Source organism: Saimiri boliviensis, chromosome 13 (genome assembly GCF_048565385.1).
Source record: "Saimiri boliviensis isolate mSaiBol1 chromosome 13, mSaiBol1.pri, whole genome shotgun sequence".
NCBI lineage: Eukaryota > Metazoa > Chordata > Mammalia > Primates > Cebidae > Saimiri > Saimiri boliviensis.
This window is the reverse complement of record NC_133461.1, coordinates 24,340,136-24,399,050: the sequence shown is the minus strand read 5'-3', so window position 1 is coordinate 24,399,050 and position 58,915 is coordinate 24,340,136. Positions and strand designations below refer to the sequence as shown.

Genomic DNA, 58,915 nt, shown 5'->3' with positions numbered 1-58,915 from the left:
AGTTATGAGTCAGTTATGGTTCCCCCTTACAAGAAATGTACAGACAACATACAGAGGTGTTTGGAGGAGCAAAGCTATGAGGAAAGAAAAAAAGTTGGGAAATCCTCATTACATAGCTGGGTGAAAATTAATGGGAAAACTAATGGAATAAAAATTCTTGAAAAGCAATCGCATATGAGAAACATATTATATACCACGTTGGATAAAAGTAAGACTAGGAAATGATATAAACATGATGGTTAGATTGCGGTAAAAACAAAGTTTGTGCCTACAGAATTACAGCTAAAAAGAAGTGATAAGACACAGAAGCACATACTAAAATACTAAAGGATAAAGGACATGACGTGCAAAATGTATTCTGAAATAGGAAAAAATAAATGTGTTTGTGTGTGTGTGTGTGTTTATGTGTGTGTATCAAAATATTAAAGAATGATAAATCTGGGTAAAAGATATATGATAGGTCTTTCCATTATTCTTAAAATGATTCTGTAGGTATGAATCATTTCATAATCAAATGTAAAAGAAAAAAAGCAGTGATAGCACAGTCATTAAGCCACTCAGCAATGTCACAAGACTTTTAATAGAGCTGAGAAGAACTTCATGTAATATTTCATACACAGATCAGTGGACTTGAATTCTGGTTCACATTTATCCTCTAAGTAGCTATGCAGTCTTGGACTATTCTTGGAAAAATTGGTTTTGGACTAGATCAGTGATTTAAAAACTACTGTGGATTCTGGAAAAGTATTTTGGGCCCAAAACAGCAAAGCAGGAAGTATGTCAGGCATGCCTTCTATCCCTGTCCCTGTTTAACCAGAAAAGCTTTTAAAAACAAACAAACAAACAAACAAAAAAAACTTACTTTTTTTTTTAAGTTCTCATTGTTTCAAAAATTTTTTTTCTCCCAAAGCCACTGAACTAGAGGACCTTTAAAGCTGATTTCAAGCATGAATTCATAGGCTTCAGTCGTTTGGGGGTTAACTGTGTTATATCAGACCCAAGGGCCAAATGTCCCAGCCACTGGCTCTTGTAGAACCTCTGAGCTAAGAGTGGTTTTTAAATTTTTTAAATGGTTAGAAAAAAAGAGTACCTTTTGATTTGTGAAAATTCTATGAAATTCAAATTTTAGTGTCTATAATGTTTGATTAAAACACCCATTTGTTTATGTTTTGTCTGTATGGCTGCTTTAACTTGCAACAGCGGAGTAGAACAGTTGTGATAAACATCAGAGACCTCATGCCCAGAAGGCCTAGATATTTATTATCTGACCCTTTTAAAAAATGGTTGTCAATCTCTATGGTAGAAGTAATAGCCATTAAAACCGATAACCATTATAAATTATCAATTTTAGGGCACTCTGTGATTTCTGTGCAGATATTCAGACCAAAAAGAAAACGGTCTTTTCTTTTTGAGACACTGTCTCACTCTGTCTCCCAAGCTGGCGTGCAGTGGCATGTTAATGGCTCTCTGCAGCCTTGACCTCTAGGCTCAAGTGATCCTCCCACCTCAGCCTCCCCAGTAGCGGAGACCACTTGAGTGTGCCATCACACTCAGCTCATTTTTGTATTTTTTGTAGAGACAGATTTTTCCCATGTTGCCCAGGCTGGTCTTGAACTCCTGGGCTTAAGGGATCCTCCTGCCTCAGCCTCCCAAAGTGCTGGAATTACAGGCATGAGCCATTACACCTGGCCATAATAATCCATTGATTTTAGTGAAATAAACTTCTACTTTCTTTATTTCCTCAATTTCAAGGCAGGTCTCATTAATCCTGCTGAATCTATCTTATCGAAACAGAGGAGTGGGTAAGCTTACCCTTCATAGTATTGCAAATGGTGGACAGTGGATTCAAAGACCTGTCATGTGGAATTCTAGCATACCCAGCTTGCTATGTCAGTCATTCAATATACAGATCTTTCTCCAAGAACTTAGGAAAAATAAGCGAAAACACACCTTCCCACTTTCTGTAAGACCTGTGGAAAATGGGAGAGGTGTGTTATGGTTGAAGTCAAGCTGCAGCCTTAGGTACAAACTATAGTGTAACCAGAAGCCTTTGAGGATGGCTGTTCACTGGTGTTAAAGGAAAACTAAAAAAGAATATTCTCATGAGAAATATTGGGGTGATAGAACACTTACAAATCTCAATAAATTCTGTTGAAGAACAAACTCTTTAAGAAATACAAGGGCTGGGCATAGTGGCTCACGCCTGTAATCCCAACACTTTGGGAGGCTGAAACGGTCAGATCACTGAGGCCAGGGGTCAAAGACCAGCCTGGCTAATACAGCGAAACTCCCATCTCTACTAAAAATACAAAAATTAGCCAGGCTTGGTGGCACACACCTGTAATTCCAGCTGCTCAGGAGGCTGAGGCAGGAGAATCGCTTGAGTCCGAGAGGCAGAAGTTGCAGTGAGCCAAGATGATACCACTGCACTCCAGTCTGTGCAACAGAGCAAGGCCCTGTCATAAAGAAAGAAAGAAGAAAGGGAGAAAGAAAGAAGAAAGAAAGAAAGAGAAAAGAAACGAAACCTCAAGGCATTGAAGAAGGCTTTCTCTGGCTAAAACATTTATAAAGCTGAGAGTGACTCTATTTATTTTAAAAGCCATATAAATTCATGTGCCGTTTTCATAAAATTATTCCAGCAAAAACATTGATTGCAACAGCAAGCCTTTCCCATTTTTCCCTCAGTGAAGAACCCCCAAAATTCAAAATACAATCTTCATTTTCATTTGTCATGCACCAACATGTGGCACACATCTTACAGGCAATTACCGAAAATGTCTTTAATGCAGTAAGACAGGTTCTACCTAATTCTCTGACTGCACAGGATTCAATGATAAACTCTGGAAATTAAAAAAAAACCTCAAAACCTTTTCATGAAGCCTTTCCCCAATTTTTATTCAAGCAGTAACAGGTTTAGTTATTAGCTGTAGGTCTCCCCTGCTCACAATTCCTATGGTAGTAAAAGCTGTGTAGGAAACTATGAGTGAAGCACACGTAAGAAGCTGTGAAACCAGGCTTAGAAAAGACTGAAAAATGAGTCTTGTCAGCCTCACGCCTGCAGCAGCATGTGAGGGCAAAGGTCTGAGAGAGAAGTCCTCAGTTACCTTTTGCAGCAACCTGATTTCCAGCCCATGCATTTGTTTATTTATGAATGCCTTTCCCTCATGCAAGAGCTCAAAGTGTACCCGATGGACTTAAATCAACAGTAAGAAGTGGCGATGACAGACACTGAGCCCCAGCTGAATTGAATTATTGGTACAAGAAACATAATGAGAAGGAAAGAATCTAGCATTTTCTGAACACTCAGTGACTAGGTCAGTGCCTCTTTCTGACTTTGATGTGCAGGTGAATCATACAGGTATTGTTTTAACAAGCATATTCTGATCCAGCAGGTCTGGGAAAAGACCTGAGATTCTGCTTTTTTTTTTTTTTTTTTAAGGTTTTAATGACTGCTACCTGCTGGTTCCCAGACCACACTTTATCGCAAATCCAGATCCTTCGTATTTAATGCTTACAGTAAATTTGAGAGATAGATATTATTATCATCTTTCAAAACAGACATTGAAAGAGAGATTAAATCATTCATAAATGGGGAACCATGAGGCTTATCGAATAGCAAAGTTCATCTCTTTCCAGTACCCTAATAACACCACACAGGAGTAACCGATGCTATATTCTATGTTACTGTTTTGAAATTTGAGACCAGTGCCTCTAAAATGCCTGATCACTAGTGACATTTGTCTAAAATTCAGATCCTCAAGCCTCTGCACAATCTATTTCATTAGAATTTCTAGATGAGGTTCCTAAGAGAAGGTACTTTTAACGAATGAGTAATTGGTGATTCTTATGATCCGGAATGTTTGGGAAACCGATCATTTAGGACACTCTGTAGTTTTGAAAACTCAAGTAGGGAACGTTGGTATTCTGTGCTTGTTAGAGAGCTTTGAGGGCACATTGTCTACTCAGGTAAAGAGGATATCAGAACCACTTTAATGCATATCAGCTCCACTGAGAAGGACTGCTGGGTTACATGGAGTGAAACTTGTTGGTTTCATGATGTAAGGGATAGGTTTAAACCTGTATCTTATAACAGGGTGCTAAAGTATAGGATCTAATTATATCACCTTTAATTGTAAGGTGAAAGGAACAACAGCCACAAAGTTTTCTTGCCCTCTTTATCAGGAAAATGGTCTTTGTCGCTTAGTCTAATTATAGAGCATACGTATTGCAGAATGAAAGATCAACTAGAAAATATTTCCCATATCCAAAGTCCATAATTAAATATTTTATTAGAAATTCTCATTGAGATCAGAGTAAGGGTAATTATTTATTTCTGTTTTGAAAGAGTACCTTTCAGCCAAGGAGATTATCCATAAATTTTTCACTACAGTTCTGAACGGTAAATATAGGGGCAAGGAAGTTGCCTTTTTTTTTTTTTTCTCTGAAGCAGAGTCTTGATCTGTCACCCAGGCTGGAATGCAGTGGCACGATCTCGGCTCACTGTAAACTCTGCCTCAGCCTCCAGAGTAGCTGGGATTACAGGCAAGCACCACCACGCCCAACTAATTTTTATATTTTTAGTAGAGCCGGTGTTTCATCATGTTTCTCAGGCTGGTCTCGAACTCCTGACCTCTTGATCTGCCCACCTTGGCCTCCCAAAGTGCTGGGATTACAGGCGTGAGCCACAGCGCTTGGCCAAAGTAGACTTTAAGAGTTACTTCTTTCAAATTATTGATTTTTTTCTGTCTTAAGCAAAATACATTTACAGTACTACAGTTACACATTTTTCAAAGACATTCTAGGATCTTGATATGATTAACTCAATGTACTTCTAAAATATATCATTTTTAGCTTAATATATTCTGTTGTTAACAGAACCTAATAACTCAGTTAATTACTAGAAGACCTTGAATTTCCTTATCTGTCTGCATTTTGAAGAGAATATGATTATCTATGACTATGTTCAAATGAAATATCATATTTTTTCTTAAAATTAACAAGATATTTTAAGTAAGTCAGAAGACTTCTACATTGAAATCTCACTATGCCACAATTCAGCAAGAGTAGAATTTGTTGCAGGGTAGGCCAACCAGTAAACAGACATTTAGAGAGACAGCCCAATCTGAGTTTGAAGCCTAGATCAGGCCAGTTACCTAACTTCTCTGAGACTCGATTTCCTCATCTCTAAGGAAATGGGATATTTCATTGCTGGATTCTGTATTAGATTAGAGACAGTTTAATGAGCAAGCATGTGGTAGATGATTAATGAATGGTCATTATTATAAAGTAGTGTATAATTGCTGAGCTGCCAAAAAGGGCCTCCTTTTAATGATTGTAATTTACTGGATAATCTCAAAGAATGAATCTCCCATAACCAGTTTAGCAAAATTCCTAAATATTTACTTCCCCCATTGGCTCACAGCAAAGTCACATGATAACTACATTTAACATACTGAAATGCAACTATATGCATTTGATAAGAAAAAAATAGAAAGAAAATATCCCTCAATTTTAATTTATCTGGGAAAATCAGCCCAATATTCCTCTCGATGAGCAAATACTCTGGCATAAATATGAGAAATGTGAACCTTTTTTTCAACGGCCTCTCAAAGTATCAACATCTCAGTGTACAGAGCACAGTTCTAGTATTTAAAAATATATACTTTTGTGCAAAAACACTACTAAAGCACAAACCAAATGCACTTTATCTGCTGCTCAAGTGAAGAAACAACATTCTGCCTCAAAGTTGGAAGAAAAACTCAATTAGAACATTGGGAAATACTCTGCCTCTCTCTGAAGTAACAACTTCCTGAGGAATTTTCCAATGTAATTAGAAAAATATTTTTATTTTGAAATAATTTTAGAGTTACAGAAGTTGCAAAATCCTTGCCCAAATAGTTCAGTAAGTTATCTACTCTCTACCCAGTTTCCCCTAAGGCTAACAACTTATATAACCATAGCATAATTATCAAAACCGGGAGAAAAACTATTAAAAACTATTAACTAAACAACAGTCCTTATTCACGTTTCACCAGTTTTTCCCTTAATGTCCTTTTTCTGTCCTGGGATCTGATCCAGGATCTCACCTGTGACTTATTTATTATATTTACTTACTCTCCTCAAAACTGTGACAATTTCTCACTCTTTCTTTGTCTTTCATAACTTTGATCTGTGATTCCATGAAGGTAAAGAAATGTAAATCAAGTCAATAGTTTTTTCTTTAGTGTCTTAAGTGTCAATTTTTCAGAGAATTCTTTATAAATCCAAAACCAGGATATTTTCTATGGTGGATTATTTATTAATTTGTCATTATACAAGTGAATGTAGCAGACGGCGTTACTCAATTGAATTTAACTGCCCAAGTGACCAAAAAGAACAAGCTCCTCTTATTCTTGAATAGTTGCTACCTTATGATAGGAACCATTTCAGACACTGACAGAAGAATCTATTGCTAACATTCCATTTATCTTATCCTCAGATGGATACGAGATTCAGCAATTCTGACGTCAAGTACTCATTACCATTTCTTTCTTTCTTTTTTTGAGACAGAGTCTCATTCTGTCACCCAGGCTGGAATGCAGTGGTGCAATTTTTGACTCACTGCAACTCCATCTCCTGGGTTCAAGTGATTCTCATGCTTCAGCCTCCTGAGTAGCTGGGATTATAGGCATTAGCCACAACGCCAGCTAATTTTTGTATTTTTAGTAGAGATGGGGTTTCACCATGTTGGTCAAGCTAGTCTCGAACTCCTGGTCTCAAGTGATCTGCCCATCTTGGTGTCTCACAGTGCTAGGATTACAGGTGTGAGCCACCATGCCTGGCCTACCATTAATTTCTTAATAGTCTTTCTGGCATTTATTCAAAAGAAAAATAAACCAAAGCTTATAGACAAGTAAGAAAGTTTTTACATAGAAAGTTTTTAAAGAAGTGATTATTTCTTTAGAAACTGTTTGTTACCAATATGTTAAAAAACATTCTTCAACTATGAACATTACATAGGCTTTAACTTTAATGATAGCATATTTTAAAGATTTTAAAGCATGGTGACAAAAATGAAAAAGAATAACTGGGACCTAAGAGGTTTAACAAAGTTTTAAACAGAATTCAAAGGATAGAAGTTATCAAATATGTGTATGTTAGTAACATTTAAAGGCAGGGTTTATATTGCACTTTTGAATACCAGGAGCAACATATGAGTATTTTTCTAAATAACTTTTTTTTTTTTAATAGGATCTCACTCTGTTGCCCAGGCTGGAGTGTTTGGAGCAACCTTGGCTCACTGCAGCCAAGGGGAGGTTGATCCCCTAGCTCAGCTGATCCTCCCATCAGGACACCACTGCCTCCACTGCCCACCCCCCCATCCCACCTGCCCACCCCAAAAGTATTGAGAATAGAAGCATGAGCCAGAGCCATGGCACCTGGCCTCTAGAGAACTTTTCTATGTTCATTTTTTCTTCTCTTATTTGTGAAGACTTGAAAAAACTATTGTGGTTTATTTAGATTCTGGTTTTTGATTTTTTTTTAAATAAACATTTTATTTTGGAATAAATTTCTGTTTAGATAATAGTTGCAAATATAATAAAGTGAGTTTTCATAAACCAGCTTCCCCTGCTGTTAACACTTTATATCACCATGCTGTGGCCTTGGTCAAAACTAAGAAACTAACATTGCTGGATGCAGTGGTTCATGCCTGTAATTCCAGGACTTTAAGAGGCTGAGGTAGGAGGCTCACTGAGGTCAGGAGTTTGAGATCAGCCTAGACAACAAACAAGGCCACATTTCTACAAAAATTATTTTAAAAAGTAAAATTTAATAGAAACCAAAATTGATGTATTTCTATAAACATGATATTATTTTATTTGTATTTCATCATTTTTTTCCATTAATATTGTCTTTTTGTTCCGGAATTTAATCCAGGATGTCACATTGCTTTTAGTTGTCATGTCTCCCGAGTGTCTTTTACTATGTGACAGTTCCACGGCCTCATCTTTTCTTTCATGGCCTTGACACTTTTGATGAATATTGGTTAATTATTGGTTTTGTAGAATGCCTCTCAATTTGGGTGTTTTTTTGGGCAAGAATTCCACAGAAGCAATGCTGTGCCCTTCTGATCACCTCTTATATGGAGTACATCCATGTGGTTATTTGGTTAAGTTAGGTTAAGTTAGTGACTGCAGATTTCTCCACTATAAATTTACTATTCCTCTCCTTTTTTTTTTTTTTTTTTTTTTTTTTGAGACAAAGTCTTGCTCTGTCCCTCAGGCTGGAGTGCAGTGGCGCAATCTCTGCTACTTGCAACCTCCACCTCCCAGGTTCAAGCAATTCTCCTCCCTCAGCCTCCCAAGCAGTTGGGACTACCGCCACCCAAGCAGCTGCACACCACCACTCCTGGCTGAGTTATTGTGTTTTTAGTAGAGGCGGGATTTCACCATGTTGGCCAGATTGATCTCGAATTCCTGGCCTCAAGTGATCTACCTACCTTGGCCTCCCGAAGTGCTGGGATCACAGGTGTGAGCCACTGTGCCTGGCCCTATTCCTCTCCTTCTACACTCTCTTCTTCAACAGCCAGTCACTATATCTAGCCCATCAGCAAAAAGGGGAAGATTAAGTTCCATTTCCTACAGAAGGGCTTATCTACATACAATGTTTGGATTTTTTGGTAATGAAATTTTGTTTATAACAGACTTTTAAGTCTGACATCATCTAGGTATTCAACTTTTCCACTGATACTGAAATAATATTTGTTTATTGCAAACATATTTTTGGTAGATTCTAATAAAGTACAAGGCATACAAGTTTTCCACCCTAATACAATTCATGCTGTAATAGAAGAGAGAGACACTAGAAACAAGTAAGCTGTAAATAAACAAGATAATTACATATTGGGATAAGTGTTATAAATGAAACTCAGTAAGACATGAGAGAATGTGGTAACTCCGGGGGAGGCCTTCTGAGTCAGTGCAGTTTGGAAAGGTCAGTCTGAGGTGTTGACATTTGAACAGAGAACTCAAAAAAGAGAACAAACCAGTTCTGTGAAAAACGTTCCAAACTTCAGAATGATTTGGAGGCAGGAAATTGTCCTGTGATGGTTAATTCATGTGTCAACTTGACTGGTCATGGGGGACCCAGATATCTGGTGAACTATTATTCTTGGAGTGTGTTTGAGGCGTTTGTGGATGAGATTAATATTTGAATCAGCAGACTGAGTAAAACAGTTTACCCTCCCCATTGTGGATAGGCATTGTCCAATCCATTGAAAACCTGAATAGAACTAGAAGGTTGAGTAAGGGAGAATTTGTACTCTGTCTGACTGTCTTTGATCTGTAACATCAGTCTTCATCTGACGTTTTAGGCTTGGGTTGGGCTGGAACTTACATCATCAGCTTTCCTGGTTCTTAGGCCTTCTGGTTCAGACTCCAACTATACCACTGGCTCTCCTGGGTCTCTGGCTAACCAACCCATAACTAATATGTGTCTGCAGAATAGGAAAGAGGCTACGGTAGCACAAGTGTGGGGAAAGCTGGGCAATTGGTATGAGAAGTAGAGAAGAGATGGAGCCTGCTCCAGCAGGGCCTTGAGGACCATGGCAAGCAGAGGGTTTGATTTTTACTCTAGGTATTGTAGAAAGCCTTTGAAGGATTCTTTGGCAGGAAAAGGAAATTAGGTATTACATTATTAAAAGATTCTTCTAGCTGCTCTAAGGCCACAGATTGTAAGAAGTAGATATTAGGAGCCCAGTGCAGTAGGCTAAACCAGAGGTAACTGTATGTATGCGGGCTGGTGGCAGAAAGTGTCAGTGCAGACACAGAGAAGTAGAGGGATTTGAGAGAACATTTGGAGTTAGACCCAACAGGCCTCATGTGTTATAGTGTGCTTATAAATAAAGTCTGCAGGGTTCAGTCATTGAGAGAAAGGGAACTACTTGATGTCACATAGAAAGTGCAAGCAGATTAACATAGATCAGCCATCTAACTTCAATGTAATGTATAGACATCTAACTTTAATGTAATTTTTTAAGTACCCCATTTTTTGTTTGCTTTTGAAAGACAGAATCTCCCTCTGTTGCCCGGTTTGGAGTGCAGTGGCATGTTCATAGCTCACTGCAGTCTGGACCTCCTGGCTCAAGCAATCTTCCCATCTCAGACTCCTGAGGAGCTGGGACTACAGGCACACACCATCATGCTTGGCTAATTTTTAAATTTTGGTAGAGATGGGATCTTGCTACATTGCCCAGGCTGGCCTTGAACTCCTGCGCTCAAGCAATCCTCCTTTCTTGGCCTCCCAAAGTACTAGGATTACAGGAGTGAGACACTGCACCCAGTGAGTGCCTCATTTTTTAGTTGAGAAAGTAATCTATGATTATGTTGGAGAATTTTGAAAACATAATACTTATATTTACAGGACTTTTTCTTACTATTGCTTCAAAGACTTCATTTGAAGGACTTATTAATCCTAAAATTACCGCTTGTGTGTCTGCTTAAGTTTTTTAAAGAAATTATTATAGAATAATAATTTTATAATAATATATTAATAATATAATAATTTATTATTATAGAATTATATTATATAAATAATATAATAATAATAATTCATTATTATAGAATTCTATTATATAAATAATATAATAATAATAATTCATTATTATAGAATTCTGGGAGATTTGATTTGTCTTAGGGAAGGGTGGGATCAAACTCCTGAAGAAGGGCACAAAGATACATGAACAAGAATGTTCACTGCAGCATTACTGGTAACAGCAAGAAATTAGAAATAAGTGTCCATGATTATGGAATTGATAAAACAATGTGGCCATTAAAAAGAATGCAGTAAATTTTTGTGCACTGAAAAAAATGATGTTCAAGGCATACTAAGTGAATAAGCCTAATGCAAATAATATACAGTGTGATCCCACTCATGTGAATTAGAATATTTTTCATTGTGTCTTCCCTATATTAAGTATATTATAAATAAAAATCTGAAATATATCGAATTTTGTTAGCAATGGTCACCTCAAGATGGAGTGGGGATTAGGAAGGATTTTAACTTTCTGCCTTTTACCTTTTGTTTTAGTAGGATACGTTAAACAATGGATAAGAAGAAAAAAAAATTTAAGCAGACACACAAGCAGTAATTTTAGGATTAATAAATCCTTCAAATGAAGTCTTTGAAGCAACGGTAAGAAAAAGTCCTGTAAATATAAATATTATTTTCTTTGTAGAGAGTTTATATTAATCTCAAACCAGACAAATGGAGATTATTAAGTTGAATTTATTATCATTTCCAAGATGAGGTTGAGACTGTCTTTCTTCATGTTCTTTAAATTAACATTAAAAACAAGTAAGTGGATAGAAGGTTTTTTGTGTCATTTATTTAGGCAATGCATGTCTCAGTGGTTTTTGTGCTTTGGTAAATAAATACACACATTTATTTGTGAAAAATACAAAAAATTAGCGGGGCGTGGTGGTGCATGCCTGTAATCCCAGCTACCTGGGAGGCTGAGGCAGGAGAATCGCTTGAATCTGGGAGGTGGATATTTCAGTGAGCTGAGATCACACCACTGCACTCCAGGCTGGGTGACAGAGTGAGACTGTCTAAAAAAAATAAAAATAAAAAAATAAAAAATTCTGCAAGTTTCTTTTTGTCATGCTTTGTGAAAAACTGATTAAAGTATGGTTCTCTGAGCATCAAGATTTTGGATTATTACGGATTATTTCCATCGTTTTCTCATGTCCTATGTTTTGCCAACTCTGTAATAATGAATTTTGTAATCAGAAAAAGAGGTACTTTAGAAAATATTTCATTAAAATTAAACGTCTATACATTTAAAACAGTATACCTGATGTATACTGATCTACTTACACTTTCTACATGACACCACATAGTTTCTTTCTTTCGATGGCTGCACCTTGCAGACTTTATTTACAAACTAAGACCAAATGACTTGTATTGTGATCACACTGGTCTGCACCTCTCTCCATCCAAAATGACGAGGCTCGGTCCATTGAGCACACCCTGCCAAACAACATTTAAAATATAATTACTGAAATGACTGTGTAGGCTTTTCATCAGACTTCTACAGCACCACAAAGAAAAGTCAGAGCAAGAAGCTGACTGTTAGAAAAACTCCAGCCTCTTACACCTTTTAACCCCAATCACATGGTGTGCAGCAGATACTTTTAGGTTACACAGAGTAAACCTGAAACTGCAAACTGCAGCTATGGTGTGCAATGTGATAACGGACAAAAAAAAAAAAAAAGATTTCTTTGTGACAATTGAAATGTTTATGCAAAAGGTTTGAGACCTTTGGATGAAAGTTAAGTAAATACCGCAGGACATGTACATTGTACTAGAGCCAGCATAGCATAATTACAGTTTGCTTTCAACCTTTTGAAGCCTGTGTTTTCTGGTTTTAGTCTCTTTGCCTTTCAAATTATTTCTGACTCATTAGCCTTTCACCCTAGGGACAATTCTTGAGCTCCATAAAATTGTGGATATTTTTTCTTTTTCTTTGTTTTTGAGATAGAGTCTCTGTCGCTCAGGCTGAAGTATGGTAGCAGGATCTCTGTTCACTGCAACTTCCGCCAGGCGATTATTCTGCCTCAGCCCCCTGAGTTGCTAGGATTACAGGTGTACACCACCATGCCCAGTTAATTTTTGGATTTGTAGTAGAGACAGGTTTTCACCATATTAGCCAGGCTGGTCTTGAACTCCTGACCTCAAGTGATCAGCCTGCTGTGGCCTCCTAAAGTGCTGGAATTACAGGTGTGAGCCACCACGCCCAGCTGTGGATATTTTCCTTAAATTTCTTTTCCAGCAAAAGCATTCCATTTCTTTTTTAGTATAAGAAAGTAAATTCCCACAGTGAAAAGCAACTAAAACTTATTTTCTTCTTTTATACTCTTTCCTTTTTTTTTTTTTTTTTCCTTTTTGAGATGGAGTCTCACTCTGTTGCTTAGGCTGGAGTGCAGTAGTACAATCACAGCTCACTGTAGCCTCAAATTCCCAGACTCAAGCATTCCTCCCACCTCAGCCTCCCTAGTAGCTGGGGTTACAGCACGTCCCCCCCAGGCCTGGTTGATTTTTTTATTACTTTTTCTTAGAGATGAAGTCTCACTATGTTGCCTAGGCTGGTCTCAAACTCCTGGGCTCAAGCCATCCTCCTGCCTTGGCTTCCCAAAGTGTTGGCATTACAGGCATAAGCCATCACACCTGGTCCTATTTATAATTAATACAAACATATAACAAGACCAATGCTTCACTACAACTGGAGACCCTAATCTGAAGAAGCTAGTTGGGAGCAAGACAGTGTAGACACTACTGGAGTCCCACCTGTGGCCCTGCTGACACTTTCGGCTGGATAATTCTTTGTTGTAAGGGGTTGTCTTTGCACTGGAGGCTGTTCAGCAATATCCATGACCCCTACCCATTAGATGCCAGTAGCACAGAACTCCAACACCAGAGATATGACCACCAAAAAATGTCTCCAGACACTGCCAAACAGCCGCTAGGGAACAAAATCATCTTGCCTGAGAACTACTGCATTAGGTCAAAGGCCTCACAAAATCAAGCTCTTTGTGCCTTTGCCAATTCAAATTGCTCCTTTGACTCCATGGTCAACCTCTACTCACTTAGCCACCCACCAACATAAAATAGACACTCACACACGCCCTCACATTCTTCATATGAAAGACCTTGATCATTGTCTCGAGTTCTTCCTCTGAGCCATATGTGGCCAATTTGGCTGAGAGGAGAGAAGCAATCACTGATGCCTATTTCTTACCCTCCACTGACATGGGAGTTCATGCTTATCCTTTCAAATGTACTTAATCCATAATGTGCTGACTTTCTTTGTTTCTTTTTTTTGGAGACGGAGTCTTACTCTGTTGCCCAGGCTGGAGTGTAGTGGCATGATCATAGATGACTGGAGCCCTCCAACTCCTGGCTTCAAACATCCTCCTGCCTCAGCCTCCTGAGTAGCTGGGATTACAGATGTGATCCACTGTGTTGGCACGTCTTGACTTCTGAAGCACCAGAACACCTCCAGCTTCTTTGTCCATTAGCCACGCTCTGCAAACCCATGCTCCTCCATTAATTTTGTTTGACCATAACATTATTTCATTAACTATATCTATTCTGCCTTGCAATTGTTTTCCTCATTTGGCACTTAAATATACAATTATGATCCAAGCTCAAGAGAGCTATTTCCTGAAGTTATTCTAGATTAGATCCTATTAATTAAAACTGAGAGTAGGGATTTGTAGAATTAAACCCCAAAATCCTTTTTTCCTAAAACATTCTGCAACAAAGAGACACACGTTAGCTTATATAAATTTTATTGTTATGCCTTTTAATACATTTGAGGGCTGTTTATTCTCCCCACTGCAAGTCATCTGGTGTTTGAAGCACCGAGGAGAATGGTGAGAGCGAATTGATTTCCTCTACGGAGGAAACATTATTAATGAATTCTTCGCAGTGGAAAATTCTGAAAAGTGGATCCATCATTGCTAGATTCATAGCCTTGAGCAAGCGTATTAATCTCTCCTAGGTTGTTTCATCTTCGGTAAAATGAGGATCCTGACACCTACCCTCTAGGGCTGTTATATTGAATGAAATGACCTGTTTCAAGCTTTTAGCCCTGTGCTTCACATACAGGTGTTTTATGAGTGTCCTTTTCAATGCTGCTTCTCTTCCTTGTTTCCAGCACTGGCTAAATAATTTCTGAGGTCCAGGGCAAAATGAAAATGTGGGGCTTCCTTGTTCAAAAATTAAGAATTTCAAGACAACAGCAGAATGTGAAATCACGGTGGAGCCCTGTGTGACTGCCTATGTTACACACTCATAAGGCCAGCCCTGATTGCTCCCTAGGGTTTCCAAGGGTCTACTTTTCTATCTTTCCACTAAATTAAAAGCCACTCTTCAAATTAAACAACTGTCAGAGAAATAAATGCAGCTAACTAAAGAGGGCTTGATTATGTGCATTGTTTTTCAACACTGTCTCACTTAAGCAACATGTTGAATATTAGTGAGCCTAGGGCTCTTCTAGAGAGACCCTTTTCATCTGACATAGTATTTTAATGTTTACATCATTTTCTTTCTTTCTTTCTTTTTTTTTTTTTTTTTTTGTTTTTGAGACAGACTCTTGTTCTGTTGCACAGGCTGGAGGGCAGTTGCGTGATCTCAGCTCACTGCAACCTCCACCTCCTGCATTCAAGTGATTCTCCTGCCTCAGCTTCCTGAATAGCTGGGATTACAGGTGCCCATGACCATGCCTGGCTAATTTTTTGTATTTTTAGTAGAGATGAGATTTTACTGTGTTAGCCAGGATGGTTGAGACCTCCTGACCTTGTGATCCGGCCGTGTCAGCCTCTCAAAGTGCTGGGATTACAGGTGTGAGCCACTGTGCCCAGCCTTTATATCACTTTCTATCTGGAAGAATGAAAAGAAAAACAAACTTTGGTTGTCTATTAGTAATCAGACCCTTGAATATCATCCAAGAAGCACTTATTGGACAAAGAGACACTCAGTTCAAAAGCTCTCTATTTATGCTGGGCTACGGTGGCTCAGGCCTGTAGTCCTAACACTTTTGGGGAACGAAGTGGGTAGATCACTTGAGGTCAGAAGTTCGAGACCAGCCTGGCTAACATAGTGAAACCCTGTCTCTACTAAAAATACAAAAATTAGCCAGGTGTGGTGGCACACACCTGTAGTCTCAGCTACATGGGTGACTGAGGCCGGAGAATTGCTTGAACCCAGGAGGCAGAGGTTGCACTGAGCCAAGATTATAGCACTACATTCCAGCCTGGGAGACTCTTCTCAAAAAAACAAGTAAACAGACAACAAAAAAACCCCACCAAACAACTATCTAGACTTATCAAACAGCATTCACAAAGCCAGCAGCATAGCTCTCTGAACAGGTAATTTATAACCTAGAGAGGAGACTTTGAAAGAACTGATCCAGATGTTTAAGAATTAAATATACAAAGAGGAAGATTCTGTCTCCAAACCACTGAGATCCAGCTCTGCTTGCTGTTCCTTTTTCTTTGTGGATGCATCAACATATCCTTTAAAGGAGGGGTCCCCAATACCCAGGCCATGGGCCAGAACCAGTCTGTGGCCTGTTAGGAACCAGGCTGCACAGCAGGAGGTGAGTAGCAGGCCAGGGAATGAAGCTTCATCTGTATTTACAGCCACTCTCCATTGCTGGCATGACTGCCTGAGCGCCGCTTCTTGTCAGATCAGCATCGGCATTAGATTCTCACAGGAGCACAAACACTATTTTGAACTCGCATGCAAGGGATCTAGGTTGCATGCTTCTTACGGGAATCTAATGCCTGATGATCTATCATTGTCTCCCATCACCCCAGATGGGACAGTCTAGTTGCAGGAAAGTACGCTCAGAGCTCCCACCGATTCTACTTGATTATCTATTAAAATGTAATAATAATAGAAATGAAGTGTACAATAAATGTGATGCACTTGAATCATCCCAACCTCCCTCCCTTCCGTTTAAGGAAAAATGGTCTTCCATGAAACCAGTCCCCAGTGCCAGAAAGGTTGGGAACAGCTGCTTTCAAGGGTTTCTCAAAGTTCTAATATCCTATTTGATAAGAGGTAGAATCACATATTTGTGAATATGGGTATTTATACAGAAGCAGTTTATATACATTTATACAGGCAGGGAGGAATTTCCAAATTTCCTCTATTGGAAAACACATACACATATACACACCAACACACTCATACACACATGGTATCCTAATAGAAGGCAAGGAGAATTAACATTTACTGAGCACTTCCTAAGTGCCCCATGTTTTATAGACAGAATATTACAGTATATGGTAGCTTTAATCCATTCTTTCATTTAATCTCAATACACTTTTTTTTTTTTTTTTTTAACAGTAGAGACACTGAGGCTCACATCAGTTATGTAAACCTGCCCAAAGTCACTCAGCATAATGGAGGGTCTAGATGGGAGATTTTATCTGACTCCAACACTTATGTATCAAAATCCTATTCAGTTTTCATGTTAAAAAATTCTGTGGTTGAATTCGTTACAGTGTCTTTAAAGAAAACAACAACAAACAGAACACGGCAAACCTTAACATAGTTGCTAATCACGAGTTTACAAGGCCACCTTTCTCCATCATTTCCCACCCCATCACATTAATCACTCAGGTCTAGGGAGTTGCAATTTTGCCAACAGCCGGACAGAGCAAAGATAAAAAGTTAAAATTTCTGAGGTGGGCCCCACTCCAAAGCCTTCACGAGAAAAAAACAGCAACAAAAAAAACCACATTAGGCCCAGTGCGGTGGCTCACGCCTGTAATCCCAGCACTTTGGGAGGCCGAGATGGATGGATCACCTGAGGTCAGGAGTTCGAGACGAGCCTGACCAACATAGCGAAACCACCTCTACTAAATACAGAAAGTACCCGGCTTGATGGTATATGCCTGTAATACCAGCTACTTGGGAGGCGGAGACAGGAGAATCGCTTGAACTCGGGAGGCGGAGGTTGCAGTCGGCCGCGATTGCGCCACTGCACTCCAGCCTGGGCAACAAGAGCGAGACTGTTTTCTTTGTTTTTTGTTTTTCTTAAAAAAAGAAGCCACTTGTGCTTTCAATCTCTCCTCGCTTCCGGCCTCGACCGGGTGGGAAAAAACTCCAGCACGTGGGCGTCCACGATTCCCCGGCAAGCACGTCACTCCGGGAAACAAGCTGGTCGGCCACGACTGCGCCGGCGCGAGGGACCCAGCGGCCGGAGACGGTCGCCCCGCGGTTTCCCTGGAGACCAGGCGGAAGCCGGAAGTAGCGCTGCGGTTCACAGCGGCGGGATGGAGAAGCTGGGGGTGGAGCTGGAGGAGGAAGGCTGCGGCAACGAGGAAGACGACGAGGCCTGGGCCATGGCACTGGCGGACGTAGGGGCGGCTGGCAGCTTGCAGGGTGCGCCGGGGCCTGAGGAGCCCAGCGGCCTCCTGGGCTGTAAATGAGAAGGGCGGGGTAGGCGGACGCCCGGGATGGCGGCCTGGTCCTCGCCCCGCTCGGCTCCTGTAAGAGAGGGCTGCCTCCCTCTGCCTCGTGTTACGCGGCGGGTACCTCCAGAGGAATGGCTTCACTCAGTAGGAGTAGGGTGGGGCGCGTCCACACTGCAAATGCGTGTCGAGGGTGCATCTACACCTTCCTCTCCTCCTCTGTGAGGGGCCAAGTGGGGCAGGAATCCCCAAGCCAGCCCGACGAAAACTGCAGAAGCTCCCGGGGCCGTTTAAGGTTGGAGAGGTTAAGGACCTTGCCGCTCTCTTGGCAGAGGGTGGGACCCGGTCTCAGCCCTGGCAGGAAGGGATGACTCGGAACCTAGGCGGAGTCACGTCCGCTGTGGTCTTATCTCCGGTGACCCACTTCCAGTGTCTGGTTTTTACCTTGTACCGCCCACCTCAGGGCCTGGATGCCAAGGCACCGGTTCTCACCTCCTGCTGGTTTTTTTCATTCATACATTTAGAGACAGGGTCTCCCTTGCAGCCTTGAACTCCTAGGCTCAAGTGATCCTCCGCCTCCCGAGTAGCTGGGACATCAGGCACGTGCTACCACACCTGGCTAATTTTCAGATTTTTTTAGATCAGGTGTAGCTGTGTTGTCCAGGCTGGTATCAGACTGTAGCCTGAAGCCATCCTTCCATCTTAGCCTCCGAAAGTGTTGGGATTATAGGAGTTAGCCATCGTGCCTGGCTTTTTAAATTTTGGAACAACTTTAGGTTTACTGAAAGTTGCAGAGATAGATCCCCCTAGTGTTAACATAAACTCAGTACATATGGCAAAACTAGGAAATTACTATTAGTATAATACTGTTAACGGAACTACACGCTTTATTCAGATTTTACCAGTTTTTCTGCTAACATTTTCTGTTCTAGGATCCCAGCCAGAATATCACATTGTATTTTGCTTCTGTTTTAACCCAGTGTAGAGAGGGGTCGGCGCTCATTCCCTTCCCCTGCATGTGATCTAAGCAACTTTTTTAAAACTAATAGCTATTCAGTCTTTCAATTTAGTGAATATTTATTGGTGGTCTTTTATGTCCTAGACACTGTTTTAGGCACTGGTGATTTAGCATTAAACCAGATAATCTTGCTGTCATGGGAGGTAAAAATTGCCCACACTGGTACCCACTGGTTGTCTTTTGTCATTTTGTATTTCAGATATATATATATACATATAATTGTATATATATTATAAATGATATATATAATTGTGTATATATTATAAATGATATACTACATATCATATATAAATATATTAAAATGTATATATATATTAATGTAAAAGGATGCTGCTTAGAATAATTTTCAAGTTTTGTGAAAATCAACGTGGTTTCAACTTTTCTGCTCCTTCTGGTTTATGCTGAAAGCTACCATAAACTTCCAAGTGATAGTATTATCTTTTGCATCATCCTTTACTGAACAGATTTTTTTTTCTCCTCAAATTTATTGCTATCCTGAAAAAAATGCAGTACACAAAGAAACGCTAATTAAGAGGACTGAAGACCCTACTCTAGGTGGAGTTTCATGTCTTTGTAATTTTTCGATGCCTTCACATATAATCCAGGAAAAAGCTAACATCACTTTGCATTCTTCCTTCATAGGTACCGTGTTTTAAGGAACTGTCAGTTGCTCGGAGATGACAGCAACCTGATTTTTTAAAAATTTCTTTGTATATTGTGCAGGAGTTCATGATCAAGTGTTGCCCACACAAAATTCTTCATCCAGAGTCATAGTACATGTGGATCTGGATTGCTTTTATGCACAAGTAGAAATGATCTCAAATCCAGAGCTAAAAGACAAACCTTTAGGTAACTGAACAGTTATAATATTTTTATTGCATAATGATTAGATTAGCAACTCATCATGCACATTATATACGGATTTATTAACCTTATTAAGAAAGATCTTGGAAGCAGTTCTTAACAGTGCTTTGTAGCTGGTCATTTTTGCTTCACTACCAACTGTAAATTTTACAAGCCTCATTTAGTAAGTGGTGAATCTGAGAATAGTATAGTTGACAATAAATGAAGAGAAAGAAAACATTTTACTTTTCTGTGCTGGTTAGTAGCTTAGTTTGCTTGGCAGATTTCTTTTTCTCACTATTTGAAATTTTACAAGCTTTGTTCTCAAAAACAACCTCTTATTACATTTTAGTGTAAGTGTTCATCTGTCCTCCTCTTTCTAAAATTAACTCTTAAATTGTATAACATCTAACAACTAGTTGGATTTTGAACATAAACCTAAGTATTATTAAGACAGCAAACTTTCCGTAAAAACAAAAGCATCATTTTAAATAAAAGCCAAACCAACTTTATATTGGATATTTACTTGATATGCTGGCTTGTTTTATCATTTTTATTCGTATTTTAAATTGAGAAAGAGATTTTCATGCATTCAGGAAAGATTAAACATAAAGAACAATTTTGGTTCACTTGCTGCTACCCTCTTGTGCCCAGTTTGGCTTAATAAATCCCAAGCTAGCCTAGCTGATTCACTGAAGAACAAAGGGATGATTAGCTTTTGCTATGCCAAGGTGAGTCTAGGATCTTCAGACTTTCCTAAGAGTGCCAAGAAGTTAGAATTAAGGGACCTAAATTTTTTCTCCTCAAAGCATTTCTAAGTAGTAGCACCGTAATATAAGATGTTCTATAGATAATACTTAATTAAAAAAAAAGAGTAATTAAGTACGAATGAATGATTATTGTGAAATGAGGGATATGAATGCTCCACTTTTTGGGAGGAAAACAAGTATTTCATTTATACTCAACAAATATATGATGAACTCAGGCTGGTGACATACAGTGGTGAAGCCATATAATGTAATGCTCCATTAAAAGACTCCTTTTTTAATTAAGAAGTCTACCAATCTGATTTTTTGTGTGGCTCACTGAGGAATCTCAAATTACTGCCTTTGGTTCCATGATTATATATTTGGGCATTACCTGATATGTGAAAAAACTTTATGTAAAAGTAATGTTTCTTGCCTTGTTTATGATACCAAATTTTAGAAACAATGTCTAATAGTAGAGAAGTGGACATAACCTTTTTTTTTCTTCTACATGTTTGCATTTTACATGTTTTAGGTGAACATTACTCTTACAGTGGTAAGCAAGTAGTTAACTTGTATAAAAAGAGCAGAGCAAATAATTTTGAGCCATCTTAAGTCACCAATAAACTAGAACTTTTTATGCAGTCTGTAAATAAATGATCATATTTAATTGTTTTTGATAGAAAAGTTCAATAAGTAGTACATAACTGTTAGATCCCCAAAAATTGCTGTAGCCTGGCCCGTGTTGTATATGTTATATTTTATATTGCTTTGTATTAGCAAGTTACTTGGAAGAGAAGTTGAGTTTTTCTAGCAGCAACCAGTATTTAATTGTACTCGATTATTTTCATCTCTTTTTTTTTTTTTTTTGGTAAAACCTGCCTTATTATATGGCAGTGTAAATTAATCTGCTTTTATATTGTCTGGGAAAAAATCCTAGAGAGATTTGATTTGTATCTTATTACTGAAGATTCCATAGAATGGTGATTTATGTTCATTTTTATTAAATTTGAGAAATGTAATATACAGATTGCCTTTTGTATGTGAATAACTCATCTATTGTCTAACTTGTAATTTTGTGTTATTCAGTGTTTTGTTATTTTGTTATTAATAACTTACCTTCTTCAAGGAGACAAAACCAGAGATTAAAAGTGGATATGGAAAAATACCATATTGGTATATTATAATTCATAATTAGGAGGCAGCTTGAAAACCTAATGTTTCTGTATTATAGAAATTTGATTTATGGAAGCTGTTTTTTTTTTTTTTTAATTGAGACAGGGCTTTTGATTCTTATCAAAACTGATTGCCTTACAATTTAGACAAATGTAATGTGGAATTAATAAATATTATCTTTAAATGTTTCTTTAACTGTGCTTGGTTTTCTCATAAAATATTTTTTATAGGGGTTCAACAGAAATATTTGGTGGTTACCTGCAACTATGAAGCTAGGAAACTTGGAGTTAAGAAATTAATGAATGTCAGAGCTGCAAAAGAAAAGTGTCCACAGCTGGTATTAGTTAATGGAGAAGACCTGACTCGATACAGAGAAATGTCTTACAAGGTTACAGGTACAAATTAATAGGCAATATACTTTTAATATTAATTTTTATGTAGGATGCGTGTTATGTGAATTTTTAAATAAATGTGAAATAAGATGCTTTTTCCTAATAACTTCTTATTTTGGGTCTCATCCACTTTAAAAATTATATAAAAGGATAACTATATTCTACAAATAATATTTTTAAGATGTATAGTTAGAAGTAATTTTAACTCTGTTATGATTGATGTTTATAACAGGGAAAATTGGAAAACAAAGTTTAAAAGTGAGAAAATGGGAAACTGTACTGTAAAAGATGCCAGGTATTTAAAATTTTAAGTTTAAATGAATTATGAAGAAATATGTTGTTTTCTGATGCACTAATGATAGTTGCAAAAGGTTTCTGTAACGTTTGATCAGCATAATTAAAAACTGATTTCTTATGAACTAATAAAAATAATGGATTTATTAATATTTTCTTAGATTTTATTTGTATAATTAATATCACAGTGTAGCTAAACTCTCTCATGCTAGGTTTGGGTTTAAATCTTAGTGTTATAGTAAATTAGAGGAAAAATGAAAATGAGTGCACTGGCACATTGCAAATAAAGTAGGTTGGTGCAAAAGTAATTGCAGCTTTCATAGTTTTAATGGCAAAAACTGCAATTACTTAATATGTAGTGTAAAAATCTATAATGATCAGCTTTGCAATTATTTGTCTTCATTTTTACTTTGTTTTTATTTTATTGTAGCAATTTTCAGATGATTGGATTAATGTCTATAATATACAAAGAGTTCTTAGAAATTAACAGGAAAAAGAAACCTAATTAAAAAGGACAAAGAATATGAACATGTAGTTGACAAGAAGAGCCTAACTCAGTGTCTAACAATTATAGGGAAAAAATGCTCCAATTTATTAGTGGCCAAGGAAATTTGAATTACTAAGATATTTTATATCCATCATACTTGCTAAAATTTAAAAGGAATGTGAGAAAAGGCATCAAGAACACTTACTGAGGTTAAATATGCATGTCCTTCAATGCAGTGATGTCATTCCTGGGAGTTTATCAAATAGAAATAAAATCGTAAGACTGGGCATTGTGGCTCATACCTGTAATCTCAGCACTTTTGGAGGCTGAGGTAGGAGGATTGCTTGAGCAGGAACTTGAGGCTGCAGTGAGCCATGATCATGTCGCTGCATTCCAGCCTGCGTGCATGTAACAGAGTGAGACTGTCTCTAAAAATAGAAAGAAAGCTACAAGAACATACAGACATATGTATAACAATGTTTATCATAGCATGGTTTATGATTGTTAAAAGTATGGAAGGAAAAATACCCATCAAGAGAAGTAGCCAAATAAACTAAGACATCTGTATGATGCATATTATATAGCCATGAAAAAGAATGCATTGGTGCAATACTATTTGACTGATGGAGATAGGCCTTGCTGAGTGAATAAAAGGCAAGATACAAAATCACGTATCATGTTTTTCCAAATGTGTAAAATGATGGCCTAAACACCTCCTCTCATATATAGGTGTATGTCTATATAGGAACAAGAAGAGAAACATGAGAGAGTATATTATAGGTTTTTAACATCAATTAACTTGTGTCAGGAAAGGCATAGTGCTGAAATGGGAGGAATGAAGGGATAGCAGAACAGAAAAGACAAGATTATACTCCCAGATATCACTTATTTTGTTATACAAAATTGTGTATGCGTAACTATTAAAACTTTAGAACTTTCTCTGTGGAGAAAAAATAAAAACTTAAGTTTTAGTGTACACAGAAGTGGTTATATAATACATAGACTTCTGTATCTTGCCTTTGAGCTTATTGATCTTTCATATCATTCACAGAGATTTTCCTCACTCTTTTTAATGCCTGCACAGTATTTCACTGTATTTATTTGTTTATTGAACCAATTCTTCAGTGATATGAAGACAGTATGTATGTCCAACTTTATGCCTGTTGTTGCTACGTAATTAATAATTGCACTTCCTTTCACTCGAAAAATGTCTTGTTTTGGATGTTAAGTTATATGGTTTCCCTGCATAGTGATGGATTATTAGGCTGTTACCAGATTTTTGCTCTTAGACATTTTCTTGTAGAAATGTTGGCATATTTTTAAAGGGCTTTCCATAAGGTAACTTCCTAGAGGTGAATTGTTGGATCAAACATGATTTGCATTTAAATGTTTGGGTACTGTTATATGGTACACCTGAGGTTGCCCCAACATATTGCTGGTATATATGAGAGTGTTAGTTAAAAAGTGTTTGCGTGATAGAAGAGGATTGTTTTAATTTGCAGTTTTTCACGAGTAAGGTTGAGTATTTTTTCATATATTTTTGGTTATTTATGTATTTTTTTCTGTTAACCTATTCACTTGCACCTGTTTTTTATTTGAGTTCTTCATCTTTTTCTAAGTATTAAGTAATTAGTACTTTTTTGTGTCACTTTTTTTGTGAAAAAAGTTTTATTTTTTAAGTTATTTTATCAGTTTTTCCTTGCAGTATTTTTCTGAGTTGAAGTGGGAACCTAGCCAATTAGTCCTTTACTGTATTTATTTCTGACCTGTTTATGATATATAACCTTATTATTTATTTCACATATTTATTCTACTGCGTGTATACCTTTCTTCAAGGTAGGTTTTTTTTCCCTCTAATTACAAACTCCTCTTTTGAGCCTTGTGTAATTACGTGTTTGATAATGCATCTTGCTTCTGAAGTTGATACCAAGAAAGGTTAACTTCAGGGATGGAGGCTGGGCATGGTGGCTGATGCCTGTAATCCCAACACTTTGGGAGGCTCTGGTGGGGGGATCATTTGAGGCCAGCCTGGGCAACATAGCATAGCAAAACCCTGTCTCTACAAAATTTAAAAAAAAGAAAGAAAGAAAGAAATTAGCCAAATGGTAGTATGTGCCTGTAGTCCCAGAGGCTGAGGTGGGAGGATTGCTTGGGCCCAGGAGGTTAGGGCTATAGTGAGCTGTGGTGTGCTACTCCACTCCAGCCTGGGCAACAGAGTGAGACCCTGTCTCATTAAAACTACAGCAACAGCAAAAACCTTCAGGATTGGGATAATTAGGGATTTGTCCTGTGACCTAAAATCAATCAATGTTTAGTGATCCACCAGCTTCATGCATGATTCTGTATTTAACTTGCTTTTCTACTTAGTACTTAAAACCTTATCCTTTATTTTTCTTAGATAGTATTCATTTGATAAACTCTTTTGTTTTCTACATCTTATTTTGCATGTCGGATATATACTTTTGAAAATAAATTTCAGAAATTGATGAAGGAAATGCAAAACAGTCATTTTATATGATCAGACATATTGTCAGTCTGTCCTGAGAGGAGGTGATTGTTTTCTTTAGGTAAATCAGGAGATTTTTGGTGTTCACTGTGTCACATTGTTATCTTTATTGGTTTCCCCTTATTGTCAATGTTGACATCAACAAATCAAAAAAGCACTTTTGGTGTTTGTGAAAAAACGATCTGTGTGTAATGACATAGTCCTTTTATTTCTGAGCTTCAGAAATAAATAAGGATCTATGCATTTTGTACACTAAGAGACTTGCATTTGTTTTCTCTTATCCAGCTGGTGTTGGTAGGTGATTCAGAGTAAAGTAAAAAACTTTCTCAGTGATTTTAAAGTTATTAGTCTCAGTGTTAATATATGAAAATTGATAGTTCTTTTGAATTTATTTTGAATTTTGGTTCTGCTCAATATAGTAAACATTTGACTTAAGGACTAGATATTGTGCTAGATGCTGGGAATTTGAATATCTGTAAGTTGTGGTCTATCTATCTCTCTCTCTGTCCTAAGGAATATGCTTGGGAATGGCTAATAAAAATACCACGTTACAGTATATTTTGAAAGTTGACTTTCTGTTTTATTTAGTAATAATTGGAACTTTTAAATGTTATTTTGTTTTGCCTCATTTAAACTCTTGGAAAAATATAGCTAAAATATATTATTATAAGCAGCCTATAGTTTATTCTTTGACACATTTTTTCAAGGTCATAAATTTACTATAAACATTGATATTTAATGTACTACAGATATAAAAATTATAGGTCTAGAAGATTTAGCTAAATATGTTGCCATGAATAACTGCCCTAGGAATGTCATTTTTAGATGTTTTGGAAAATATTGCCTCAACTTAACATGTGGTACAGAAAAAAGTCAGTTAACTGAGGGTTTTATTAAAGATATTATGGAACTATAAATGTATATAAAACCTGTAACAATAAATTTGATACATTTTTAAGCACTAGTTAAATTTATCCTAGTTATAACTTTATTTACATCTGTGCTCCAATATTATTTCAATTTAGAATTACTGGAAGAATTTAGTCCAGTTGTTGAGAGACTTGGATTTGATGAAAATTTTGTGGATTTAACAGAAATGGTTGAGAAGAGACTACGGCAGCTGCAAAGTGACGAACTTTCTGCAGTGACCGTGTCAGGTCATGTATACAATAATCAGTGTGAGTGGGTTCTTATTCTACCTACTAACTGAAAGTACATACATTTCTTAATGTTCAGTGAGTTTGCTGTGTGATTCTGAAAGATTCATGACTTTTGTTGGAGGTATAGTTATATTTAGTCTGTAATCCGTCTAGGACAGCTAAAATTAGGTCTTGCTATTCTATAAGTATTAAAATTTTCATGACTTTTAATTTGCACAGAACATTGTTGCTGTTCATCTGCACAGAGTTTTTATCTGACAGTACATCTGCTCACATTTTAGAAAGCCATGCCCAGCTGGGCACAGTGGTGCATCCCTGTTGTCCCAGCTACTTGGGAGACTGAGCTGAGGGGATTGCTTGAACCCAGGAGTTTGAGTCCAGCCTAGGAAATAGAGCAAGATCCTATCTCTTCTATTTTTTTTTTTTTTTTTTTTTTTGAGACGGAGTTTTGCTTTTATTGCCCAGGCTGGAGTGCAATGGCATGATCTCGGCTCACCGCAACCTCCGTGTCCGAGGTTCAAGTGATTCTCCTGCCTCAGCCACTCGCGTAGCTGGGATTACAGGCATGCACTACCATGCCCAGCTAATTTTGTATTTTTAGTAGAGATGGGGTTTCTTTTTGTTGGTCAGGCTGGTCTCAAACTTCCCACCTCAGGTGATGCACCCGTCTCGGCCTCCCAAGGTGCTGGGATTACAGGTGTGAGCCACCATGCCTGGCTGATCCCATCTCTTAAAGAAACAAAAAGCCAAACCTCTTTAGGTCATTCTTAAGTTGCAAGAGTTGGCTTCTTAATATGCTTTTTGGAAAAAATTTTTGATTATCCTAATACAATATCTAAGCAGAATTTTCAGGTAGGTTAGATGGCTTTCGTATGTCTTTTACATGTTCCTTTCAATTCCTCTGAGACACTGAGATCCTCCTGTTGCTCTCTGACTTCCCAAGTTAACACTTTTGGAATGTTGTCCAGGCCTATCTGCCTGTGCTAGAATCTTCTCCAAGCTCTTATTTAATCCATTCAAATAATCTTTGCCAACTGTTAGCAAGAAAGCAGAATGGTTTATCTCCATGTATTAAGATATGAATGACTGATGGTATTTCCAGGGATATTTACATGCTGATTAAGCTTTCAGACATCTTAAGACTCTGCATGTGACTCCCTTATTACACCACATACAAGACAAGTTACTCTGCTTTTGTGTAAGATTTGTCTGACCCTTTTGCTCTTAAGCCTCCCGATGCATTTCCTCCTATCCTATTTTTTTGAGAACTAAACATAAGTTTGCAGAATAGTTCTCCACAGAAGAAAAGTGGTAGAGCTACAGTTTCTGGAATACGTGGAGCTTTTCATGTATCTTTTGTACTTGTGCTCATTTATAACTTACAAGGGCTAAGTAGCAAAGATATTTTAAATGTATTTCTATATAATTTTTAAAGCAAATTTAGATTTTATCGGTTAGAGTACATTATAGTTAGGTTTTATATCCCAAAAAGGAAATGTGCAATTATTGATTAATTCTTCCTCTTTCACAGAGATTTTATTAAAATCTTTTTCAAACCTAAAGAAAAGTTGACAGAATTGTACTACAAATACCCATTATGTTCTTTCTTCTAGATAAACCAGTTGTTACCATTTTGCCACATTTCCCTTATTCTCTCTGTGGATTGCTTGCTTGGTTGATGAGCTGTCTGAAAGTAATTGCAGTATTCCTGTGAAGCATGAAAGAGATTAGTCAAGAGAATAACAGGGTGGCAGTGGTCTCTTAGTCCATTGAGTGTTGCTTTAACAGAATACCTGAAAAATTGGGTAATTTATACAGTAAATTGCAGACATCCTGACATTTCATCTCTAAATACTTTTAGCGTGAGTCTCTTTGAGGTTCGGATGTTTTCATGTAATTCCAACACTGTTTTACATCTAAGACAAATTTATTTTTATATAATTTTCTTACACTTTTCATTAAAAAGTTCTAAAACTGTGTATAGGTTAGAGATTATTTTCAGTAGCATATACAGCTAGTGTGTGATTAGGATTTAGATGTTTAGAGCTATAATGTTAGCTTCTTGTTATGTAATAATACTTTCATGCTTACTTACAGGTAAATGTGAGTAAAAGTTTTACTCATGTCAGTAGGAATTTTTTTTATGAGATAAGTTTTTATAATGTGTTAATTATTAAGCACTTCTAGTATACAGTCACTATCACAGGCCCTTGGAATTTGCTTATTGAATTTGTTTACAGTATTCCTGTAAAGGATGAAAGAGATTAGTCAAGTGGATAACAGGATGGCAGTGGTCTCTTAGTCCGTTGAGTGTTGCTTTAACAGAATACCTGAAATTGGGTAATTTATGCAGAAGAAAAGGGTTATTTGGTTCATGATTCTCATGGCTGGATAAGTCAAAATTAGCCCTTTGCATCTGGTGAGGGCCTCAGGCTGTTTTTACTCATGGCGGAAGGCAAAGGGGAGCCAGTGTGTGCAGAGATCACATGGTGAGAGAGGAAGGAAGGACTGGGGGATGTGCCAGGCTCTTTGAACAGCCAGCTGTGTTCAGAGAAATTCACTCACCCCTGAGGGAGGGCATTAATCTGTTCATGAGAGATCCACCCCTGTGATCCCAACACTTCCCATTTGACCCCATCTTCAGCATTGGGGATCAAATTACAACATGAGGTTTGGAGGGGACAAACGTTGCAGCCATACCAGGTGGTGGTGGTGGTGGTAGTGGTGGTTGGATATAGACTAAGCCCTCTACCTTTTAAAAATTATTTTGTAAAGAAAAAAAGGTTTTTTCTTGTGACTTTTAATGGCATTTGTTGTTTTTAAAGCTATCAATCTGCATGACATCTTGCACATCAGACTACTTGTTGGATCTCAGATTGCAGCAGAGATGCGGGAAGCCATGTATAATCGGTTGGGGCTCACTGGCTGTGCTGGAGTGGCTTCTAATAAACTGTTGGCAAAATTGGTTTCTGGTGTCTTTAAACCAAATCAACAAACAGTCTTATTACCTGAAAGTTGTCAACATCTTATTCATAGTTTGAATCACATAAAGGAAATACCTGGTAAGACAAATATATTTGAAAAGTACATATAGGTTTTATTGTATTTCTTTAATTTTAGAAATTATAGATACAATGTAATTAATTCTTAGATGGGGTGTATGTGAGTTTGTGTGTGTGCACATATGTGTGTGTAATGTTTTCTGAAGCAAATTTGGATTAAGAAGTATGTGAAAGTACTTTTCTTATTTTATTTACTTTTGTATGGTTAGAATATGATCATAAAAGTTATAGCCTCGAAACATATGGCCCTTTATTTCCAGTCCTTGGGTCATACTCTTATACTGTACGTTGCCTCTGGAGAGGGAAGTTGATCTTTTACTAACTCTTTTTTGGGATTACATATAAAATATTAAGGCTACAATGGACTTTCCAAAACTTCTAGGCCAACTTCCTCGTTTTAAAGATGAGGAAACTGATTTCCTTAAGGAGTTCAGTGATCTATTTAGGTCATGGGGCAAGTTTGTATCTTTGAAGGTCAAATACCTAAGTTTTTATAGACCATCAATAATGGCTATGTTAAACTACGTTTTTATGGTATTGCTGGGGAATAAGATGTTATAAAAGAGTTCTGTGGAAGTGAATTTCTAATACAACTGAAACTTAGATGTCATACTTCACATTCTTAAGTGATACTTGTGTGTACTTGCCTTCCTTAGTATAGTATAACTATAATTTGGAGTTTTTTGGATGACTTTGGTTCTGCATTCTGAAGAACAATGTCAGGTTGTAATAAATTGAGAGCTGTGTACTAGTGCAAAGCATCTTTACTTGGCTTTACTTTTGAGTTCTTGGGTCTGTTTATTTTTTTATTTTATTATTTTTTGTAAAACAGGCTTTCTGCTTTCTCACTTATTGCCAAATTGCCAATCTTCTTTTATTTCTGCTGTGAAAAATCTGTCACTCTACCTTAGTAATTCCCCCTACACAGCCGTCTCTTCCAGCTTACTGCTTTTGCTGTGCAAGAAAACCAGATAACTGTTTAATTACAATTTTTAAATGAAAAGAATAAGGAGACACTAGATGGCCTGAGTATTTTCTCTTGTGAATAAAGTATGACTAAATTTTAGTGCAAGAACTTTGTGACAGTTTTGCCAGCAAGATTGTTTGTTTGCTTTCTGGCTCATAGTTGTATTCTGGTTGGTAAATATTGTTAGATGTGACTTATGGTTAAATGTGTGGAAGTGTATATAGCAATCAGTTAGGTTACCTAATATGTACACTTAATTAAATTGCTCTAGTGACAGCCTTTTGTACGTTAATAATCATGATTTCTGAATATTTCTGGAATATTACATAACAGGTTATAAAAACTTTATTTTAGTAAGACAGCATTTATTGGCTGCCTCTATGTTCATTTTATTACACTGCATTTTGTGAGGACTTCAAAGAGATGCATGTAATTCAGGAGCCTTGAGTGGAAGAACAGCAATCTGGTTTGCAATGGAGTTTGATCTTTGCAAAATACAGTAGTCCCCCATTATCTGCAGTTTCACTTTTCACAATTTCTGTTACCTTCAGTCAACTGAGGTCTGAAAATACTAGGGGATATTTTGAGAGAGAGGCAGAGACCACATTCATCTAACTTGTGTGTAGTACATTGTCATAATTGTTCTATTTTATTATTAGTTATTGTTAGTCTCGTACTGTGTCTAATTTGTAATTTAAACTATCATAGGTATATATGTAATGGCAAAAACAATACTGTATATACAGGGTTCGATACTGTCCATGGTTTCAGGCATCTGCTGAAGGTGGTAGAAAGTGTCCGCTGTGGGCCAGGCGCGGTGGCTCAAGCCTGTAATCCCAGCACTTTGGGAGGCTGAGGTGGGTGGATCACGAGGTCAAGAGATAGAGACCATCCTGGTCAACATGGTGAAACCCCGTCTCTACTAAAAATACAAAACATTAGCTGGGCATGGTGGCGCGTGCCTGTAATCCCAGCTACTCAGGAGGCTGAGGCAGGAGAATTGCCTGAACCCAGGAGGCGGAGGTTGCGGTGAGCCGAGATCGCGCCATTGCACTCCAGCCTGGATAACAAGAGCGAAACTCCGTCTCAAAAAAAAAAAAAAAAAAAAAGAAAGTGTCCGCTGTGGATAAGGGGGGACTACTGTATAAATTATGGAACTTAAAGATATGATTGATATATTTATAATTTAATTAGCTTTATTTTAAGCAGAAAAGCTACTTTAACATTGTATGCATTTCTTTTTATTTAGGTATTGGCTATAAAACTACCAAATGTCTTGAAGTTCTGGGTATCAGTAGTGTACATGATCTCCAAACCTTTTCATCCAAAATTTTAGAAAAAGAATTAGGAATTTCAGTTGCTCAGCGTATCCTGAAACTCAGTTTTGGAGAGGATAACTCCCCCGTGATACCCTCAGGACCACCTCAGGTATATGATGATATTTATTTTAATTAAGTACTGTTTATCACATCATTTGAGAGAAAGAGTTCTAGTTTTAGTACCATGTTCTTCTTATTCTAGTTTGCTTAGTATATGATCCTTTTCTTATTAGAAGGCTGATTTATTATTACTAGATTAGATTAATAAAGATTCTTAAATTGAATCTTAAGCAATGATATTTTGATATCTTGTTAGCTACTATGATTGAAGACAGTGCAACTTAATTTTAATAGCCTATAATGCATATATGAGGCAAATATTTTAATCTTTAAAAAATCTTGTTTTCAGAGTAGTCCAATGATTTAGCAAATGGGAAAGGTATAATCACCCAGTTAACATTGACTGATTTTTTTGCTATGGGACAAGCACTTTACTGAGTGCTTTAAATACGGTAGTCCATTTAACCTTCACAACAAACCATCAAGGTAGGTAGTACTGCTGTTTGTCCATTCTTTCTTATCTCTCCTCTTTCCTTACTTTTGTTCTCTCTCTGTCTCTTTCTCAAGATGAGGATACTATATTTCAGAAAGGTTAAATAACTTGTCCAAGGATAAACTTAGATTCAAGTCCTAGGTAATTAAGAGTCTTGCCATAATTATACTTGCTTGGAGTTGGCATTGGAGCTTTAGAGTTTTCTTAACTTTGAATTATTTTATATTAACTATTAATATAGTAATATTTTACATTAACTTCTTAGTGAATACAAGAACTTGCAGATAAAAAACAGTTAATATAAAAGTGACCTAAATGGTTCAAATGAAGGACAAGAGGTGTAAGTAAATATTGAATATTTATTTGACTATACACTGATAATTAGATATAGTTATTTGAGTTTGCATTTATCCTTATTTATGCTGCTTTGATAGTCCTTTAGTGAAGAAGATTCATTTAAAAAATGTTCATCAGAAATTGAAGCTAAGAAAAGGATTGAAGAACTACTTGCTAGTCTTCTAAACAGGTGATTTTCAAACCATCTTGCCAAGTCATCTTATGTATTCATTCTGTATACAGTGTATGGAAAGAATATTTGATGTTCCATCTTGGAACTGACTGATTATCTGAAGACTAAACAATGTAAAAATAATTTATTATGGGATTTTTCTGCATTACAAAGTATTGTAAAGATGGTAATAGGGGCTCTTACCAAATTTCATTCATCTACTTCCATTGGTCTTAATTCTAGTAACACTGTGGTTATACTATGGATCTAAAGCTGCGGATAGTTACCTAGATGGGTTTTATAGATAATTCTAACATTCCTAGACTTATTCTAGTCCTCCGGTGAGACGGAAGAAGTTTTAATTTTTCCCTGTGGCAATTGCAAAGGCTTTGCCCTCAACCTAGTAGTTACTTGCATTTCATTACGAAGAAGAAAATGCAAAGAGGAATAATGCTGTCATAATTCGAGAACTCCTGATATACAGCTGTATAAATTTGTGATTGTTGAGGATAGGAAAATATTAAAGTAACAGTGATGGAAGAAGCAGAAAAATCGTATCTCTTTTGCCTCTGACTGTAAAATATAATGGAGCCAAAGGAAAGAATGGCTAGCTGGGGCTGTGTGAGCAGACTGAGTGACTGCAGGTGTGTGCAGGGTTTCTGATCTGTATGTGAAGAGTATCGGCTGGGGTTATAAATATATGAGTGGCACAAGATAAACTGAAAAGGAAATTTAGTTTTGTGGTGCTCCTTGCCATTATACTTGTATTTCTCAATATTCCATATTCCACAGAAGAGTATTACCTGTTTTCCTCCCTTTTCTTTGTTTCTCCTTTTCTTGTTAGAAATTTCTCAAATTGTGGTTTTAGGGCTCTAACAGTTTAGAGTGCCTGTGCTTCTGTAATGATTCTAGGAGGACTAACTGTATCTAGAGAAAATGTTTTTTGGATGGCTGTAAGTCTGAGAAAACTGATGAAGTGAAATTTCCTCCACTTTGCTGTCACATGCAATGTGGCACTCATGTCTTGAGCAGAGCCATGCAGCTCATTTTTGGCTGCATGTATATGGGGCTGGCTGTATGACTCAGCTCCAGTGATATGACTCAGACTGGGCCTGTGAGTATGCTAGTGAAACTGGGTCATTTGCTTTGGCTAAATAGAAAACTACTCTGAAATGCGTAGCCTTTGGAGACAGTTCTTCACATAGATAAACCACAGGAAGTATAAGTTTTAGTTCTCATTTGAAGAGTCAGCACAGAAGTGAGACTAGGTGCTCTAAACCTGTGAAATACAAAACCTGTAAAATTAACCATTTGTCTGCATCTCTGCTTACCAGTTCCTTTTCTCCCACACCATGGGCCCTTATTTAAGTGACTGAATTATAACACCATCTAAGTGACTTGCAAAAAAAAAAAAAAAAAGGTGTGTGTGTGTGTGTGTATTTGTGTATAATTTTTTGTTTTTTCTAGAGTGTGTTATGATTAATACTATAGGTATGTAAGAAATGTAAAACCATATTAATTTTTAATCCATCCTCTAGGTCAGGCGTCCCCAAACTGCGGCCCCCTGAGGCCATTTATCCGGCCCCCCGCTGCACTTCAGGAAGGGGCACCTCTTTCATTGGTGGTCAGGGAGAGGAGCACAGTATGTGGCAGCCCTCCAACGGTCTGAGGGACAGTGAACTGGCCCCCTGTGTAAAAAGTTTGGGGACGCCTGCTCTAGGTACTAGTTTAAGATTGCTTGTGATATAGCCTTTTTCTAATGTGTCTTAGCATATCATACTCTTTGAATTGCATAATTAATAGAACAAGTTTAATTGGTAGATATTTAACCTATTAACCATTTAAGGTATTTTATTATCCTAGTTAAGCAGCCATCAAGAAGTTTTGTCATAAAGCAATAAGAGATGGAAAAAAATTATTTACTACAAAACTCTTTTATTTTTTATTTTTTTGTGATAGGGTCTTGCTCTGTCACCCAGGCTGGAATGCAGTAGTGCAGTCATGGCTCACTGCAGCCTCAACCTCCTGCACTCAAGAAATCCTCCCACTTCAGCATTCAGAGTAGCTGGGAAGGTGCCTGCTATCAAGCCTAATTTTTAAATTTTTGTAGGTGAGGTCTCGCTATGTTGGCCAGCCTGGTCTGAAACTCCTGTGCTCAAGTAAGTGATCTTCCCACCTCAGTTTCCCAAAGTGTTGGGATTACAGGTATGAACCACTGTGCCTGGCCTAAAACTGTTTTTTTCAGTTCAGAATCTTCAAGTTGAGTGTGTTTAACAATGTTCAATATTTGCATTTTGTGTTTGAGATTTGGTTTTATATGCATTGCCATGTGTATAAAAAGGAAAATGTTATCCTTTAATGACATTTATTTTTGCAGTAATTAGGTTTCATATTTCTTAAGTGAATTTGTCATATAATTAAAACTTTTGTTTCAATGCCAAAAGCAAGACATTTGGTTGAAACTTTTTAAAAACGCATGCACACATATTGTATATCATTTATATCTAAATATAGTATATGATTGATCTTTCAAGATATTGCTCTAATGAGCTATAATATAATGGTAGTAGTGATTATTCTTTAATAAGAGTAATTTCATTTTGTAAAAAAAAAAAACTTTTGTAATCTTATTTTGTAAGAAAAAGTTTGAAAAAAGGTTCTTTTGTTATTTTTCACTTACTTGCTTTTGTCAGTGAATGGTTCAGTTTTCTTAAACTTCCTGCTGATATTAATTTGTTGCCTTTTGGTTGGGCGCAGTGGCTCATGTCTGTAATCCCAGCATTTTGGGAGGCTGAGGCAGGGGATCACCTGAGGTCAGGAGTTCGAGACCAGCCTGGCCAACATGGCAAGACCTGCTCTCTAGTAAAAATACAAAAATTAGCTGGGTATGGTCATGTATGCCTGTAGTCCCAGCTGCTTAGGAGGCTGAGGTAAGAGAATTGCTTGAACCCGGTAGGTGGAGGTTGCAGTGAGCTGAGATTGTGTCACTGCACTCCGGCCAGGGTGACAGAGCAAGGCTCCATCTGAAAAATAAAAATAAAAAAATAAAAAAATGGTTGCTTTTAGTTTTATTTTGGATTTGGATTATAAAACAGCTTGTTATGGTTAAATCTTATATTTCTTCTATTTCTGACAGCACTCAATTCTGAGTGAGGCCTGAGAGCCTTACATGTAAACCTTCAGAGCTTTAGTGCATAGACTTTGTGGTGATTATTTGGATACTTAGGGACCGTGATTGCTTACTGTTTTGTTATCTACTATATGTATAATTGTTATAGTTAACAAAATCTGGCACCTTCAGATAAATGAGGTATTATGTAATCTAAAAAGTCTTTAGGTAATACTTTTTAAAATTCCTTATTTCCACTTTATTTTTAGAGTATGCCGAGATGGAAGGAAGCCTCATACGGTAAGATTAATAATCCGTCGGTATTCACCTGAGAAGCACTGTGGTCGTGAGAGTCGTCAGTGCCCTATTCCATCGCATGTAATTCAGAAGTTAGGGACAGGTATGGACTAATTTTCCAACAGTTTGATTAGCAGGTTGAACTCTTAAATAAGCCAACTTTGAATTAGAAATATGCTCCAAAAAAGGAGAGTCTTTACAGGGAATTAGCAAGCAATTAAATGCTTTTATTCTTTAAGGAATTTAAACCAGAAAACTTTATTGTTTTATTTTTATTTTTTTTTGTTTATTTTTTGAGGTCTTGCTCTGCATCAAGGCTGAAGTGCAGTAGTGCTGTTACAGCTCACTGCAACCCTTGTCTCCTAGGCTCAAGCAATTCTTCTGCCTCAGCCTCCTAAGTAGCTGGGACAGTAGGTACATGTCACCACACCTGGCTAATTTTTTTGATATTTAATATAGACTAGGTCTCAAACTCCTGAGCTCAAGCAGTCTTTCTGCCACAGCCTCCTAAAGTCCTGGGATTATGGGCATGAGCCACTGCACCTGGCCTTGTTTTTAAATGGATAATTAAGTAAAGAATCATTTGAGAATGTTTTCCGAGTTCAAAGAGGACAGAACTATGATAACTATATAGCATGAGATAACTTCTTTATGGGCATTTAGAGTGTTTCATTTTGGTGAACATTTAAGTGCAAGTCATTGAATGGGTATATGTATATGTTTTCATTTATCTTGGGTAGATTTCAAGGAGTGGGATTGCTGGATCATACAGTAATATGAACTGTTTAAGAAACTACCAACTTTTTTACAAAGTTCATGTAATAATTTACATTTTTATCAACAATATATGAAGGTTCCAGTTTTTCATATTTTTCCCAATATTTGTATTATCAGTCTCTTTGATTATAGTTGTTCTAGTGGTATGTAGTAGCATGGTTTTTCTTTTATGGATAGTGTTTTTGGTGTTATATGTAAAAATTATTTGCCTAACTCAAAGGTCGCAGATATTTTCTTTTATTTTCTGTTAGAAGTTTTATGGTTTTTAAGCTTCATGTTTAGGTCCATTTTGAGTTAATTTTTTATGTGTGATATATGGTAAGGGTCTTAGTTCTTTACTTTGCATATGGGTATCCAGTTGATCCAGCATCATTTGTGTAAGACTATTCTTCATCCACTGAATTACCATGGCATCTTTGTCAAAAATTAATTGACCATAAATATGAGTTTATTTCTTGACTTTCTTGATTCATTGGTCTTTCTTGATTCATTGTTTATCCTTATACCGATTCCACCCTGTGGTGGTCTTTGCTGCTCTGTTTATTTTTCTTCAGTGTTTTTTTTTCTATTCTTTCTTACAAAGTGGTTAATTTGTATTGAGCTGCGTTTAAGTTCTCTGATTCATCTGTTGTCTCATAACTCCTGTTGCACCTCTAGTGATTTGTTGGTTTTAGTTACTGTACTTTTTAACTCTAGAATTTCTCCCATCCAAGTAGTAGCCAGGCCTGACCCTGCTTTGCTTCCGAGATCCGACGAGTTTGGGCGCATTCAGGGTTGTATGGCTATAGACAACTGTAGAATTTCTATTTGTCTTTTGTTTGTATGTGTTGTTTTGTTTCTTTATCGAGATTCCTCTTTTTGGTAGTCATTATATTTTACTTTAATTCCTTAAACACGTTTGTCTTTAATCCTTTGGATATATCTATAGTAATGACTTTGAAGTCTTTGCTAAGTCCAACTCAAAGTCAATTTATGTTAACTGCTTTTTCCCCCAAATATGTACAGGAAAAGTATACATATTTGGGGGAAAAAGTGTACCAGAAACACTTTACTGTTTCTTTGCATGTTTTGATCTATTTTATTGAAAACTGGATCTCATAGACAATGTATTGTAGCAACTTTGGATTTAAAATTTTTTTCTGTAGGATTTTTTCTTTTTCTTTCCTGTTCTTTTGTTTAGGTAACTTGTCTGAATGTGATCTGCAGAATCTGTCTCCCCTGTGCTGTGTAGCCACTGATTTCTCTGCTGAGTTTTGTTTTTTTTTAATTCAAATTTGTATTTTTACATTGGCTTTCGGGGAAGTTGCCCATGTCTGTGTAGTTTCATGGTTAGCCAGTGATTGGCAAAGGTTTTGCTCAAACACTAGAGCCTGGAAGCCTTCTACCTCTGCCAGTGGATACATGCATGGGTTGGAGAGGACTCAGAAAATTTAGGCCATTTTCAAGTTTGCCTTATCTTTTATTTTCTGCTAAGCCCTCTTTATCTCCCCTTGATGTGCATGTGGCCCTTTTAATAAGGAGTGTATGGAGAGCTTGGGCCCTCTGTGGCCTTCTGGTTATGTGCATGTAGCCTCCTAATTGGCTAGGGTTGTAAGGGGAGCCTATGTAGTCCCTCTGTGGTTCTCTCATTTCCAGATCCCCTGGTGGAATTCCTGGCTGGTCCACTGTTCTTTCATTCACCCCAACCACCACTAAAGCCTAAGACCAGCAGAGCTTTAGGATTTCCCCATTCATTTCCTATCAAGTTTGCTAATTTTACTGGCAGCACTGCTAAGTGTGGGCTCTTTGCGCTCTGCCTCAAATCAGGTCTGGTCCCCTCTGGAAGTGAAGCTGCTGGCTTTTGCAGTCTTCACCCTGTACCAACTGAATGATATAAAGGGGCATTCAAACAGTCCCAGCCAATGAAGCTGCTGTCTCCTACTTTCTTAGCTAACATGGAGCAGCTGGTCATAAATCAGTACCTCTTGTTTTGTTTGCCTTTGATTCATTTCCAGATTTCCAACAAAATGATTGTTTTTGACAATGTTCAGTTTTATAGTAGCTTTTTGAGAGAGGATTTTCTGGCCATATCTCTGTACTATAACCAGAAGTCCCACATTTCAAATCTTTTGAAAACTTTTAACCACTTAGTATTAATGTTAAAATATCTTAATTTGGTATATATAATGTCAAGATGCCCAGTGATACTTATTTAGGATTTTAATTTCTTAATCTCAGCAATATTGAGTATATTATGCTCTTAATATTATTGTATTGTTTATTGTCTTCTTAAACATTTTATTTAGGAAATTATGATGTGATGACCCCAATGGTTGATTTACTGATGAAACTTTTTCGAAATATGGTGAATGTGAAGATGCCATTTCACCTTACTCTTCTAAGTGTGTGCTTCTGCAACCTTAAAGCACTAAATACTGCTAGAAAAGGGCCTATGGATTATTATTTAACGGCATCATCAACAACAGCTTCATACTCTGGAAAGCGCAGTTTTGTAAGTACACTCTTTTTTATTCAGTTTTCTAAGAATACTGTTATTGGAATTGTGTGGTTAAAAATTACAAATCTAAGTGCTTGTCTTTTTGATACAGTTTAAAGATTGTTTTGGGTGATATTGTTTAGGTGATTAACTTGTTTATAATATCTATCTTATTATGGTTGCTGGCCTTAAATATAGTGTGTTCTAAGAAGAAAACATAAGCATCACTGTATAAAAGACAGAACATTACAGAGGTTCTCTATTTTGGAATTGTTAAAACATTTTATAGTAGTCTATAAAAATATGGATTATCTCATAAGTATCAAAATATTTTTAGATATTAGAAGTCACATCTTTTCATCTTTTAGCAGCCACATAAGTTACCAATACCTTTCCCATGATTCTTTTGTTAAAGTATTTACATTTTCTTGGTTTTGAAAGAGTATTGAATTTTGATAGAATTATTGATAGAATTGACTACTGATTTTACAGTTGTAAAGTTAACAGTGGCAATAGAAAGACAGAGGACAGTCACATTTTCAGATGACTAAAACAAAACCCTTTTACGAATAGACAAACCTATTTAGTAAATGTGGGTTGCCTTAAAAAATTATTTTTTACTGAATTGTTCATGCCTATAGTTAACGTAAAATGCTTTTGTTTGTTTAGTCAGTATGATTTTAGTAACCTTTTTATTTCCATTTAAGTTCAAAGTGAGAACAGGACAGTGTATGAAAATAGTGAATTAATTCTCTTTTCAAATTACTTTTTTTCTGTGACCCTTTTTATTATATTTATTACATTTACAAAGGTGTTTTCTTTTTACATTTTAATTAATCTGTGAAATTGGAATTAAAAGTGCTCATTTACACTGGCATTAGAGAAGTAAATATAAGTGAAAGTGCCTTGTATGTATTTGTCAGACAATAGGTATTCAATAAATATAATAGCCCAAATCTTTTCTACTCCTTTTACTTTTTCAGAGTTAAATATTGTATTATGTTTACTGAGTTATATTTTACTATGTTTATATTTTTAAGATGATTAAACCTAGAGGAGACATTTAAATGAAAAACGATATAGAAAAATTATGCAAGTTATAATTGAATGTATCTTTAAATTTTTATTTTATATAAATATAAATTAGTACTGTAGCTTGATGATGTTGGGTTTTTGTTATAGGTTTTTCTTTCTTTTCTTTTTTTTTTTAAAGGTTACCCTTTAGGATAGTAATTTTTGGAAAATGAGCCCTTGATGTTGTATGTGTGTTTTTTGAAAAATACCCTTACGTGAATTGCTTTTCTAGGCCACTGTTCTTTTATTTATAGAATTGAAAGTTTGGGTACGTGATTGTTAAAATCTTCCCAGGTCTCCAAATGCATATTTACCTTTGTTTCAGTGATGTCTAGGAAGGAAACCTCTTCCTGGAATAGTGAGTAAAGATTCACACAACTGTGGTAGTAGATCTCTAGTTGTTTGAAAGTGGCCACAAAGAATTGAATTTATTGAGTAGGTTAGAAACATGTCAGGTAATAGCTACAGGTACACAGCAGCAGCAGGGATATCTAAATTAGTCTGTTATTCTTGTGTTCTAGAAAATGAAAGACACTCATATGGAAGATTTTCCCAAAGACAAAGAAACAAACCGCGATTTCCTACCACATGGAAGAGTTGAAAGTACAAGAACTAGGGAGTCTCTACTAGATACTAAAAGTTTTTCTGAAGAAAAAGACATTAATGAATTCTCACTCTGTTCACTTCCTGAAGGTGTTGACCAAGAAGTCTTTAAGCAGCTTCCAGTAGATATTCAAGAAGAAATCCTTTCTGGAAAATCTAGAGAAAAATTTCAAGGGAAAGAAAGTGTGAGTTGTCCATTACATGCTTCTAAAGGAGTATTGTCTTTCTTTTCTACAAAACAAATGCAAGATACTCCCATAAACCCTAAAAATCATTCATCCAGTAGCAAACAGGTGTCCTCTGTATCTCCTTGTGAACCGGGAACATCAGGCTTAAATAGAAGTAGTTCCTCTTATTTGTCTAGCCAAAAGGGTTATTCATATTATTTAGATAAGAGATTAAAAGATAAACAAATGAGTCAAGGACCTAAAGAGCCTCAAGGATTCCACTTTACAAATTCAAATCCTGCTGTGTCTGTTTGTCATTCATTTCCAAATTTGCGGAGTGAGCAGCTTTTCTCCAAAAACTATGCTACAGATAGCCATAAGCTAACAGTAGCGACAGACTCTCCTGAAGGACTTACAGAAAATAGAGAGCAAGGTTCTGTAGATGAGAAAATTACTTTCCCTTCTGACATTGATCCTCAAGTTTTCTATGAACTACCAGAAGTAGTACGAAAGGAACTTTTGGCAGAGTGGAAGAGAACAGGATCAGATTTCCACACTGGACATAAATAAGCATAATCAGCAAAAAGGTCTGAAAAGCAAGGGAATACCATTATTTTTGGATTAGTGGTTTATTAAGCTCTTCTATATTAAACACTAATAGATACTCAATAATGGAGTAAACTGTTCCAGATAAAGCAGGAATCGTTACAGGAAGTAAATTCTGGCACAAAGCATAAAAATATTTATAACAAAAAATAATGTAAAATACTCTCTTCTATGTCTAAAGCCATTTTATGTTGCTTTTCAATAAAAAGAATATCATGGTCAACAATATTTTTCATGAATTTGTGGGGAGATGTATATACTTGCATATGAAAAATAAATCATTGCAATGCTATGGTAAAGAACACATTTTTTTTTTTTTTTTTTTTCCTGAGCAATGTGGAATATCTCAAATTCAGCCTATTAGGATATAACCAAATAGGAAATCCTACTGCCAACTAACCTATTAAAAATATAGGTAGTTTTGACTAAAGTACTTCATTACATTTAGTATGTTGACTTTTAAAGTACCAAAGTAATTTATATTCAATTAATGCTTCTTTATACACCTAGAATGTACTAAAATAACCCAGCACACAAAGGCCATTCAATAAATGTTGAATGAATGAATGGTTGGGCTAGGGCCAGACTGAGGAGTTGAAGTGAGAAAAGTGTGTATGTTGTAGAGAACAGTGGTATAAGGAACTCTCCGTGCAAATAAATTAAGGGAAAGATGGACACCAGAAATGCAAGGTAATGGGCCTATAGAATACTGGTTAATGGAAGAAGTCCTTTGGTGGATGTCCTCTTTCTCCCATTGTTATTGGTGGATGTCCTCTTTCTCCCATTATTATTGTCTTCCTCTTTTGCCTGCCAAACTAGAAATTGGATACAAGATTGAGAACATAATTATATAATTTGCAAGACATGGAGGATATTTATAGAATATACTAAAGTATCCTTCAGAACTAATATGGGAGTATCCTGGTCTCATGTTTACAGTTTTTGCACATGTAATCTAAAGAAAAGACTTTAAAAATAAAGTACACAAATATGAACCAAAGAATAGCTTAAAAATACTTTATTCCAGGTCTGAAATTTGCTTTTCTTTTCTCTTTTTTTTTGGAGACAGAGTCTCACTCTCACCCAGGCTGGAGTGCAGTGGCGTGATCCCAGCTCACTGCAACCTGCACCTCCCAGGTTCAAGCAATTCTCCTGCCTCAGCCTTCTGAGTAGCTGGGATTACAGGCATGTGCTACCATGCCCAGAAAATCTTGGTATTTTTAGTAGAGATGAGGTTTCACCATGTTGGCCAGGCTGGTCTCAAACTCCTGACCTCAGGTGATCCTCTTCCTCAGCCTCCCAAAGTGCTGGGATTGGAGTTGTGAACCACCCTGCCCAGCCCCAGGTCTGAAATTTTAACTTAGTTTTGGATTCCTTGGAATTTGAAAATATGCTAAGACAAAGGATTTTAAATGGGTAGTTTGAGGTTATCAAGAACAATAACTTGGAGCAAGAACATGAGAAATTGTTCACCATGCAAATATTTAGTGCTCTGAATCAAGGAACATAGTATTTTTTACATGGAGTAGTCCAGCAAGGTAATTAAACTTATGAAAAGAATATATGACTTTTTGTAAATAAGTTTTCGAAACATTTTGTAATCCTTGTAATGATTTCAGGAACTTGGACAGCCAGAAGGGTCTTAAGAAAAAGTGGTTAAGAAGAGAAAGTAAATGGTTTTGGCCAGTTTAAAAAGAGAAGGTAAAATAGTTAAAAATATATTTTATGGATTGAGACTATAGGGGCTATGTCACAGTTATGCTACTTATTTTGTGGCTTTAAGTTAGTCTCAATATCTTTGGGCGTCAGAATCAACTTTTTAGGTGATGTTTTTTCTCTGTTTTTAAGATGATCTCCTTTTTTTTTTTTTGGTGTTCTACAGATTTACTGTAATATTTGAAAGTGTGAATTTCTTTTTATTCTTGGTATATACTGGCTTCTTCCTGTATCTTTTAATTCATGTTCTGTAAAATTCTCCATTAGCTCTTCAAATATTTCTTCTCCATTCTAGGACTATATACAAATGATAGACTTTCTTACCGTATTTTTCATGTCTCTTAATTTCTCATATTAAAATCTTGTTTCTCTTTACTGCGTTTCAGGTAGTTTCATCAGCTCTGTCTTTCTGTTTACTAATTCATTTTTCAGCAGCATCTCACCTGCTATTTAAAACAAGAACGATGATTTTAATTTCAATAAATATATTTTTCATTTGATTCTTTTTAACTTCCTGTTTACTCATTACAGTCCCTTGTAAGTCTATTTCTAATTTTTAAAAAATCAAATATTTTATATTTTTGATAATTTCAATATTTTAAGTCTTTACAAGTCTAAATTTAAGGTTATTATTGCATACTATTGTGACATTTCCTTGAGTATGTGTTAATCTGCGAGAAGACAGAGGGCATAAATTGTGTATATTTTCCTTCAGTATGATTTGAGTTCGTTGCTTCTTTGGATCTTCGGATGAGGTGGTACAAACTGCTTGGCATACTCCCTTCACCTTTGAGGATCCTGATTGAATGACTGTAAGTTTTAGCTCCTTGACCCTTACAACTAGCCTAAGGTTTTGTGTCTGCAGGTCAATTGCAAACTAACAGGCAAATGCTGTTATCTGCCCTCAGGGATAAACCCCATCTTTTAAGCTTGCTTCTTGCTTGATGCTTTCTGCTGCTTTCTTGCATTTGTTTCAGCTCAAGTTTTTTTGTTTGTTTGTTTTGTTTTTCTGTTCCTGTCTTAAGTGTAGAGGGTTTTAATTTTTTCTGTTTTTGTCTTGGTATAGTGTAGAAGGAGTTTCTGTCTTGAATGTGGGCCTGGAGATTTCCTTTATATAAACAAACCAACAATGAATTAAGAGGTCTGTTTTCTCCAAGATCTAGTGTTTTGTACTGGGAGTAATTTTTTTTAAAAGTTTGTAGTGCCAAAGTACAAATTTATTTGGATTTATTTTTGCCATTTTATTTTGTACTTTTTTTTCCCCACTGTATAAGGTTTATTGGGGGTTTTAGTTGGTGTAACGCTTAGATAGTTGGTTGCATTGTTTATATGTAGATCTTTTTACATTGTATGGTAATGTACACTACTTATATATGTAGTTCACAAAATAAGATCCTTTGGAACAAGACATGCGATATTGGATCTATACACTGAATGCCAGGATGTGACTGACTGGGAAAAAATGTTAAACTAGGCATGTTCAGCGAAGGAGCCAGGAAGTTACATAACAGATGAACATCTCTCTGGCTCAAGGGGCAACTGCAGCATGTGCAGCATTGGCAGTGGTGCCTCAGAGGTGGCAGAACTATTTCACACTAACCAGTTTAGGACTACACAAGATTACCATCATCCAGCATCAGGATATAGCTGTAGGATTTTACAAACCATTCCTATTTCTAACTTAAGGAATTGATGTTTGTCCCAGTACATCTTAAAATATGACTGCTTTAATCGCAGATCAGATAAAAAGAACAACATACACAACCTCCAGCTAAAATCCTGTTGTAGCCTAGACAGTGAAATGGTGTGACATCAGAAGACTTTAAAATTGCAGCTCTTTTGGATCCCCCAAAGTGTATCCGCACTCTTCTTCAAGCGGGCCTCTTCCTCAGGAGTCAGAGTCACCTTCACAATGTCTGAGATTCCATTCTGTCCCAAAATGCAAGGAACACTAAGGAAAACGTCATCTTTTATTCTATAGAGACCCTTAATCATGGTGGAAACTGGGTGCACCCACCTAAGATTGTTCATTGTACTCTCTGCCAAGTCTGCCACAGAGAGTCCAATGGCCCAGGATGTCTGGCCTTTGAGTTTGATCACCTCGTAAGCACTCTCAACCACCTGCTTGTGAACCTCTTTCCACTGTTCTTATCTGTATCAGTCCCTAAATCTGGGTGCAGAGTCTTCAGGGAGACACCAGCAACATTCACTCCACTCCATATAGGCACACTGGAATCTCCATGTTCCCCAAGGACCCACCCATGACAGCTTAATGGGTGAACTCCCAGCCTTTCCCCCATCAGGTAACGGAATCCGGCTGAATCTAGATTGCAGCCACTTCCAATAACACGGTTTTTGGGAAAGCCACTTATCTTCCAAGCGACATAGGTCAAGATATCCACTGGATTTGAAACAATAAGCAACTTGCATTTCGGGCTGTATTTTACAATATTAGGAATGATGAATTTAAAGATGTTCATGTTACGCTGGACCAAATTAAGACGGCTTTCTCCCTTCTGCTGATGTGCCCCAGCCATAATAATGACCAGCTTGGAGTTTGCAGTTACGTTATAGTCTTTGCTAGAGACAATCTTTGGTGTTTTAAGGAAAAGGCTGCCATGTTGGAGATCCATCATCTCTCCCTTCAATTTGTGTTCAATGACATCAACAAGAGCAAGTTCATCTGCCAAGTCCTTAAGATACTGATGGCACAGGCCATGCCAACAGCACCAACCCCAACAACTGTAATCTTATTCTGGGGGGGGTCTGTTCTTCCTTTAGAAGATTATGAATCAGCTGATCCTTGAGAGTTGCCATTTTGGACTTGGAACCAAAAGGAAACAGGAATGCGCATCAGGCGGGCGTCGGGGGCGCACAGCAGTGGAATCTGGACTCGGCAGCAGCTGCTCCAGCACCTGTACTATATTTCTTTTCTTTTTTTTTTTTTTTTTGAGACAGAGTTTCGCTCTTGTTACCCAGGCTGGAGTGCAATGGTGCCATCTCAGCTTACCTCAACCTCCACCTCCTGGGTTCAGGCAATTCTCCTGCCTCAGCCTCCTGAGTAGCTGGGATTACAGGCACGTGCCACCATGCCCAGCTAATTTTTTGTATTTTTAGTAGAGACGGGGTTTCACCATGTTGACCAGGATGGTCTCGATCTCTTGACCTCGTGATCCACCTGCCTCGGCCTCCCAAAGTGCTGGGATTACAGGCTTGAGCCACTGCGCCGGGCCTGTACTATGTTTCTTAAGGCAGCAAACGACATTGCCATGTATGTACCTATGCAACACTCTTACATGTTCTTCACATGTACCCCAAAACCTAATAGGCAATCAAATATATGTTAAAAAATTTTAAATATAAAGACAAATGTGTTAAAAGTAACGGATTGAATAAAAGACACTAGTCTTAACAATCGAAAGCTCTGTAATAGTTTTCAACAGGAAAACTGCTTGTTAGAGCAAAGGAATTTTTTTTAAATTGCGTTTTAGGTTTTGGGGTACATGTGAAGAACCTGCAAGATTGTTGCATAGGTACACACATGGCAGTGTGATTGGCTGCCTTCCTCCCCATCACCTGTATCTGGCATTTCTCCCCATGCTATCTCTCCCCAACTCCCCACCCCCTGCTGTCCCTTCCCTTATTTCCCCCAACAGACACCAGTGTGTGATGCTTCCCTCCCTGTGTCCATGTGCTCTCATTGTTCAACACCCGCCTATGAGTGAGAACATGTGGTGTTTGATTTTCTGCTCTTGCATCAGTTTGCTGAGAATGATGGTTTCCAGGTTCATCCATGTCCCTACAAAGGACATGAACTCATCATTTTTTATGGCTGCATGATATTCCATGGTGTATATGTTCCACATTTTCCCTGTCCAGTCTATCATTGATGGGCATTTGGGTTGGTTCTAGGCCTTTGCTATTGTAAACAGTGCTGCAATGAACATTCGTGTTCATGTGTCCTTATAGTAGAACAATTTACAATCCTTTGGATATATACCCAGTAATGGGATTGCTGGGTCAAATGGAATTTCTATTCTAGGTCCTTGAGGAAGTGCCACACTGTCTTCCACAATGGTTGAATTACTTTACACCAACAGTGAAAAGTGTTCCTATTTCTCCACATCCTCTCCAGCATCTGTTGTCTCTAGATTTTTTAATGATTGCCATTCTAACTGGTGTGAGATGGTGTCTCAATGTGGTTTTGATTTGCATTTCTCTAAATGACCAGTGATGGCGAGCATTTTTTCATTTGTTTGTTAGCCTCATACATGTCTTTTGAAAAGTGTCTGTTCATATGCTTTGCCCACTTTTGAATGGGTTTGTTTTTTTCTTGTAAATCTGTTTTAGTTCATTGTAGATTCTGGATATTAGCCCTTTGTCAGATTGGTAGAATGCAAAAATTTTTTCCCATTCTCTTGGTTGCTGGTTCACGCTAATGATTGTTCCTTTTGCTGTACAGAAGCTCTGGAGTTTAATTAAGTCCCATTTGTCTATTTTGGCTTTTATTGCCAATGCTTTTGGGTGTTTTAGTAGGCCTATGTCCTGAATGGTTTTGCCTAGGTTTTCTTCTAGGGTTTTTATGGTGTTAAGTCTTATGTTTAAGACTGTAATCCATCCGGAGTTAATTTTAGTGTAAGTTATCAGGAGGGGGTCCAGTTTCTGCTTTCTGCATACTACTAGCCACTTTTTCCAACACCGTTTATTAAACAGGGAATCCTTTCCTCGTCGCTTGGTTTTGTCAAGTTTGTCAAAGATCAGATGGTTGTAGATGTGTGGTGTTGCCTCCAGGGTCTCTGTCCTCTTCCATTGGTCTCTCTCTCTGTTTTGGTACTAGTATCATGCTGTTTTGATTACTGTAGCCTTGTAGTATAGTTTGAAATCTGGTAGTGTGATGCCTACGGCTTTGTTCTTTATGCTTGGGATTGTCTTGGCTCTGCAGGCTCTCTTTTGGTTCCATATGAAGTTTAAGGTGGTTATTTCCAGTTCTGTGAAGAAGGTCATTGGTAGCTTGATTGGGATACAGTTGAATCTATAAATTACTTTGGGCAGTATGGCCATTTTCATGATATTGATTCTTCCTAATCATGAACATGGAATGTTTCTCCATCTGTTTGCGTCATCTCTTATTTCATTGAGCAGTGGTTTATAGTTCTCCTTGAAGAGGTCCTTGACGTCCTTTGTTAGTTGTATTCCTAGGTATTTTATTCTCTTTGTAGCAATTGTAAATGGGAGTTTGCTCATGATTTGGCTCTCTGTTAGTCTATTATTGGTGTATAGAAATGCTTATGATTTCTGCACATCAATTTTGTATCCTGAGACTTTGTTGAAATTGCTTATCAGTTTAAGGAGATTTGGGGCTGAGGTGATAGGGCCATCTAAATATATAATCATGTTGTCTGCCAATAGGGGATTTCCAAATTTGACTTCCTTTTTACCTAATTGAATACCCTTTATTATTATTTTTTTGTTGCCCAGTTGCTCTGTCTAGAACTTCGAATGCTATATTGAATAGGAGTGGTGAGAGAGGGCATCCTTGCTAGTGCTGGATTTCAAAGGGAATGCTTCCAGTTTTTGCCCATTCAGTATAATATTGTCTGTAGGTTTGTTGTAAATAGCTTTTATTGCTTTGAGGTATGTTCCTTCGATACCTAGTTTATTGAGTTTTTAGCATAAAGGGCTGTTGAATTTTATCAAAGGCCTTCTCTTCATATGTTAAGATAATCATGTGGTTTTTGTCTTTGGTTCTGTTTATGTGGTGGATTACGTTTATAGACTTACATATGTTGACCAGCCTTGCATCCCTGGAATGAAGCCTACTTGATCGTGATGGATCAGCTTTTTGATGTGCTGTTGCAATCAGTTTGCCAGCATTTTATTGCAGATTTTTGCATCTATGTTCATCATGGACATTGGCCTGAAGTTTTCTTCTTTTGTTAAGTCTGTGCTGGGTTTTGGTATCAGGATGATGTTGGTCTCATAAAATGACTTGGGAAGGATTCTTTCTTTTTGTATTGTTTGGAATAGTTTCAGAAGGAATGGTACTAGCTCCTCTTTGTATATCTGGTAGAATTCAGCTATGAACCTGTCTGGACCTGGACTTTTTTTGGTTGGTAGGCTGTTAATAGCTGCCTCAATTTCAGCCCTTGTTATTGGTCTATTCAGGGTCTCAGCTTCTTCCTGGTTTAGGCTTAGGAGGATGTAAGTGTCCAGGAATTTATCCATTTCTTCCAGGTTTATTGGTTTATGTGCATAGAGTTGTTTGTAGTGATCTCTGATTGTAGTCTGTATTTCTGTGGAGTCAGTGGTGATATCACCTTTATTGTTTTTAATTGCATCTGTCTCTATCTCCATCAGTTCTGCTCTGATCTTATTTATTTCTTGTCTTCTGCTAGCTTTTGAGTTTTTTTTAAATCTTGCTCCTCTAGCTCTTTCAATTTTGATGATAGGGTGTTGATTCTAGATCTTTCCTCACTTCTCTGGTGGGCATTTATTGCTATAAATTTCCCTCTAAATACTGCTTTAAATGTTTACCAGAGATTCTGGTACATTGTGTCTTCGTTCTCGTTGGTTTCAAAGAACATCTTTATTTCTACCTTCATTTCATTGTTTATCCAGTCAACATTCAGGAGCCAGTTGTTCAGTTTCCATGAAGCTGTGTGGTTCTGAGTTAGTTTCTTACTTCTGAGTTCTAATTTGATTGCCCTGTGGTCTGAGAGACTGTTATGATTTCTGTTCTTTTGCATTTGCTGAGGAGTGATTTACTTCCAATTATGTGATCAATTTTAGAGTAGGTGCCATGCAGTGCTGTGAAGAATGTATATTCTGTGGATTTGGGGTGGAGATTTCTGCAGATGTCTGTTAGGTTTGCTTGTTCCAGGTCCGAGTTCAAGTCTTGGATATCCATGTTAATTTTCTATGTCGTTGATATGTCTAAAATTGACAGTGGAGTGTTAAAATCTCCCATTGTTATTGTGTGGGATTTTCTTCGTAGGTCATTAAGAACTTGCTTTATGTACCTGTGTGCTCTTGTATTAGGTGCCTATATATATATTTAGGATCATTAGTTCTTCTTGATGCATTGATCCTTTTACCATTATGTAATACCCTTCTTTGTCTCTTTTGATCTTTATTGTTTAAAGTCCATTTTGTCAGACTAGGATTGCAACTCCTGATTTTTTTTTTGCTCTCCATTTGCTTGATAAATCTTCCTCCATCCCTTGATTTTGAGCCTATTAGTGTTCTTGCACATGAGATGCGTTTCCTGAATAGAACACACCAATGGATTTTGACTTTTTATCCAATTTGTCAGTCTGTGTCTTTTGAATGGGGCGTTAAGTCCATGTACATTTAAGGTTAATATTGTTATGTGTGAATTTGATGCTACCATTTTGATGCTAGCTGAATGTTTTGTCCGTTAGTTGACATATTTTCTTCATCCTGTCTTTACCATTTGGTACGTGTTTGGAGTGGCTGCTACTGGTTGTTCCTTTCCTTGTTTGGTGCTTCTTTCGGGAGCTCTTGTAAGGCAGGCCTGGTGGTGACTCAGCAATTGCTTGTCCATAAAGGATTTTATGTCTCCTTTGCTTATGAAGCTTAGTTTGGTTGGATATGAAATTCTAGGTTGAAAGTTCTTTAAGGATGTTGAATGTCAGCCCCCACTCTCTTCTGGCATGTAGGGTTTCTGCTGAGAGATCTGCTGTGAGTCACATGCACTTTGCTTTGTGGCTAACCTGACATTTCTTTCTTGCTGCCCTTAGCATTTTTTTCTTCATTTCAACCCTGGTGAATCTGATGATATGTGCCTTAGGGTTGCTCTTCTTGAGGAATATCTCTGTGGTGTTCTCTGTGTTTCCTGGACTTGAATCTTGGCCTGCCTTGCTGGGTTGGGGAAGTTCTCCTGGATAATATCCTGAAGATTGTTTTCCAGCTTGGATTCATTCTCTTCGTCACATTCAGGTACACCTATCAAACGTAGATTTGGTCTTTTCACATAATCCCATATTTCTTGGAGGCTTTGTTTATTTCTTTTCACTCTTTTTCTTTGTTCTTGCCTTCTCATTTTATTTCATTGAGTTGATCTTGAATCTCTGTTATCTTTTCTGCTTGGTCGATTTGGCTATTGAAACTTGTGTATGCTTCACGAAGTTCTCATGCTGTGTTTTTCAGCTCCATCGACTCATTTATATTCTTCTCTAAGCTGTTTATTCTAGTTAGCATCTCATCTAACCTTTTTTTCTAGATTCTTAGTTTTGTTGCATTGGGTTAGCACATGTTCTTTTAGATCTTAGAAGTTTGTTATTACCCACCTTCTGAAGCCTGTTTCTGTCACTTCATCAGATTTATTCTCCAACCATCTTTGATCCCTAGTTGGTGAGGAGTTGTATCCCTTGGAGGAGGAGAAGTATTCTGGTTTTTGGTGTTTTCATCCTTTTTGCACTGGTTTCTTGCCATCTTAGTGGCTTTATCTATGTCATCTTTGTAGTTGGTGACTTTCAGATGGTGTCTCTGAGCGGACGTCCTTTTTGTTCATGATGAAGTTATTTATTTCTGTTTCTTAGTTTTCTTTCTAACAGTCAGGCCTCTCTTCTGCAGGACTGCTGGAGGTCCACTCCAGACCCTGCTTGCCTGGGGATCACCCGCAGTGGCTGCGTAACAGTAAGGGTTGCTGTTGGTCTCTTCTTATTGTTATTTTTGTCCCAGAAGAGTACCTGTCAGATGTCGGCCTGAGCTCTCCTTTATGATATGTGTCTTTGGGTATATGGGGTCAGGGAGCTGCTTGAGGAGACAGTCTGTCCCTTATAGGAGCTTAAGTGCTGTGCTGGGAGCTCTGTTGTTCTATGCAGAGCTGCTGGACAGGTACTTTTAAGTCTGCTGCAGCGGAACTCATAACTGCCTCTTTTCCCAGGTGCTCTGTCCTAGGATGGTTGGCTTTATTCTGTAAATCATATAACTTTAAACCCTATTCTAAGGTTTAATGTTCAAAAAAGTTGGTAATATAATTATGCATACCACTTGAACCTGAGTGTTTTACAATATTGAAGATGTGCAATATAGCATCTCCAGGTATAGCCTTGTAGCTGACAGTTTTGAGAATATTTTTGTACTCTAAATGGTAAATTTTAAAATGTTGGCTATTTTTAAAAACAAAGTTGTAATAAATATTTTGGATAAAATTTCTGATTTATCTTTATATCATAGTTTATTCTAAGATAGTAATAATAAGAGTGGGCTTTTGTTTACACAGGCAAGAAAACAAAAAACAAAACAAACAGAAAAAGAGTGGGCTTTAGTTTGACCAAATACTAATTTACGTACTCAGCTATTTGTCCAAAGTGTGCATTTAATTCAATGTACTTCTATTTTTACTTATTTTAAAAGTATATACATGTACCACTGTCATTGGATAACATCTCAAGATATGAAGGATATTTCTGGTGCAGTTCATTTTCATTGATAATAGATATAATTTCATATTTCAAATAGTCTTGATAATTTATATTTTTTTGCTAACTTCTTATGAGATCTAACCATATTGTCATTGTTGTTTATAATATTGGAAAGATCTCACATTAGTAAAATTTCAGCTGTATTCATGTTTGTTTGTATTATCAGTATTTTTAATCCTTAGTTTCTTTGCAGAAGTCTTTTAAACCCATTCATAATTTTCTGAGGTTTTCTTTTCATTAAAAGTATATCTGCTTAACTGTATCCCATAACACCCAATTTGTCAAAATATACTAAAAGCCAACAACCCAATTTCAAACCTTCCACACTGTGGAACTCATCCTTATTTCTCAGAGTGTCTTTTAGGCTATGTGTGTCTCAGGACCCTCTCATGAATGGTTAGGTAAGGCACTATATTCTGCATTAGTAAAGCTTAATTGATTTTCTCAAAAAAATAAATAGAAATATTTTATTTCTGCACTCTGGTGGAACTTTTTTTTTTTTTTTTTTTTTTTTTTTAACTATAGATACTGGAATAGTTTTCCAGATGCCTTTGCAGCCAGGTGTGAACAGTGTTTCATTCTGGCTGATGAGATGTAAGCATCTTTGTTGGGGTATGGGAGTTTCCAAGAAAGCTATGAAATAGGGATAAACTCAGCTAAAATGTCTTTTACCTTTCTTTTTCTTCCTGCTTAGAACACTTGGACAATGCCACCAGAAAGACAAATGCTTTAAGCTAAATATGGCAGAACTGAGTGCTGTAAATAAAAAGCCTTGGTCCTTAGTGGCATTATTAGGCCATCATATCAGATCTCTACTACAGATTCTCAGACATCTTGTGTGAGATCACTAAACCTCTCAACACTTATGTCTCCTATAAATCATATTTTTGTTGTTTGCAGTGAAACGTTTTCTTAACTGATATAATAATGTTGCACTCCCCTCTATGGAAATCACTTTTCTGATTCATTAATACTGTAATGTGTACAAAATCATGGTAGAGAAGGGACATTGATAAAGGACATGGGGCATGGGGAGTAAGCACTTAATTTGGTTAAATATAAATATTTTTCTTTTGGTAAGTCCAGTAGTGTCTGATATCTGAAAGTATTAGAGGAGTTATATGGTAAGAAGGATAATATATATAGAAAAATCTATGTTCAGAATTGTTAAATTATTTTTATATGTCATATTATTTGGATGCCAGTATTGCTTACCTTTAAGCCTTTTTGTTTTATGGAATTGTTATTATCATATATGGTACCTTCTGCAATTCCTAACTATTTAGAAGTAACTGAAGTAACAAAATAACATAATATGTAGAGTTGATGACAGGGCAAGGAGAAGGAATGAAAGATATAGTACCTGGTATTATTTCCTTTTAATTTGTTTGCTATTATTATTTACATTTACCTTAAATAGGAGACAAGTTAATAAAATATTCCATTTTCCTATTTGTAAGAGAAAGAAAAAACTTATGTATGGCTTTCTTATTTCAAGATTTTTATCTTTCTTGAGATACATATTTTATTAAAATATATAATTTGGTAACTTGTAATTTTATGAAATTTAGGACTGGCTAAAAGGCTCACATTCTTCAAAGAGTAAAGTCTAAATTCGAAAACTATAAAAGTTGCATACTCACAAAATTAGGCATATTCTAAATCATAGTATAACTATACCTTTAATTATGTCTCCTGAACATTCAGTAGAAAAGGGAAAATAACACTCAGATTCCCAGTAGATTTAGAAAGAGAGTTGGGAACAGAAGACAGTCAGCCTTTAGTTATGCTGCTCTTTTAAATTGCAGTGGTTTTCTATGTGCCTTCCAGCTTCTCCCCCACTATACCCTTCTTCCTCCCACAGGCCCCAATCCCCAGATTTCTGTGCATCCTCTCTCATGTACAGAAGGCTGGAAGACAAAATTGTGAAGCTAGAGGGTGATTATTAAAGGAGTCTGAAATGAGTGCCATGAAAAGACCTAATTATTCTTCATGAGAATAGTATTTCTGTATCTTCTTACACTTGAATTTTGACATTATTTTTCTATGAAACATTAGAGTTGTTCAAGCCAGAATTCCAAAAAGGTGTGTACATTTTTTAGATTTGATACATATTTATGAATAAAAATAGGCTTTGTCCTGGAGCTAAATAATAATATTTTCTTAACAATCATTGCAATCCATAGAGTGAGATTAGAAAATATTTAATAAATTGTAAAGTGTAATGTCAAACAAATATTAATAAGGTAAACCCATCAACCACATATTGGTAAATAATGAGTGATATGGTAGATAATCAAATAAAAAAATGCTTTCGATTATGAGACATTCTTTCATGACATTCTTTTCTGGCTTAGATAGGCTTTTCTATTTAAAAAAAATTATTTTGAGATAATTGTAGATTTGCATACAGTTTTGAAAAATAATACAGAGTGATGCCATATTTCCTTTATCCAGTTTCTCCTCGTTATATCTTGCGTACCTACAGTTCTGTATCGTGACTAGGAAAATCACATTGATACTATCCACTGCCTTTATGTAGATATCACCAGTTTTACATGTACTCATTTATGCATGTGTGTTAATTCTGTGCAGTTTTATTGCATGTATAGATTCATGTGACCACACCACAGTCAACACACAGAACAGGTTTATCACAAAGATCCCTCCTGCTACCCTTTCAAAGTGATAGCCACTTTCTTTCTTCTCCTCCCCCTACCTCCTTAACCCTAGAAACCAATAATTCTGTTCATCTCTATCATTTTGTCATTTCAAAATGTTAAATAAATGGAAGAATGCACTATTTAACCTTATAAGATTGGCTTTTTCATTATTATTCTTGTGAGACAATTTCAGTTGTTGTGTACATCAATAGTTTGCTCCTTTTTATTACTTAGTATTCTGTTTATGGATTACCACAGTTTATTCACTCATGTGGGTTGTTTCATTTTTAGCTATTTAGAATAAAGCTGCTATTAACATTTGTGTACATGTTTTTGTGTGAGCGCTTTCATTTCCATGGAATGAAGAGTACAAATGCTGGGTTGTACAGTAAGATTGTTTGATTTTCAAGACACTGCCACACTTTTCCAGAGAGGAATTAACTGTTTCACATTTCTGGGTCCAATGTATGAGTGATCCAGTTTCTCCAAATCCTTGCCAACACTTGATGTTATCACTATTTACGAAAAAAAATTTTAGCTATTCTGGTAAGCAAGTACTGATATGTGCCTTTTCCTAATGGCCAATGATGCTGAACATCTTTTGATATATGGGTATCTTAGTCAGTGAAATGTCCCTGTCTTTGTTCCTAATTAAATCGTTTCTTACACAGTTGAGTTTTGAAAGCTCTTTATATATTTTAGGTGCAAGTATTTTGTCGGCAATGTCTTGCAAATATTTTTTTCAAGTCCATCACTTCTCTTTCCATCCTCTTCACAGGTCTTTCACATAGCATACATTTTTTAACTTGGATAAAGATCAATTTATCATTTTTTCTTTTAAGAATCATGCTTTTGGTGTCAAGTATACTTCTGCCTAGTTGTAGGTTCTGAGAATTTTATCCTGTGTTTCTCTTCTAAATATTTTATAGTTTTATAATTTGCATGTAGCTACATGTTCCATTTTAAGTAACTTTTTGTACTTGGTGTAAGGTTAGATCAAGACCTGTGAATGTCCTGCTGCTCCAACACCATTTGCTGAAAGGCTGTTCCATTGAATTGTTTTTGAACCTCTGTCAGCCATCAAATATGATTTAATATACTCAAGAGAACAGCTTATTTTTACCCATTACAATGTTCTTTCCTTTCTGAAGACCCCTGGATCCTATTAATTTTCATTTTTACAAGGCAGTCCTGCTGTTCAGGTGTAGTATGAGGGTTGCGTGGATGTGTTGGTTCAGGCTTCCGTTGGGCTCTGCCATCACCACTCTGGCAGTTTAGCTCCCCTTCTGGCCCTGTTGACATCCTCCTGGCAAAGGTGGGACACTGATTTGCACATCCTTGTTGCTTCCCAGTGAGACTGGAAGCTCATCTCCCCAGTGGAACCTGTGACACAGGGGAGGTGACAGGCAGGTGGAGTGCTGCATGGCCCATGTCCTACCTCTTTGTTCCACCTTGATGCTCAGGTAGGAATGGAGGCTCAGATCCCTGCTGAACCCTGCCAATATCAGAGAGAGTGTATTACTTTCCTATGGCTACTATAACAAATTTTCACAAATTTGGTGGCTTTAAAAAACAATTTTTTTCTCCCATAGCTCTGGAGGCCAGAAGTCTGACAGCAGGGCCACATTCCCTCTGAAAGCTCTAGAGGTGAATCCTTTTTCACTTCTTCCAGCTTCTGGTGGTTCCAAATGTTCCTGGACTATAGTTGTCAAACTCCAGTCTCTACCTCTGTCTTCACATGGCCCTCTCTTCTCCATGCTTCTATCCTCTCTGTATCTCTTATAAGGACATTTGTTTTTGGATTTAGAGTCTACTGGGATAATCCAGGATGATCTCATCTTAAGGTGTTTAATGATCTTTGCAAAGACTCTTTTTCCAAATAAGGTCACATTCTCAAGTTCCAGGGATGTGACATGGCCATTTTTTTTTTTTTTTTTTTTTTTTTTTTTTTTTTTTTTTTTTTTTTTTTTTTTTTTTTGTGGGTTACTGTTCCCAATACAAAAGGGAAACCACTGATGCGGGTGGGGATGGAAGCTCAGCATCCTGCTGGGCCTTGGTGACTCCAGGGTGGGAGAAGGGCTAGAGAGGGTTTTGAAGCTTCCTGATCACTAGCCTTTCTTTGCACTGCCTAGTTGCTATGGGTTGAATGTCCGTCTGCTTTTATGAATGGAATAATGTTTCTATCACAGGAGTGGCTTTAGTATAAAAGTGAGCTCTCTCTTGCTTTTGCCCTCATGTCATGTTATGCCCTCCACCACGTTATGATGTAGTAAGAAGGTCCTCACCAGATGTTGGTACTATGCTCTTGGACTTCTCAGTCTCCAGAATTGCGAGCTAAATAAACTTTTTTTCTTTAGAAATTATCCAACCTGTGATATTCTGTTATAACCACAGAAAATGGACTAAGACACTGGTTAAGTCTCGTTGCTGCCAGCTGGGGGTAGAAGCTGTCTTTGTCACTGGACTCTGCTCATATTACCTGTACTACCTTCTGTTGCTGCTGAGTGGAAGACAGAAAATTAGCTCCCTGCATGGTCAGTCTACATCATCAGAAAGGGCCATCAGTGCTATCTGCATCTGCCAGGTAGAAGGTGGGAGATTAGCTCCCTGCTCAGCTTTGCAGACACCATAGAATGGGGTGTGTCAGGGTACCACCATCTGCTGCTATGGGATGGGGGTGGGGCAGGATGGAAAAGTGTCTTCTTGCTCTGCCCCATTGGAACCATGGGGGTGGAATGGGAGTGGTTTGTAGGTTGATGTTTGGCTGGTGTAGGGTGGACATTATAAAAAAGTGTTTTTGTTCTGTTAAGCGCCTGGTCCTATGACTAGGAGGAGCAGGCTTTTTCATGCATGCAGTTGTATGTATGTGTGTGTGTGTGTGTTTCTTTCCCATATGGGATATGTGGGAGGCAATAAGGAAACCCAGAGAACTCACTGAATGTCATTCCTTTAGTCCCAAGGTCTCTAGATAATTTGCTGCA

At 37.1% G+C, this 58,915-nt stretch overlaps 1 protein-coding gene and 1 pseudogene across 7 annotated transcripts; one reads left to right on the top strand and one right to left on the bottom strand.

The window, feature by feature from the left end:
* The first annotated feature begins 17,770 nt into the window (after window positions 1-17,770).
* Window positions 17,771-57,920, top strand: POLI (DNA polymerase iota). Of its 6 annotated transcripts, none has more exons than XM_003926058.3 (10): window positions 17,775-17,937; window positions 19,708-19,833; window positions 21,980-22,144; window positions 26,454-26,606; window positions 29,414-29,650; window positions 31,867-32,045; window positions 32,924-33,015; window positions 36,376-36,506; window positions 39,466-39,671; window positions 41,252-42,398. In XM_003926058.3, exons 1-10 carry the CDS (start codon window positions 17,829-17,831, stop codon window positions 42,068-42,070), a joined length of 2,217 nt encoding a protein of 738 aa, XP_003926107.2. In that variant the 5' UTR covers window positions 17,775-17,828; the 3' UTR covers window positions 42,071-42,398. The 6 variants fall into 6 exon arrangements, with proteins under 6 accessions (XP_039319667.1, XP_003926107.2, XP_010335098.1 ...); XM_010336796.2 differs by lacking the exon at window positions 17,775-17,937 and adding an exon at window positions 17,981-18,261; XM_039463733.2 differs by lacking the exons at window positions 39,466-39,671; window positions 41,252-42,398 and adding an exon at window positions 55,139-57,920 and having other exon boundaries at window positions 17,771-17,937; window positions 36,376-36,510.
* On the bottom strand, window positions 44,538-46,714 carry LOC101029436 (L-lactate dehydrogenase A chain-like; annotated as a pseudogene). The gene has a single exon (XR_012513091.1). The product of XR_012513091.1 is annotated as an L-lactate dehydrogenase A chain-like (transcript).
* Window positions 57,921-58,915: the final 995 nt, after the last annotated feature.

Coding starts and splice junctions, on each gene's coding strand:
- POLI (XM_003926058.3), top strand. CDS start 17,829: ATGGAGAAGCTGGGGGTGGAGCTGGAGGAGGAAGGCTGCGGCAACGAG. Junction 17,938..19,707: donor GGCGGCTGGCAGCTTGCAGG/GTGCGCCGGGGC, acceptor TATATTGTGCAG/GAGTTCATGATCAAGTGTTG. Junction 33,016..36,375: donor CTTGCTAGTCTTCTAAACAG/GTGATTTTCAAA, acceptor CTTTATTTTTAG/AGTATGCCGAGATGGAAGGA.